Source organism: Pinus tabuliformis, chromosome 7 (genome assembly GCF_031772625.1).
Source record: "Pinus tabuliformis cultivar Carrire ecotype Pingquan chromosome 7, CPIR1, whole genome shotgun sequence".
Lineage (NCBI taxonomy): Eukaryota > Viridiplantae > Streptophyta > Pinopsida > Pinales > Pinaceae > Pinus > Pinus tabuliformis.
The window spans coordinates 1,713,624,444-1,713,696,532 of NC_142293.1; the positions used below are offsets into that span (position 1 = coordinate 1,713,624,444).

The following is a 72,089-nucleotide window of genomic DNA, read 5'->3' on the forward strand; positions in this document are numbered from 1 at the left end:
AATCCTCACCAAAATCGATCAACATCTTCTTTGAACTCAAACTTGAACATGAGAAGAAAGAGTCAACTAAAATCATTATTTTTTTCCTTATCAGCTCAACTTGCTGATGAATTCAACGTCCATGGATAAGTTCTCACTTGACAATAGTTTCCCTTATCATATCAACTCACTATCATTTCCTTGTAGCCCTCCTTAGCCATCAAGATGTGCCTCCTCTAGCTGACATCTCGACCTCCCACCTTGATCAAATCATCTAACTCTCACTTGTTGTATCTAGGCTTTATCCTAAGGCCTCCTTAAACAACCTCTTCTTCATGCCTCTTAGGAACCCTCTAGAACATAGGTGTTTTGATCCTCTAGACCTTGAGAATTAATTTTTCCTTTTATTTTTCTTTTTAATTCCTTCTTTATATTTTAAACTCCATTAGGGGTTTAAAACCCCTTCTCTTGGGTTCCTTTCCCACAAATACATTATGACCAAGCTCACATAAACCTAGATCTAGGATTGTGGAGTACCTCAAGGGAGTTACTTCCACTACTTGGAAGTATCCATCATCACCATTGAAACTATCCCATCTAGCACCCATCACTGCAACATACCGTGTAGAATGGATCACACTAACTCGATAGTGTCTTTACCTCATGAGAACTGGAAGATCTCAATTTCCATAGGGTTTCTCCCTCTGACGATAGACTTCCTGTAAATCTACACTACCTCCACTGGCTCAACCTACATCCACTATGCTCACTCGGATCCATTGGCCTTCAAATGAGCTCATATTCCATGTTGACTTTCCATGGCACTCGAGAATATGGGTTTCTTCTTAGAATATCTAACACAAACACACTCAAACACCACAACAATACTGTTTTTATATTAGAATCTACAATTATCACGAAATGAACTAGTACACATTAAAATATTTGACTTTTTCAAACCTTTATTGATTATATTAGAAAAAATAGTTTAATAGAATTAGGCCTCCGATACTAGGTTTCATGGCCATCATATAATCAATGTGATACATGAATAAGACTAGGGCTTGTTGTTAGTCACTTGACCTACTTGTTAGCGTTGGCCACACACAACCCTTTTAGTCAATGTGTCCTGAACACATATCATGTGTCCTCTTGCCTTCCCATCTGCAACTCTTCAATCTACCTCTATTACTATACATAAATCCTTTCGGTTATTGAACATGGCTTAGTAAATATTCCCACTAGATGCTCCTTTGTCCTTCAAGGTCACCAAAGCATAAGGCATTCAATCAACTATTCAAAACTCCATTTCTGAACAACTTTTTTGTTTTTCCACTTCTTCCATTATTGTTACTCCAATAATGGTTAGAATTAGGGCTTAGAGGTTTCCTTTCTTGCCATTGAATCAACCCTCTAAAACACAGTGAAGTAGGCATAACTGACTAGCCCACTTGGATACTAGTTTAGTCCTTCCAAGTTTACACATCATTAGACCCAATACACGAGACCTTCTACCAAAATTGTTTTCCTTTAGAAATGATGGACTTAGGGATCTTTTAAAAAACACCTGACAACCCTCCAACTATACTTGGACTTCCCTACAATTTTGTCCCAATACTAGCCTACTTCTTGCCCTACATCTTGCACTACTTCCTATACTACTTCCCATCTTGCAGATCTTCCCACTTTTCATTCTTCTTGTCACTTTAGAAGTATGCTCCTAACATAACAAAACTTCCCTAACTATGTGATAATTTAACTACTTTTACCATTGACCTTAGATCTTTCAGATCTACCCATCTACAGTTGGAATCCTCACTAATCTAGGGCATTAAATATATCCCCTCTTTTCTCCAATTTGACTCCTCAATTTGCACAGATCTAGCCATCAATCATGTTATTGTTCCAAACCCTCAAACACACCTCATTAATCTACCTTCTTTCCTTCACTATGTGAGCCCTACTCTCTGTCCAATATGCTCACTTCACAATGAATTTCTTGAGACTAGATGTTGTCTTCTTGAGGATCATACTACTCACACCAAAGAGTAGTCAAATGTTCCTTCACACAGGGTCTCAGCCTCCACTTTATTCACTATTCTTTAGTATCCGTACACATATCTATAGAAATTTTCTTTAGGACAACACATCATGGAGGTGTCCTGAACTATGGCCTATCAAAACTATTTTCGAAGGCTTCTTGGACAACCCTGCAACCTTTGCCACCTTCTCCTTGAGAACGTTGTCAATTAACCTTCAAGCAACCATGGTTCTAGGAATATGCCTTAGTTGAATTCTAGTCCTGCTACATTTCTCTACGTCTCAAATACTAGGGTTACCTTAGACATGTGATACCCTTATTCCAACCATTTAATAATTGTGCGAGCCCTCTAGGTCATGCGACCTTACTCCAACTTCTCTCCAACGCTCATGACATTCCAAAATGGTCTCATTTTAGGTGTTTTGGCCCTCCAATAAGGTACCAAAGTTGTAGTTAGATCACAAGAGCACCTCTTCTATTAGCATTGAATGTTTGACCCTCTTCACAATGCTCTTCCTCTACTTGGATGCAGAAAATTCCCACTAAAAGCCTTCCCAAAATGGGTCAAAATGCTCCTCGAAATTAGACCTAAGCATGACACGAATCACTTAACTAAAACCCTTCTTTTCCTTCTTATCATCAGATTCTTGAGGAATGTGACCTCCATGGATAAGTGTTGACTTGAGAAGAATTTCCCTTATTGGATTAGCTCACAACCATTTCCTTGTATCCCTCCTCATCCCTCAAGCTCAACTTCCTCTAAGCCGCATCTCAACATCCCACCTTGATCAAATGAGCTTCCTCTCACTTGATGTATCTAGCCTTGATCCTTACGCCTCCTTAAGTAACCTCTTACTTAGGATTATTAGGAACCCTCTAGAACTTAGGGATTTTGATCCTTTAGACCTTAGGAATTATTTTTTCCTTTTAATTTTATTTTTAATTCCTTATTTAGGTTTAAAACACCCTTCATGGGTCTAAATCCCCTTCTCTTGGTTTCTTTTCTCACAAATACATTGTGACCAAACTCACACAAACCCATATCTAGCCTTGTGGAGTACCTCGCAAGCTAAACAATTCAACGAAGACACTCTCCAAAGTGATGGCAACAACACTATGAAACCACTGATATCACAATATAGATTCATGATCCAATCTAGAAGCCAACTAATGTGAGAATAATTGAGGATAAAAAATCCATTGCATAAGTGATAGTTTTAACCAAAAAAACTAGTAAACGAAGAGGCCCAATAGAGTTTTGAATTACTGAGTGAGAGGCATGCTCCAGTACTTGCATGTAGGGTGTGATGGTCCTCTAATGAAATGCAATAGAGGTAGGTAGTGATGCTCCTCTTCCTCTTTGTCTTCATTGTCATCCATAAATAATCTTTGAGCCAACAAATCTAGACTTATCAGTGGTCCAACAAACCTGCAAACATTCTTCATTTTTATATACAAATCAACTCATATCTATTCACTTGGATATTTCAAGAAATCAGCACTAGATTTCTAGAACTTGAGGAGTGAGGGCTTTCCCAGGAAAAAGGCTTTATTGGTTGTTCCTCATCCTTCCTTAGTGAAACTCATCTAGTCTCTCATATTTGCATATCTTTAAGCATCGTATGTAATTGCATGCATAGGGTGGCAACAATGCCCCTTGTCTTTAACACCCTGCAGTAGGTCTTTTCCCATGGTGGTGGGCACTATTGACCCTACGCTCGCCATCCTTAATCCTCACCTTGGTTGCGAGCTCTGATATCCATTCCTTGTCCCTCATGTAGAAATGGGCTTGTCCTCTTCCAAGATTTGAGGTTCTAAAGCCCATTTCTCTTAGGATCTCAAGCCCCTTATCTTCATGTGTCTAAAGCCCCTTCTCTTAGGTTCTTTTCCTACAAATCCTTTCTGACCAAACTCAAACAAACCCAAATCTACGATTATGGAGAACCTCTCAAGCTACACAATTCAATAGAAACAATCACCAAAGTGATGACGACAGCGCTATGAAAACAATGATGTCACAATATAGACTTATGATCGAATATAGGAGCCTACTAATTTTAGCATCATTCAGGATAAAAAAAAACCATTGCACAAATGAGACTTTTAACCAAAATAAAACTAGTAGACTAGGAAGCGTAATAGAGTTTTGAATTACCAAGTGAGAGGCGTGCTCCAGTACCTACTTGAAGGTTGTGATAGTCCTCCAACGAAATGCAAGCAAGGTAGGCAGTGACAACCCTTTGTTTCTTTGTCTTGATTGTGCTCTAAAACTCATCTTCAAGCCAAAAATTCTAGACTTATCAGTGGTTCAACAAGCCTGCAAGCATTCCTTTGTTACTAGATACAAATCAGCGTCTATCTATCTGTTGTGATATTTCAAGGAATCAACACTAGTTTTTGAGATCTTATGACGAGTGGGGGCTTTCCCAGGAAAAGGATTTGTTTCTTTCTCCTCACCCTTCCTTAGTTAAACTTGTCTCGCTTCACATCTTTCCAAATCTCTATGTGTCATATGTGATTGCATCCATTGGGTGGCCACACCACCCCTTGTCTTTAATGCCCTACAGTAAGTCTTGTCCCATGGTGGTGTGAACTATTGACCTACCGCTGCCATCCTTAATCCTCACCCCAATTGTGGAGTTCTAATATCCATTCATTGTCTATCTTGTAGAAATGGGCTTGTCCTTTTCCAATATTTTAAGGAGTTCCCTAAGATCTTCCATTTGTGAATTTGTGGGCCAACTTCTTTCAAGATTTATTCTGTGATCATTACAACCCCAATTAGCTAAGAAGTTAGTTTCTTGACTACTCATTCTTCTGGTATGGCATAAGATAACATAGTTGAGAGATTGGAGGAGTGTGAGGATTCTAGTTAATGAGCCTCCAACTCCTAGAGAGTTTCTTAATGGGGGTTCCTTGGATTATTATCTAGGCCATATGAATGGCCAATTCAGACTCCCCATCGATATGGATCTTCATGAACCGAGTGGAGAGAGAATCTTTAAGGCCTTATTCTAAGGCATATAATTCAACCCCATTGTTACTAGCTATCCCTTAGTCATCTGCATAGATTCTATGGACTTGGCTTCTCCAATCTTTGATGATTCTTTCACACCTACTAGGCCAAGATTTCCTTTAGAAACTCCATTAAAATTCAACTTCATAATGCACTGAGCAGGAGGTGAGTAAAAATGGAGAAGAAGTTTGAGAGGGAGGCGGTTTCAAAGAAGCGGGGGAAATAGTGCTTAAAAATAATTCAAGCTTATTCAAAATGAAAGCTTGGTGGGGCTGTGTTTTCTAATCATATTGATTCCAAGCATTTGCCAAGATGGTTTCTCTAATACATTACTTGACTAAAAGCCATGTTTTGTCCATGGTCACTTCTCATCTTTGAACATTCTTCTATTCCTTTCCTTCAAAATGACCCACTTATAAATTGTTTTTTTATGTTATCAAAAATTTGATAAAAGGTTAATTATTAAATTTATATATTCTTAAAATTGTAGCTCAATCTATTTTTACATTACAATACAATTTTAAGAATAAAAAAACTAACCCAAAGTTTTATTATGATTATAATTTTTTTTGTATGATTGTAAATTAATTTTCTATTTTATTAAAATTTTGAGAAAATTTTAACTTTAAATTATTAAACTTACACCAGCTTAATATAATAATCTATCTGTCTATTTTTAAATTTAAAAATAAATTTTACTTATTAAAAATTAACCTAAAAACTCTAACCAGAAGAGATCATTTCCCACTAATGTGCTTAGTGCCAGCCAGTGCATATGTCATTTTTCATGCTTAGTGCCCTTTCATGCATATTATATTTCCAAAATACAGATCATAATGTCGACATTGTCTCAGATTCTGTGCGCAGTAGCCAGAGTAATAGTTTCAAGAAGACAGGAGAGGAGCTCATTTTTTCATATGGGCTCATTTCCATAAGGTTGCTTTAAGCGTTGGTTGGCTAAACAATTTATGATATTTAATATTTATCAGCTTTTTATTTGGCCGGTTTGATATTTGATTGGGAGTTATGCCATGTGGGGACTTTAGGTTGTTGACACAATTAGATAATTTCATTGTTTGAAATCTTAAACTTTAAAAAGGAATATAGGTATACATATATATTATCAACACCAATTTCAATTCCAGTTGTAATAGATAATTGTTGTTTAAAACAACGAAAATATTGTTAACCGCAATCCATTTATATTTTGTTATAAGCGGAATTTCCAACAAGCATATGGAATGAAATGTTCTGTGTGGAATAACGTTCAATGGTAAAGGTTGTCGATATATGTGGCAGGTTACGTCGGCTGTCATTAATTATATATAAAAATATATTATTAAAATAGAAATGAGATTTTTATTATATATTGTTAATTGTTTTACATTTTTGTTTTTTTTTTACGTTGGCTGTCATTAATTAAATATAAAAATATAATAGAAAATAGAAATGCGATTTTCAATATATATGGTCAATTGTTTTATATTTTTGTTTTTTGTTTTTTAATTTGGTGATATAATTTTTTTAATCATAATTTTAAGTTAATTAAATGAGTATTTTTTAAGTATGATGTTTTGGAACGTCTTTTGGTTTAATTTGTCTAGAATTCTGTAGGGATTTATTGAAATCACAAATTTGATAGGTGAACTTTTTATAATCGAAGTGTCCCATGGGTTTTTGAAAGTGGTGAAGCCATGTAGGCATTAAAAAAACCAATTTAGGTGTCCACTCAGAAATCCACCCAAAATTTCAAAATGTGGCCCTTAAACACTATAAATGGTATGTTTACATGCATAAACCTGTGACTAAAATATGCAACTTTAACAATTTTTTTTTAGATTTGTAACAAAATTGACCCAAAAGATTATCTAGGAAATTTTTTTTCTTATAATAGTTAAACTATGCTTTATTGTACTATTGTACTTAGTATAAAATTAATATATTAATTATTCTAAGTTTTTTATGTTAGTTGAATTTGTAGAAGTAGGTGACACGGTGTTATGTTATGGCGATCTATGATAAAAGAACATTGATTTAAAAGTTTATAGACAAAAATCCAACAATGAATATAGCTGGCTTACATGTTCCTCACGCTTAATTTTCCAAGTCATTATTTATTCTAACCCATGAGAAAAAAAAAGAAACAAAGAAACAAACGTATAGATTTTATACATTATAAGCTTAATCTAACTAATATACTAAACAATCTTTTAGTAAAATTGTGATTTATTATTGTTTAAAGTAAACTTTAAAATCCATAAATTGATTCAACATCCTAAAATAATCCTTAAAAGACAAGGTCTATTTACACTTTCCTCACATTGCTTCATCATAATGTACAGAAAAATATCGATATGAATATTAAATCTTGTACAGAACTAGAGATTTTGTTATTGAATATAATGACCATCATACCATAGCTATAGGCCAACACATTAGATGAGAGATTGAATAATCATTAATGATATGACAAGGCCATGAAATGACAAGGTTTCCAATGTAAACATATAAACCCTTTTCTATAACAAGTAAACCATATTAATATAAGAGAAATAAAACTTATGAAATCAAAATATCAATACCATTGAATTTGGAATGAGACCTTTCACATATGGAAAATAGACAAATATTATATTAAGGTTTGAAGCCCATATAATTCATCTAACCTAATAAAATGTAAAGAAAGTCATGACTTGCGTACAATGTGAAACACAAATAAAAATATTAAAATGAAGGTATATACGTAAATCATAATGGAGGTTTTAATAAGAACATTATGACTAGGTTAAATACATAGGACAATTTGTTATTGAAACAGAAAAGAATATGCAATCTTACGTAACAAAAACAACCAATAACTCAAGTTAATAGATAAAAAACGAGTATTCAATTTGTTTGGATCAAGACGACACTATAAAAAAGGGTCATCTTTAGAATCCAAATTGAAATAAATAAATCAAACCCTCATTAATACCTGAATTCAAATCTAATTATGAAAATTAAAACAAAACACACAAATCAAAGGAGGGGCCCATATCATTTTAAAAATGACACGGGAGTGAGTTGGGTAGCCAACAATCTCCCATAATTGTAGTTTAACCTAATCCTTTGCTTCAATATAATATCTTTCGACCACAACTATGCACTAGAACCTCTATTTAGTTTTGAATCTACTCATACTTCTACCGAGATGACCACAGGGCCCAAAAGTGGTAGTGTGGAGAGATTCATGACCTCCTATTTTTATTGGTTTAATTAAACAATGTGCATTAACCCTAACCCAAATCCAATTCTTTATTCAATCCCTAGTCCTTTCCTTAACTCCTTCCTTCATCCAACCGTTTTCCTCCCTCAACCTCTATATAAACCCCCATTCCTTCTTCCTCATCGAATTCCTCAAAGCTCATTGACTTTGTTCCTTCTCCCATGAAGTTTATTTTTCTTTGAATCCATCCAAATAACTTTCCTCCTTATAACAAACACAACTCTAATAATTAACCATCAATTGACATCATTCTTTCTTTGGTGGCCCTTGACCACCTAGCTGAAACCTACTTGAAAATGGATTTAATTTCACTCTTGTTCCTCAAAAAATTCCCTTTGAAGATATGCTTTCTCCCATTAATTAATCCCTCACCACTCATAAAGTACTAAAAATTCCAAAAGAGTGTGAGAGAATTTAGAAACACTGCCAACCTTTTAATCCAATACTGTTCAAAGTGGAATTTCTCTCCACCGTCAACTAAACGATAACCCAACATTATTCTTCTTAAATATGATAAAGATGATGAAACGTCCTCATGAATACTTTCAAATATTAATTTAAACTCATCGATCTGTATTCCTCCTACTGCAATCTGCTTTCCAAAAACCCCATTAACACCATTACGAATCTTGTTACTAGCCATTATATCTTCTGCTTTAAATCCCCATATTAAAAATCATATTATCCTTATCTCCCTCATAACACACAGGATCCATGGCTAGTAAAATGTCCATAAAAAGGACATTCCTTACAACCCATCGTTAGTGCCATAAGTGTCCCCACTCATTCCTTTTCTCACTTCTTGGTTGATAACTTTTAAACTCTATAAGGAATACACCCTTCTTCATCAAAGATTCATCCCTTTTCAACTAATAATCTTCACATTGACTAGGAAAACAATACGGTTTTCTTTGATGTTGTTTATTTATTCACGAAAATTCATGTTCCCGAAGCCATTGAGGCTATCTCCAAGCTTGTTGACCCAAATACACTAAATCTCATTAAAACTTATCTTTATTCCACTTTCTTTTCTCTCAAGGGTATCTCTTATGAAAAAAATGAAGGAACCACGAAGGGGTCCTTATTGTTCCCCGTAGTCACCAACATATTCCTAGAACACTTTGAAACCAATTCCCTCAAATATTAGCATCTAAAGCCTAAATGTTAGTATTGATTTGTTGATGTAATTTTCATTATCTCGACTCATAGGACTTCCTCTCTCCATTCTTTCCTCAACAACCTCTCACCACATATTCAATTTATGGTGGAGCTAGAGAAGGATCCATCTTTACCATTTCTAAATGTTTTAGTTTCTTGTCTTTGCAATGGATCTCTATCCCACCAAGTGTACAAGAAGGAGATCCAGACTGATATATACCTTCATGCCCATTCTTGCAATCATCATTCTCAAAAGTCAATTGTCTTTAAAGATCACTTTATCATATCCATTTGAATTGCAAATCCTCAATTCCTAGCCATGAAAAAAAACACAGTTAACTAAATATTTCATAAGTAATGGTTACTCCAAATCCTCAATTAAAAAAGTTTTTTCCTCAGTCTATCATCCAAACTCTAGATGGCCTCCTTCCTCACCACCTCAGAATCTCATTTCTATTTTATATATCAATGGTACCATTGGTCATATCTCCAAAATATTGACTAAAGGGAATATAAAATTTATTTTTTAAACCTTATAAAACTTTGAAACAAATTATCACCTTTTGGAAGGATAAATCTAATATAATGTTGAGCAAGGAAATTCACTAAATTCCATGTTCTTGTGAAAAAACATACACATGCAAAATTACAAGATATTTTAAGGCCCATCTCAAGGAACACATAGCCGACATGGACCACAATCATATCTCAAAATATCATATTTCCCAACACTCCTTTAAATGCAAACATCTAATCCTCATTGATCAAACAAAAATTCTATCTTTCACGCTTTTTCTACACCTCTAGGATCATCCAAGGAGTCCTTAAAATTGAAAAACACTTTGATAATTTCAATAGCGAAAATTACTTTAAACATAGTGAGTATTGGAAACCCTAGTACTTAATTCTTTAATCAATAGTATTTTCCCTGGTTTGGGTTTCTCCTCTAAATTTTCCACCACTATTCTCTCACCCCCCCCCCCCCTTGATCACTCTTCTTGCCCCTCCCCTAGTCCCTTCTTTCTATCCACCACTAACCTTCCCTTTCGCTCCTTTTAACTTCAAATTATCCTTGAGCTTATCTCTATACCATGTTTTTGTTTATTCTTCCTTTCTTCTCCTTTTTAAACTAATTTCAACACTTAATAAATTAACTCCTTTTCCCCCAATCCCTCTTTATTTCTTAATATTGATCCCTATTTTTTTGTGAATTCAATTACGTTAATTCCAAAAAATAATTTTACGTCATGATACGAGAGTATCAAAAAACATTCTGTACATTTCCAATGTTACATACTATATTAACTTGTGGATTTCTCTTTTCCTTCTTACATAAGTCCAAGTTACAGAGCTATCAATCACTACTGAATATGGAGTTGTATCCTCATTATTTCGAGAAAGCTCCATAGTGACTAAATCTAACCTAATAATTATTTCTTCTTCATTGTCTGAGTGATGAGACTCATGGATGCACTTTTTCCAACTGATTATGGGAATGGCCATCATTGACCTTTTCCAACATGTTTCCCTCTACTAAGGGAATGGACAATGCCACTACGCATTTATCAATATCTAGAGAAGTTATGCTTTCAGGGGATGACTTCTCTTGCTAAGAGAAGTCCTTCTTTTGTCCTACAAAATTCTTGATGTTTGTATTAACCTTTGGATATTTTCATCCATGACTGGCTTTCTTTGGCTATTAGGTATCAAATGCCCCTTTTGAAGAAGGATAATAATTCTAAAGGCACTCAAACTATTGATAGGTTCTACACTTGAAACTAGTGTTATCATAATCCAATGGTTTATGATATTATTTTACCTCACACATGAGGATGAGCTTTTTCCCGATAATCCTTCATTGAGATCCACTTCAATTCATATTCAGGTAAATGTGATGATACCTTTGACCAATCCTTCATTGCCTAGTTTAGTGAGGTGGTGATTGAATCTCCAACCTCTTATAGGATTTCTAGCCAAATCTAGTGGAGAGGTATATTTTGGAGCCTTACCTAAAGTGGAGTGGCCAAAGATTTCATAGTGGTCAGATTAAATCGCAAAGCCATGGCTGAATTGAAAGACCAACTTAGCCCCAAAACTAGTGTCCTTGGTAAAGGAATTCTTCCTCTCTTCCATATCTTTAAAGATAACCCAAAAAATTCTTTCAAATAGAATAACAAATCTATAATTTGGGACTATTTTTGGTGAACCCAGTCCTAGAGGGAAAATTTCAGGTGCCTAAATCCACTAAAAAGGCATATAACTCCTGACATTCATAATATAATGCCCTAATCTTAGAGAGAATAGTGTTCATTGCAAGCATTGGTGTGTCCTTATATTGCTCCACCACAAAAGCTTGACTTGAGAGTCCTTTTGGAGTCTCAAAACTGCAATATGGGTTAAGGGCATCCTTAATCACTATTAATTCTCTTATCACATTAATTTATTTTAGTTTGTTTTAATATGAATTTTAGTATTTACTATTTACTTTAAATTTTAAATAATTTTTCATAAATGGAACACCTTTGTCTTCTCCATTATATTTAATAAAAATTATATTCATTGTAACGTCCCCTTTTAGTTTTTTTTTTTTTTAAGTTACATATTTCTTCCAAACACACACTTAACAACTTGGTGAGGTTTAAACACACATTGTCTTACTAAAGAAATTCTTTCTCAATGAGTTCTACTACTAAAACTTGACCATCCCCTTTTAGTCTTAATCATGATCTCTATATATCCATTTACTTTATTTTAAATAAATTTAATTTGTTTCAATTTTAAACTCTATTTTTATTATCTCTTTTAATTTAAATTCTTTATTTGAAAATTCCACCACCTCTTCCTTTTCCTCTATATTTCCTTTTCCATCATGTTCAATAAAAAATGTTTTTGTTGTGATGTTCCCCTGGCTAATGGCTATCCTCTCTTATTTATTTATTATGTTTTTTTACTATTATACTTCATTGAGGTTTACGAAAAATATATTAGACATTATCAATTTGGATACACAAAAAATTTCCAATAACTTACATTATCAATCTAGATACATAATAAATTTCCAATAGCTTACCCAGCATGTGTTGATTAATTGCAGAACATAAACTATGGCGTCCTCTTAATATAGGAATAATTTTTTATGGAAAATTTTAGAATTCTTAATATAAAATGATGTATTTCCCCTGCAAAGTAAAATCCACCTTTTTATGATCGTATGCTATATTAAGGCTTGATAAATTGAATTGGAAAAAGCCCATATGCATGTACATTGCTCACAGGGTAATCTACAATACTAACAACACTACATTGAATATTTTTCTAAGCCATAACCTTGAATTTAGATGTTAAGCTTCTTTCACCCTGTAAATACTAAGAGATCCTTATAAAATATTTGCAAGTTCAAATTAAAGTAATCCATGGCTAAGTACACTATGGTGATAAAGATCGTGGATCTTTAGCCTATAGTAAATTACATTGTCTAGATCTTACGATTCTATTATTATTATTATTTATTGTAAATTGCATTGTCTAGATCCTACGACTTTATTATTAATATTATTTTAATATCCGACGGTTGAATTTTTTTTGTTAATATCCTACCGCTCTATTATCACGCGCCTCCTATTTTCAACCTATGGCTCTTTTTCAAGAGTCGTTTCACCCCTTCCTTTTCCTCTAGAGTCATATAACTAATTTTCTTCGTCGTTGTCATTGATAAAGGGCTCTTTGTAGTGTCGTGGGGCTCTTTGCGTATGTAACTTGAGTGAAGCAATAGACGTTTTATTATGGTTATATTATTTTCATATATTTTTTTACAATAAAATATTAGATGTATGATTAAAATATTAATGAAAACAATTTAAATATAATAGATATAGTTTAATTTATATACGAAATAATTCTTTAAATTATTATTTTTAGTTAATTTTAATTAAAATTGGATAGAAATTTTTAGAAACTTCAGTTTAAATTGTTTAATTTATATAATTCCAGTGTTTTATAGATTTTTTATGATGTTGAAATTATTTATACATTAAAAAATATATAAATTTTAAATTATATTATAATATTTTAGAAGATCTTTAAATTATATTATAATATTTTAGTAAATTCTCATGGAAAAATTATTTCTTTTATGAATTAAACTACTCCAATTTAAAATAATATTTTTCACATAATAATCATTTAATTATATGTTAAATTGTTATTTTTAATCACTTTCATTATCAATAATATTATAATATTTATTTTCATGTAATTATATTGTTCACGGTATATAGACTGTATTGTTTTTAAAAGGATATTTCTATACGTAACTTGAGTGAAATAACAAGAATTTTATGTTTATATTGTTCTCATTTATTGTTCTTTCAATGAAGAAGTGAAAACAGCATGAAAACGAGTTAAAAATGATAGATCTGTTTTATTATAGTTTTTTTTCAATTATTATAATAATTTTTATATGATTAACATATTATTAATAGATTTTTATGAATAATATAATTTTAAATGTAATAATAAATTCTATTAGTTTGAAAATTATTTAATTTAATATAATTATGATAATTATATATAGATATAATTATTTAATTTGATATATTTAAAAATAATAATTAATAACAAATATAATATTCAATATATGAAAAACTGTAAATAAACTCATAATAAAATAATTTCAAAAAAAAACTTATTAAAGATGAATAATATCATAAATAAGTGGAATACCACAACTAAATGAAAAGAAATTCATGAACATTAATTGATATCAATAATTTCACATTCACTAATTTGAAAATCTATTAATGATTAATAGTTTGGGAATGAGAATTAATTATTTAAATAATATTTAAAATATGTTAATAATAAGTAGAAACAAAACATATTAATAGTAATAATTAGTAATTTAAAAAAAAATATCAATTAAAATGTAAATATATTGATAATCATGTTTATTTTGGAATATAACGTAAAGAATTACAATTTAATTATCAATAATTCCTAGGTTGATTGTAGAGATTAGATTTACATGGAATATCCATGGAATGTTTTTAGTAATAGACATGATAGATGATTGAGATGTAGTTAAATTATTTTTTCTTTTCAATTTAATTAAACAAAAGTGTCATATCCACAAGTGTAGTTGAACTCTTATTGCTTGTTATTTCTTTTAAATGTTTTTCTTGTTTCATTTTTCTAATTTTATGTATGTTTAAATTATATATTAATTATTTTTACATTTATTAATAATAATCCAAATTGAAGTTGTAACTTAAGTTAATTTTAATGACTTTTTAAATTTTTTTTGGCAATGGGAGATGTATCATGAAGTGTCTTGATGCCTATTATTGATTGATACTTATTAACAATTTACAATCATGCAATTTATATGGTTATGCTAGTAACCAACATCTAGTAATTTGAAACAAGAATCACTAGCTAAAAGTTAATGTAGTCTGAGGAATAGAACCATTTAACTTGATAATACGAACACCATGACCACTGAAGGAAATCTCACTCAAACTTAACCTTATGGAGCATTGCAAGGTAAGAAAACATCTAAAGGTGTGAAAAGATAAGTCAATCATGATAAACATTGCTATATGTTTTTTTTTAGTAATGTTACAAAATAACAAAACCTTTTAGGACCATGAAATTGAAAACTAAACATTGATGAACACAATGATTTGACAAAATTCTACCAATATAAATGTGAAAATGTGTCGCAATATAATATAAAATTTCATCAGCATTACTATGTGATTAACGTAAACCTTTGTTGGAGCACTATTTCCACCAAAAATTTGATAAAAACTCATATATTTGTAAGAATAAATCAACTAAAAAACTAAATAAAGAATCAGTTAGACTCAATACATGAGAAAGAATATAGACCTAATTTGAGTAGGAATAACATCACAATGTCATAAACAAAAATCAACAACAAAAATCAACAACACAATCTGATGAATAAAAATATGTCACAACATGATGAAAGAAACCAATGTCATAATGTGACAAACTCATATCAATGTCACATTGTTATGAACTAAAATCAATATTGCAATGTAATTAATAGTAATCAATGTGGCAATTTGGTGAAGAAAAATCTACATTGCAATGTGATGAATAGTAAATAATGTCTCAATATGATAAATGAAAATCGACATCACAATGTGAGGAGCTAAAATTGATAGCGCGATGTGATGGAAAATGATTTTCATCATAATGTGACAAAAAAAACTAATTTCGTTTGATGAAACAAAATCCATGTCGCATTGCAATGAAGAAAAACTAGTGTCACAAAATTATGCAAAAAAATAGATGTCTCATTATGAAGAATAGAAATTGATGTCAATGTTTCAATGTGAAGAAGAAAAATTGATGTTGTAATGTGATGAAAAAAATTGATGTCACAATGTGACTAACTAAAATTGATGTTGTAATATGATGAATTAAATCATTATCATTATGTGATAAAAAAAATTCCAATGCCAATGAGACAAAAAATAGAAGTACACATCACATTTTTATGAACAAAAAGAAACATTGCATTATGAGAAATAAAAAATGACATCATAATGGAATGACCTAAATTCAATCATGCAATGTGATTGGCAAAAATAATCATTACAATGTGGTGAAAAAAAATCGAATTTGCAATGAGATGGACAAAAATTGATGTCACAATGTGATGAACAATAAATGACATCACAATTTGAGCAAACAAAAATGATATTGCAATGTGGTTAACAACTATTAATGTCACAATGCAGCAAACAAAATCATTGCCAATAAAGGTCAACCATAGTTAACATCAACCATACTTATGTTTGACCATGGTCAAACTTGGTCAATATGTTGATCCATGGTAAACCATGCTTAGTCATGGTCAACGTGTCCAACAAAATTAACGATGGTAAAACATGGTCAAGTGGTTTACATGGTCTACCATCATTAACATGGTCAACCATAATTATCTATAGCTAAATAGTGATAATGATGGCTAACCATGTTCACCCACATTCAATCATAGTTTCCATAGAAATCTATGTTGAAATAAGTTCAACCATAGCCAAGCATGGTCACACAAACTCAACCATAGTTAACCATATCAACCATGGTTAAACTAGCTCAACTATAGTCAACCATGATCACATGGTCATTGATACTTAAATTGGTCAACCATGGTCACCGATGGTTAACTATACCAACATGGTCATAAAGGTCATCCATACATCAGTTGGTCAACCATGGGTGAGCATAGTTAAAAATGGGCAACATGTCCATCCATGGACAACCATAGTTAACCATAAACAACATAGTCTACCATAACGAACTTGGTAAAATGATACTTATGGTGTACATGAACAATGTAATTAACCATCATTTTGACATGGTTGATGGTCTACATGGTCCACCATAACCAACATGGTTAAACATAGTCATCTATAGTTAAGCATTAACAACCATGATCAACCATTTTCACCCATAGTAAACCATACTTGATCATAGTCAACCATGGGAAAATAAGCTCTAACATCATTAAACATGACCACCATGGTCAAACATGATCAACAAGTTCCGCCATAGTTAAATATTTTCAACCATGGTCAAACCATTTAAAGAATGGTCACCATAATGATCCAAGGTTAGCAATAGTAAACAATGGACTACATCATGAAATCTTGGTTAATGGTGGTCAACATGGTCAACTAAGTCCAAACATGGACAACTATTGTCAGCCATGAACTACATGGTTGACCATGGTGAACCCATACTGAACCATGATTAATGCCATTAACTCATGGTCAACAATGGTGAACATGGATAACCATGGTCACCTATAGTTAACCAAGATCAAACATGATCAAATCAAGATCAACAACAGTCAAAGATCGTTAACCATTATCATCATTATCAAGCATGGTCAACTATAATCATCCCTAGTCAACTATAATTTATCATAGTGGGTGATAGTGAAACATGGACAACCATGGTCAACCATGGTTAATCATTGTAAACTATATGTTTACCATATTAAAGCCTCATCAATGTATGCACGGGTTACTTTGTTGAACCAATAGGAAAAAATCCATCTAAGAAACATAAGGAAAAAAAAAACCATGTTTTCATTTTTTCCTAGTTCACCCTCATATACCTTAATGAAGGAGAAATTACCATAATACCTAGTTTGTTGTAAAATCTGGTAAAAACAAATTAACAATGTATAAAATTTGCTAAATTTCTAAAATTGAATGAAAATGTTAAAAATACCTTCTAAGTAGTTTTATTAGTCAAAATGTAGAAAAAATATGTTAAAAGTAGTGGGTGATGAGTTTATTTTGGGTGGAATGAGGTTTATAATCATGAATATTTTCACCAAAATTGACAACCAACACTAACCCTCCTTAAGCATAATGGTCATCACAACAAGTGACAACCACGAAAGTAAAAGTGGTTGATGTACATCGATTAGAGCCATTAAATTTTAAAGGGTAAAAATTGGGACCGGTTGGCATATATCAAGAAAATTTTCTTAATTGTCTATCTGTAGTATTCATAAGATTTATATTTTAATTTAAAGGTTTTCTCTCATAGTCTAGATCTTCAAACATGGAGATAAGCCTCCACATTTAATCACCATCATTTTCTTTACAATCAAGGGAGAGAGATATCTAAGCTCAAGGAATTTAGGTTCTCTAATACCCAACCCAAAAATCATTGGGAAAGATGTCACTACAACTTTATTCTATCTTTCCCAAGCTACACATTGACAATTAGAGTTCCCTTTATTGGTCTTCTCCTCGAAATTTTAAGCATAGTATTTGTATGGAGATTAAGAATGTTAGATTCCATGGATGCATTGTATGTCACATAATTTTTCCAACATGCCAAGTTTTTTGGTGACAAGAACAAGAGGAAAAAATAGTTTATGGAACAACAGAGGATGTAAATGACTTCGAATTGAGCATTGAGTTCAATGTTAGTTCTCTCCATGCACCTCAACTTTCAACACAATGTTAATTATCTGGCAGGATTTTGCTAAACTTATGGTATCTTGATTCTATAATTAATACATGCCAAAATGGTAACCTAACTTTCATATACTCCCACTTCTTATGTTGTTTAAACTTATGTTACAATCACATTAGTATTTTGTTTACAAAAATGATACCTAGGAGATTGAATACAAAGCGAGTGGGATATATTGAAATCAGCTTAAAATGTTGGTTTCTATGCAACATGTGTAATGTGAATTATAGAAATTATAACAAAGAGAAATGACAAAATAGTTCATGTCTATCATAAATTTTAGTGTTATTCCTTTAAATTGTTTCACCATGCTCTGCATGTTTGGTTGGTGCATGGGATTCACCACCTTCCTTGGAAAAATATGACTTCTTGCCTATCCATCGCTTTTCGATTAAGGTCACTCCTAGTGTACATCCTTATCCGATTATACATTCAAGTCATGGGAGGCACAACCACAAATTCAAAGGCAAGCATTGAATTTTGGTTATAATATGTTCATGAGTCCTAGCCATGCCTTAAATAAAACATTACTAAAATAGTGTTATGTATTGTTCTAATTATAATCATGAATAAAGAAATCATGTTCCGTATTCTTGGATTTGAGTTTAGGTCAAAACAATTTTTGTTTTATATAATTGAGTTAGCCATGTCAAATTATCTTAAGAGTGTCATTTTGTGTAGTATATTGGAATCATAATTTTTCTTTTGTTTAATCCCTGAAAATGATATGGGTCATATAAACAATATGGTCTTCCTTCTACTAAGATTTCACCTTAACTCGCTTTCCATTAGTTTTCAACATCATACCATGTAATATGTTACTCATAAGATCACATATAATATCTTAACTATCCATGGGATCTGTTGTGTTGTGGCCAAATGCACTATCACAAAACCCTTCTCTCTTGAGATGGGTCAATATTTGGTTTTCCTTTCAGTATGGCACAATTTGAGGAAAATAAATGAACACAAACACTATGGTTTCCATGTTGACTACAATATGTTTGGTGGCCACTCCCTCCATGAAGGTGTTGTTGGAAGGGGCCAAAAACATTAAACCTCATAACTAGAATCATTAGGAGAGGATTTCTACATGGATATGATTTCATCAATGTTGTTGCTCACAGGGTTACTTATAGAAATTTTAGAATGATGCATGCAACATATTCCTAACCATTAAAATATAGAAGAATTCCCATAGAAGATGTATGGATAATGGAGTGTGACATAAAAATGGATAATGGAGATGGAATACACGGTAAAGAGCACATTAAATGGCAAGGGAATTACATAATTGATGTTATATAACATATGAATATAAATTTGATGAAATATAGATAATTTAGTAAACAATGTACTTCTAATAAGAATGTATTAAATGCTATATAACTACATCTAAATGTTGTATATCTAAATATATATGTTAACTCATACAAAATTACAGTAATATCTTACATATTTTTTTATATTATTAATTCATTAAAAACCAATATTAATAGCTAATGCTCAAATTAATATACAATACCAATTCTCTGGTTGATGAAAGCAATAAAAAATATTCCATGGTTATCCCCTTTTATTCATAAATATAAATTAATTTAAAAGATCAATTTATCTACTTGAAATTTCTAGTAGAAAGCATCTTGGAAAAAGCCTTAGACAAATAAATTTTAATGTGATTATCAAGTAAAACAAATCTGAAAAACTTATAGATCATAGAAACTTTAAATCAATAAAATTACTCCATTCAGGTATGGAAATATAGGCTAAGTCTTCAAAAGAGAGTATCCAGAAAAGGGACGATCATTTATGCGCTATGTGCCAATGAATTCCTCAATTAGAAGTGTCCCAAGACTAATACAAATGGATCGACTAGCTCCACGCGCTATATATCAACAACCAGGCAGTTCATTGATTACGACCACGAGACAGTAGCTTAATTTGCCGATGAAAAATTGCTTTCTCAAGATCGTATTCCGTGGCAATTAAGAAGTTGTCTTCCCTACAAATATATTTGAGTAGATTTAACGCAGAAACGATTAAAAACACGAGAACATTGCATTAAGTTGATAACGAAACAACAGTAAAAACCCGAAAAAAATTGCATGAAGATGGTTTACAGCAATCGACAAACCTCCCTTGAGAAATTCACCCAAAGGACAGACTCCGTTACACGATCACTCTCCAGAGTCACTTCATTTGGCGATGGCCCATCTGAATCACATCCTCATAGCCATGAACTTTACCCTCAGCCAGACCTGCTATATCTCCTGCAGCAAATTCGAGGAGATTTGCATTGTGATCGCCGTAGCTTGGGGACCATTCCATCGTTGCGCGCACGTTGCTGGTGGCTTTGAGTCGTTTGGGCGCAGGAGAAAGGACCAATTCATGGTCAGCAAGGAGGGGTTTGTGGCCTTGGAATAGAGCAACGTGTCTAAAGAGCTTGTCCTTCCGCGTGAAGGTCGTGCCACAGGAGCAACGCCACAGGTTGTGCCCGCAGTGCTTGCCATGGGTTTTGAGGTCTCCCAGGAGGGAGAACTGCCTGTCGCATTTGTGGCATGTATACATCTTTGGGCAGTGGCTACGCTTGTAATGGTTCCTCAGTGAAGTTATCGATTTTAGAGGCTTGAAATTGCGGTCGTTCTTGTTCCGCCTGCATCTCTCGGATGGACACGAATACCCGCTTGCAGTCGGGGAACAAGAAGAAGAAGCCGCCAAAGGTTTGGACATCAGCGCCTGGTTTGTCTTGTATTCGTCTCCGTGGGCTCGCATGTGCATTCGAACATTGGCCTCACGCCTGAAACCCTTGCCGCAAATCTCACAGAAATGCATGTGCTCTGCCAGAATATCAGCCTCGTTTATCTGTATGTAAAACCTCTCACCTGTGGTAGCTTCTTTTTCTCCCTCCGCTCTGATGTCAGAGGGAGATTCCTTATCCTCTAAATTGTTTCCACCTGCAAACCCTAACAAACTTTCTACATTAGAGCTTCCACCTGCAAACCCCAACAAACTTTCTACATTAGGGCTTCGGAGTTTCCCAAACCCTAACCCTAGCGGCGGCGCTGGGTTGTTGGGTTGTATCACAACACAAGCGCCGGCGTCTGACCCTGCTGGAATATCATCTGTCGATGCCAGATTCCCGTTTTCTTGGTTCTGGACAGAGAGCAACAGAGATGCTGCAGTAGCGATAAGTTCATACAAGATGGACGAAATAAATCCAGAATCCGAAGCTGGCTGATCATGGCGACCTTGTTGAACGAATGCCTCTAGCTGCTGAGCTTTCTGCTGAAGAACTGAAAGATTCGACAGGAGAACGTTAGGAGCCATCTCTGCCTGAGCCCCACTGCTTAGACCAGGGTCCATTGCCGGCCACGCACCCAAATTATTAGTACTGCTTTGTGGCATTCCCTCCGAGCCCGAGGCTGTCACTGGCAAATCAAAATATGTAGGGCTTCCGCAGCCATTGCTGGATGTCCATTCCTGATGAAAATTGGAAGATGCTTGCAGTTCTCTCCCTCGATACCATTGGCCGGCGTGGTATTCAGCTCGGCGAATGGGATTGGACGCCTCAACGAAGAAACCCCTTTCGCGGATGCAAACGGGATCGGACAGTAAATCGACCATCTTGAAATCCTTGTAACCACTCTCGCAGCGTTTATTGTTTGAAGACTTTCTGCCCTTTTATATCCGACCTCGTAGATTCGTTTACGTCGTTGCCGGTTCGTATGAAAAAATTGATAGAAGGAAAAGGAAATTGAGCAGTAATATTTCCATTGATAACTGAAAGTGCAAGTGCTTCCCTTGATTAAAGTTGCTCGTTATTGTGATATGGTATTATTGGACAATCTGATTGTGTAAATTTAAACTTACATAATAAATTTATTATTATTATTTATGAGTCTATATTCATCTTAATTCGAGATTTATTAAGCTTTTAGAAGGATCAAATCTCTCTAGGTTCAAACTTTTTTTGAATGCAAAATTTGAGGAAAGGTTTGCACTTTTAGAGTTTTCATCCCTTTTGGCACTTCTTAGATTCGGGGATCAGATGGATCCAGGCTGGTTTCCATACAAAATCTGTTGAAAATTTAATTATTCTGATATTTTAAATATGCTAAATATGTTTATCAATAATTTGGTCAATTTAACTTTAAATTTGCCTAATTATGTTAGTATGTTGAGATGAGAGAGACTATTAGTAACTTGATGAAATAAAATTTTTGAATGCAAAGTGACAATGTCACAATGTTGAATGATAGAAAATATGAATAATAAGAATGTAGTCAATTAGAAACATTCTTCATTGTGATCAATCTCAAATTGTTTTCTTCTACTATTTTTATTGTCACACCTAATATTTTTGCCATCTTTTCATAAAACCATATGAAAAGGGCACTTGAAATCATAGACCATTGAAATATTTAACTCGAACCACTGTAGTAAACATCATATGTTGTCTCCCTTGCTCTCCAATATTAATAGTAACTTTCTCCAAACTCAATCCTTGTGACTTATGGAGTGTTAAACCCCAAACAATTTTCAATGGTAGTTGTTTTCTATTACCTCATTTGAATGCAAAGTGATTAACAATGCTCTCCAATATTAATAGTAACTTTCTCCAAATTCGATCATTGTGACTTATGGAGTGTTAAACCCCAAACAATTTTCAATGGTAGTTGTTTTCTATTACCTCATTTGAATGCAAAGTGATTAACAATGTTGAATGATGGAAAATCGGAATAATAAGAAATAAGCCAATTACAAAATACTTTCCAATTTCACGAAGGAATCATTTCCGGTAAGTAAACATTTTACTTAGGATGAAAATTCAAGTATTGTATTTTAATTGTATTTATGGTTAAATTACTCTAACACAAAATTCAATGCACAAAATCAATCATTTTTATGTCCTTACACTGAAATCAATGGACAATATTAATCTAATTACTTTGAAATTAATGTACACCATACATCTAGTTGCAACAAATCAGAAAACAACACCTACACTAAAATCAATGCATCTAGTCCAAACAATCAAATAGGACTAGAAATCAACATTTGTACTAAAATCAATGTATCTAGTGCAAGCAATTAGATAGGATTAGAAATCAATATATACATTGAAACCAACACATCTCGTGCAAGCAATCAAGTAGAAGTAGAAACCAACATCTACACTAAAATCAATGCATCTAGTGCAAGCTTCAAATAGGATTATAGATTGACATTTACACTGAAATGAATGCATCTAATGCAAGCAATCCAATAGGATTAGAAATTAACTACACTAATCAACACATCTATTTTTGTGAAAAACTAAAATATTCATGAATTTCTAAATCTAACTTTTATGTTTGCATTTGTCTCAATGTGTCTCTTTTTTCTTCCCTCTCTTTCCACCTTCCGTCTCTATGTCTCTATCTTGAGACATCTCCATCCCTCTCTCCATCCCTCTCTCCCCTTACCATCTATATTTATCCCTTCCTCCATCTCCCTTTATTTGTCTATCTATCTCACCCCCCAAATACATGTCACGCACGCACTCTCTCTCCATATTTATCTCTCTTCCTCCCTCCCTCTCTGTCTCTCTCTTCTTCTCTCTCTCCCCCTCCATATATATATATATATATATATATATATATCCCTCTGTCTCTCCTTCTTTATCTCTCTATATCATCTCACAAACATACACTCTCTCTCTTCATATCTATTTATCTATCTATCAATATTCCTCTCCCTCTCTCCCCCATCCTGCCTCTCTCTCCCTCTCTCTCTCTCTCTCTCTCTCTCCATATCTATCTCTCTTTCTCCCTCCCTCGTTTTGTCCCTCTCTTCTTCTCTCTCTGCCCACTCCATCTATATCTTTAACTCCCATTGTCTCTAGTTTGTCTCTCTATTTCACCCCCCAAACATACACTCTCTCTCTCCATATTTGTCTCTCTCTCCCTCCCTCTGTCTATCTTTCCCTTCTCTATCTTTGCCACTTCTCTCTCCATACCTATCTCTCTCCCTTCCTCTCTCTCTTCGCCTCTCTATTCTTCCCTCTCTCCCCTTCCATGTATATCTCTATCTCCCCCTGTTTCTCCTTTGTCTCTCATTCTCACCCCCAAAACATACACACTCTCTCTCCATATCTATTTATATTTATCCCCCTCCCTCTTCCTCTTCATATCTCTCTTCCCCTTTTATCCCTCTCTCTCGCTCTTTCTCTCTTTGTCTCTTCCATCTCGCTCTCCTCTCTCCCTCACTATCTCTCAATCTCTCCCTTGTGACTCCCTCTCCCTCTTTACCTTTCTCTTTCGATGTCTTTCTTCTTCCCTCGCTCTCTTACCTCTTGTAACACCCATATTTTGTTATGCAAATACCTTCTTTGTAGTTTATGACTAGACTATTTTTAATATGTTGCGAGTAAGCGACAGGAAAGAAAACTGGATTTTGAAAATGATATTTATGAATAAAGAAAATTGATACATAAAGGTGGAAAATGTTGAGAAAGATTTGTATTAGAGGAACTTGCCAAATCTGTAAAAAAAAATATTCAAATTATTATTAAATTCTTTTGTTTTTGGAAAAAGGAAAAAACACTCATTTAAGGATAAACACTGAGGGAAATAATTTGTGGGAGAGAAAACTAGATTTTAAAGGAAAAACAAAAATAACCTACGCTAAGGGATAAGGGAAACCCTAAAGGGCTGGATGTTGCTGAGGAAACATCTACTGAAGATCAATGTACATAATACATGATGGGAATCATCAAGAGGTTGTTGATTCCAGGAAAAATTTCTCTACTCAGGGGAAACGAGAGGAGATTGGTTCAAGGTTGGCAGGAAATAATATTTCCCTAAAGTGTTTTCCATCTAGGAGCCACATTCCAACTATGAATTCGAGTAGAGGTTCTGTTGTTTTCTTTAGAAATGAACTTGCTTCTTTATTTACTAATATATTATTGGAAAAGTATATGCGAGACTCAGTGATAAATTAATTAATAGATGTTTATTTAATTAATTATACCATAGGTTATGATTGTTAATTTTAGACAATAGTACATGCATGAAAATATGTTGCAATAATCTCAGAAGAGATGTGATTTGAGGATGTAAGTAGATAGAACATTTCTCAAAAGAGTTTATGTCTATTAATTTTAGATACTATTATAATGCATGAAAATATGTTGTAATAGTATGCGAAGAGATGTGATTTGAAGATATGAGCAGATGACACATTTCTCAAAATGATATGAATGATTGGTTACTTAATATTAATATGATTGAGTTTCTGTAGGAAATAAAAAGGAATAAAAATCAAAAGGGAATGGTTAGATTACTCTTATAAAGGAAATGGGGACCATTGCATGCTTCTTTAAAAAGTTAGAAAAGTTAAGGATGAAATGAAATAAGAAAATAAAGAGATAATGGTGTACATGATTCTTGCAGGGGAAGAGTAATAGATTATCAGTATAGAGAAGGAATATATCTGACTTTGCCACATGCATCGCAAACTTTTGAACTAGTAATATTAATTAATAGAAGTATGTGAGATAGGAGTCATCAAGTAGAAGGGTAGAACCGACCTGTAGAGAGTCGACATAGTTGGATAATCAGTTTAGATTCTATTAATATGCATTAAGAGGATGCTTGTACATAATTAGCACTAGTTGGTTAATTGCTAGCTCAACCAGATGAATTCATATGGCGGGCTAGTTAAATTTTGGATATTAGTTTTGGGTGCTGGTAACACCTGTAACCAGTACTAGTAGTGGAATAACTTAAGGAAATTGGTAGCAGATTTAAAAAATTAGTGAAAATTTTCCAATAAGTGTTCAACAACCATCATTATAGTTCCAAACTGTTAAAAAACAGTGTGACGGTGGGCAGCGAGTTAAAGAGAAATGTGGGGTTATCGTAATCTCCACAATTAGAGCCATAGTCTTGGTTGGGGCTAAATTAAATTGACATAAACAAGAGTTGGAACCAACCTTTCGAAGCGATTTAAATCTAGCAACATGGGATGTTGTTATTCTCAGATATGAATAAGGTTAAAATTTGTTAGGTGAAGGAGTCAATAAATAGTAGATGAGGGAAGGGGTGGTGGAATTGTATGTATCTATTCTACGAATGCAAATGTATACTCTAACACATTTCCTCCCTTGTAAATATTTATGTGGTCATAGAAGAATTTATATTTGGTAATGCAAGAAAAGGTACTCATACACCCAGTAAATGGTCAAGGGAAAATAATATTGAACCCAAATTATTGGGTGGGATTACAATAGAGATACCTGGTAGGTTACCCTTGGGTAAAAATAAGGGAGAACTCAAAAATGATTCCAATATCTGAACAAAATGAAAAAAGAGATGTACATATAATCAAAATTTCTATTTCGTATAGGTTCACAATTACAGATCATCATATGGAAACAAGAACTCTAAAATTAGAACATTTACCAGTTTTCATCATTATAGAGTTAAGAGTAAAATATTGGATATATCCACAATTCCATATTTATATAGTCAAGAGTAAAAACATGCATCGATTCACCATTATAGTAATAAAAATAAAATTTGGGAACATTTATAGTCCCATCATTATAGAAGTGGGAGGAACTGGAAACTAAAAGAAAACACTAGAATATCATTTAAAAGATAGAAATAACACTCAAAAAAATTATAGTTCATCATTATAACATCAAGCTCAAAAACTGAGGAAACAAAATTACAGTGAGGGGGGTTGATACTTTCACCCTACCTCTTAACCAAGTCATATCACATCTTGTGCTTTTATCTTACTATCTACAACCTACAAATATGGGAAATTTCAATTGATGAAGCGTCACACTAATTAGAATCTTAGATGAGCACAAGGGTAGGTTTCCTCGTCGAAGTTTTGGGATAGGGAGATTACAAGGCACAACAAGAGGGACAACAATGCAAATTAAACACCCTCGTGAGTTCAACACAGAAGGTACCCACCTGTAACAGCGTAGAGGGGAGGGAAATTAACTTTACACCCAAATTCAAGAGGAAGCCACAAAAGCAAGAACTAAATTGGAGGTCCTCAACACATAATCAAAACAAATAAGTGAAATGTGAAATAAAAACTATAGAAGAAAAAGAACCCAGAAAACATAATTGGTAAGAAGGGACCAAAAAAAATTACCTATCTTGAAGCATTTGCAGAGTTGGTCACTTTCTAGCTACCTAAAGTGAGAAACAAAAATTAAACCCCAACCAAGAAATATCTAAAAAGGAAAGAAATGCTACGAGAATGCGATTTAAGAGTAGGGTCTTTTATGGAACGTGAAAATGTAGCTTACCCTTACTCATTATTTGATGGTGGAACCTTCATTCAGCACTATAGTTTTTATAAAGTCCAAAATGAGAGGCATCTGTGTATAAACTCCAAGCCACAAGGAAAGTCGAGCGAAGATTAAATCTCAGAAGCTAATTGAATGAACGAATCAAGGATTCAAAGCCTTAGCACATTTGTGCAGAATATCCATACATGTAGAAGGAGCGAGGGCTTTACGACACCAGGTAGAAGGATGCCTGCCATTTCTAGGGTATAAATTGTGAAATAGAGAAAACACCTTCATGCAGATGCCATAAATTATAATAGAAAAGCGATCAAGAGGGTGTTAAAACATTGTCTTTTTATCTAAGATGGCATACGTGTCATGAGGGAACTGGATAATTAACCAAAGAGGAAAGGAAAAACCACACAAATATCTGGACAGAGTCAGGTATCACCCTCGCAATCCTCCAGTCATAGCAGTGAAAAGATCACAAATCGAAAGGTAGGTGATGGAGTTAGGGTTACGATTAATTCAATAGGATCACCATAGATTTTCTTGCATAAAACTTCCACCCATTATCACCATTCCCTTCTCTCTAGCATTAAGAATGCATGTGACTAACATGATTTCCATGTTAAGGGAGTTGAGGTGTAAGTAGGAGAGTGGCAGAGCTAGGAGGTAGTACCGCCACAAGTAACATATTGTTGCCCTTCTCGCCAAAGATATTTATTTCATATGGTTAATATATGGTTGCCCCTATCCCATGGGGATTAATGGGTGAAGGTAAAAATATAGTGTTAGTATTGCAACAACCAACATAGCTAACTATGACATATAGCACAAAATTGAAAAGGGTGGAATCTTACCAAGGTACCATACTGTTAAACCATACATTTTAAATCTAATATGAAATATAAATTAATGGCTATGTTTGATAAGGTATACATGAGCCTAGTGTCTTTTCACATTATTTAAAATTAGATTAGAGAACACTTTATTATTGTATTCAAAAAAAAAATATCTCTTAGTGTGAAAATTCCGTAAACCAGAATCCCTACTCCACCAACTGATTAAAATTCCCCTATTGGTTAATTACTTAAACAAATTATTTATTTCTTCCTATAGAAAATATCGAAGCTAACACACTACAGCCTACACTAATTAAATAATATGCCCAAAACAAGAATAGAACAATAGAGAAAGATCCAAAACAAATGACATAATATTTTTATGACAAATGTCCTTAGAGAAACCCAATGCAGGAAAAGTAGTGTAGAAAATCAGAGGGTTTTTATTATTATGTAGTAGTTTTTTAAATACAACTATGGATGCCCTCCCGAAAATCTAATTACAAAGAAATACAATTGGTAGAAGAAATTTGTGAGATTACCTCACTCTACCTGACAAGTCCTAACTGATTCGGCAGCTGAATCAACATGTCCCCGACTATTTATGCACTACCTCTACGTGGTCCCAACGTCAGCCTCTAAGCCTCTATGTTAGCACAACTGGGAATTTATTTTCCTTCTAGAGAAGTTTCCAGCTCTCCTGACTCAGAAATATCAGCTCCCTCATCAAATTCGGACGTCTTCTTAGAGTATTGTGTTGCTTCTCCATGAGCCCTTCTACCTTAGTATCAACCTCTACATGAGCCCTTCTGGATCAATGTCAACCCCTCCTGGGTATTGCGCTACCTTCTTCTAGTGTCTCTATACCTCTCCGTTAATTATTCTTTGCTCTAGAGAAGATCCTCCAACCAAACTTCCTCTCCCCATCTTTGCACAATCCCGCTACAAAAATTCTCCCGAAAGGTGCTCTGCTTCTGAAATCGAAATTCTGAACTCACTCTATGTGTCTTTCCAAGTGACCCTCAAGCCTCCTTATTCAATATCCTTGTTGAAATTCAATGGCCTAGATTAGAAGCTAATCAATGGCTAAGATCATTTCTGCTCGATCCGTGTCTTCTTCTAGAATTTACACACTTAGTTTACATTGATATCGTTTAATTATTTTAATTTCCTAAGTTTAGGTTTAGGGTCCCATTAAAAATAATTAATTATTTTAATAAAACTATTTCTGGGTGGAATTTCCAAAATCTCTTTCTGGATTCTCTGGAATACATGTGCCCAAACTTCCCTACAAAAATTTAGACTTAGAGAACATATGATGCTACCAGAAATCAACACTCCCTCTTAACAAGGAATGTGCTCTAGCAATGCAACCCACTAAAACATCACTTTGTTCTATAACATCTCCCTCTGTGCTACTAATTTCTAACATGTTTTCCACCAACCACTGTAGAAATCTTGCATTTGTACTATTACTAACCCTACCACTGTCAACAGTGCATTTGTACTACAGCTTCCTCTGAAAGTATGCATCCATGTTGTTGCTGGCACTCCCACTGCAAACTATTGTTGCTACATTATCAACAACATAAAAACATCCCAAATTACTAAACTAAATGTGTTCAATATGATACCATGTGAATGTTGGAGCCTAACTACTACTAGTCTCTATGTTGACCCTCTAAACCTATTGTGTTGTTGCTGACCTCTACTTTGTGCCATGTGCATTGTTGCCATATTTTTCTACATTGTTTAGTCTTTGACACTCCTATCCACTGCAACTATCTCTCTTACACTCCTTGGTACCATCTGAAACTATTCCATACTGTTAATTCTAATCTTGGCTCTCGTAGTAAGGAGTTGATCCGAGAGGTGGGTTTGTCAAGGATCCTGCCCATGTGTAGCTCTTGCGAACTACAACTTGAAACGATCCTAGCTCCCTCTTGGAGGTATCTCTGCTGTCATGGTGAACCCCTCCTCCTTGATCTCCATGGGTGCAGCCCTCAGATCTTGCTTCTCATATTTTTCCTTCTTCTTGAGAGGAGATTATGTTTTGTATTGACCCATCTCACCACGCCTAAAGCACTTTATCTTGAAGACATCCTTCTTATGTCTCCGCTGCTCCTGTTTCCCCTTCAATGCAATGGATGTATTATCCTGCTCCTCCTTGGGCTTCGAACCACCTCTGCTGCTTCCATAAAGCTTACACTTGACCAAGTCTCTCCTCATCTCCTCTTTCTTGAAGGCTGCACACATCTTGTCCCAATTCAGCAAAGTCGCCTTGCCCAGGATACTCTGGATAAAGACTGATCACTCATCTCAGATAGAACTGAGGGCCAATCTAACCAACTAAGAATCATGGGGTGTAGACCCTACAACTGATAACTCATCTCGGGTCTCCTGAAGCTTCATGAGGAATGGATCCACATGCTCCCCCTTCTGCATCTGTGCAGATCTCATTTTCAGCTCAAGGTACATCTTCCGCTGCTTGGAAAATCCTTGATATGGGGTAGAAAACACATCTCACATCTCCTTACCCTTCCCTCTCCTAGCGATGTGATAGAAAACATGATCCTTCACTCCATCGAGGATCATTCTCTTTTCCGTCACCATTTCTGCCTTATACTTCTTCAACAGATTTGCATCTGCAGGCACAACTACCACAATGTCGACATATGTCTTGAGAGAATGATCATCTTGAAGGAATGATATTCTCACCTTCCTAATGACGTAGTTAGATTCCCCATCCAACCTATGATGGTCATTCAATCCACTGGTTGCCATCTCTTCCACTGAAAATGTTGAAATCCTCCTCTCTGGTTCTTAATGTTTCTCCTCAACCAATAAGAAAATTGATTTCTTAGCAGCAGGCCTTACAGAGGAAAATTTCCCTCACTATGCTTCTCCTTTCTTCCGACGTCTTTCTCCCTATCAAAACAACCTATAGAAAAATTGCATCCCACCAACTTCTCCTCACGCAGAGGCTTCAATGGTTCTCCCTCTACCACAACAATATTTCGATCTGGAAGCTCTTCTTCTCTATTGATTCACATAAAGAGAGACTCTCCTCAAAACTTCAACCCTCCTAGCTGGGACTTTGCAAATCCCTTTGAGAATTCCAACTTCTACCTCCTACAACTATTTCTATCTCCTTTTCTGCTTAGTGTTGGTTTCTCTGGCACTTTTCTTCTTGCTTCACCTACACTGCTCTGGTACCATGTGAAAATTCTCGTATGCCAGAATGCCTACTACAACAACTGATTAAGCTTCACCTATTTTTTAATTACTTAAACAAATTATTTATTTCTTCCTGCAAAAAATATCGAAGCTAACACACTGTAGCCTACACCAATTAAGTAATAGGCCCAAAACAAGAACATAACAATAGAGAAAGATCCAACACAAATGACAAAATATATTTTGGACAAATGCCCCCAGAAAAACAATATGCAACAAAATTGGTATAACAAATTTGAGGATTTTTATTATTATGTAGTATTTTTCTGAATACAACATTGAATTCCCTCCTGAAAATCGAGTTATAGAGAAACAAAACTTGCAGAAGAAATTTGTGAGATTAGCTTGCTCTACTTCGCAAGTCCTGGCTAATCTGGCAGTTGAATCAACACGTCTCCTTCTATTTCTACATTGCATTTACGTGGGCCTAGAGCCCACCTCTAACGCTCTACGTTAGCTCAATTGGGAGTGGATTTCCTTCTGAAGTACTTTCCAGCACTCCTGGATCAGAAATGGCAGTGCCCTCAGCAAATTTAGACTTCTTTTTAGAGTACTGTGTTGCTTCTATGGGAGCCCTTTTTGCTCAGCGTCAACCCCTCATAGGTATTGTGTTGCCTCATTTCGGCATCTCTCTTCCTCTCTACTGATTATTCTTGCCTCTAGAGAGGATCCTACAAGAAAACTTCCTCTGCCTCTCTCTGCACAAGCTCACTATCGAAATTATCCTCATAGTTGCTCTGCTTCAGAAAATTGAGCTTCTGAACTCACTCCATGTGTCTTTCAAAGTGACCCTCAAGCCTCCTTAAATAATCTCGTCATTAACATTCAACGGCCCATATTACAAGCTAATCAATGGATAAGATCATTTCTGCTTGATCCTCGTCTTCTTCTAGAAGTTACACCCATAATTTATATTAATACCCTTTCATTATTTTAATTTCCTAAGTTTAGAATTAGGGTCCCATTAAAAAAATTAATTATTTTAGTAAAACTGTTTCTGGGTGGAATTTCCCGAAACGATTTATGTGTTCTTTGGAATACATGTGCCCAAGCCTCCCTGTAAAAATTTACATTGATATTACATCTGATGCTACCAGATCTCAACACTTAGTGCATGTGATGAAGGTGCATTCTTCAATATCTTAACCTAGGCATATGAAAAATGGTATCAGAGCTCCAATTACTACACCAAGCCTCAAAGGCACCATCAAAACAATATATATATATATATATATATATATATATATATAAGATGTTGATAGGGATTGTATGGTTTATAAGGTACTAAAGTGGACCAAAGTGTAGCAGTATGATGGAAATATCTCCTCCAACCAATATGGGTGTTGGAGATTTGTATGTGGAATTGGGTGAAGGTAGCATTACACTCCCTTCTGAGGTGGTTGATACAGTGAAGGATATGTAACAGGAAATAGTACAACTTTGAAGTAGTAATGAACAATTATTGGATGCCAGTACTGAACATGGGAGAATGTTCAGAGAGTGGAAGGAAAAGGCCAGGCATAGAAGCACTGAGCTAGAAGGAAAGAATAGGAATAATATGAAATGAAATATGAGAAATCTAAAAGTGATGGAGATTCAGCCAGATATCTCCAAAAGTACAAAAACGAAACAAGAAGATAGAGTTACATGGTGAGTTTAGAAAGATTGAGCCCCATACTTGATCTGAATTTAAACAAGAACACAAAAAATTACAGATATAACCATAAATACGGAGATGCAATAGAAATAACACTATATTCCATTAATATCAAATAATGGAATATTCTTACAAACATAATGGAAATGAGACTAGATCGGGTGATGGTACGTTATCTCTAAGAAGAGATGTGGTGGCTACATGCCTCTAAACTAAGTTACAATGAGGCTCAAGGGAATTTCTATTATTGAACAATAAGAGAAAACCATAAACAAACAAAACCCTAACTCAACGAGATGTAACACCAAGAGTTTATTTGGGTAGCCAACTTCTCGAGGTCGTAACTTGGTCATATTATCTCCATTTGACGTGAATGATACTTTGTTGGAAAGATCTCTCTGAGGAATACAACTAGAAACTCATTAAAATGCTTGGAGGAATATTGCCAAAAAACGTTGTTTAGGGCCTCAAAACGGCTATGGAACTTCACGACCCAAAAAATGCAAAAGATAGTAAACTATGTTATAATGAAGGAAACTAAAAACTGAAAGAAACAATTGTGGGGGTCCATATGGAATAGGCGTCTGGCCACCAATATCCACCTGGATCATTCCTCCCCCCTTAGGAAGCAATGGTCTCCATTTCATTGAGTTCCTCCATGAGATGAGGAAACTTCTCGTGAACTTGGTCCCTAGTGAGCCATTTTCCTTGGTGCAGGAGTTGGCTGGCTTTGACAACTCAATACAGTTGGATCTTCTATTGATGAGCATTTTTGATCTACGTGTCCATGATCCGATCATTGTACCTTGTTCCATGCAGTTTGGATTTAACTCTGTTAGTGTGAGTTGTTCTGTAATGTTGGATGTGTCTAGTAATGGTGGAAAGTATGGTCGAAGGCGATCCACATTGAAGACTTATTGTAGGCCAAGGAATGGGGGAATTCTAAGCTCAAAAGTATTATCTCCGATAGCTCGGTGATGGTGTATGGACCATATTGAAGCGGGAAAATCTTGTGGTGGGGCCCAATGAGGCGCTCCTTCTGCAAATGTAGAAAAACTTTTTCACCCACATGGAACTTGTGTGGCACCCAATGTTGATCATGCAGCTATTTGTACTTACCATTGGCTTTGTCCAATATGTCAGGGACCTGTTGGAAGATGTGTTTAATGTGCTCAATTAAGTTATTTTTCTTGTCGGTTTCAGATTGGATATGATCAGAATCTGCCAGAGTCGCCGCAAATGGTATGGCTACATCAATGGGACATAGTGCTTGGAATCCCAAGGCCACCTAAAAAGGGTTGTGGTTAGGTGAGCTATGGAGAGCCCGATTGTAGGTGTGCTAGACATAGGGGAGGCTCTCATCCCATGTGCATGGATGCTTTGAACTGTACATGCACAAAATGTGTACGATCATGAAATTTTGATTCGTGACTTCTCCAAGTGGGCCTGCTCATCTACACTTCAGTTTTTTGGCACCAAAGGTGGAATTTAAAGCATTTTCTTTCCAGATGGACTTCTATCCAAGTGGCGAAGGAAGGAAAATGGTCACCCAAGTCAAATGTCATGTTTGTAGCGTTGCACCTATAGCTGATGGTTGGCTCTTCATCTCCATTTTGTAATGATTCGAGTAACTCCCCAACCCTTGGGCATTCTATCTCTTCATGGCACATTTTATATATTGTATGTAAGTTATTTGCAAAGGGTTGGTTAGTTGGTAACTTATGGGACACTGTGGGAAAGAAAATCTATTTCTTCATTGTGTATTTTTGACAGAGAATTAACGAAAGGCAGCAACTCTGTTTCATGAGATTCTTGTGGTTGTGAGTGTAGTAAATGTGTCTCTTATTTTTTCATATGTATTTCGTTATGTTTCATAATTCAATTCATGTTCATTTCCAGTGAAATTTTCTGAGTGAGATTAGGTAGAATTCAATTTTATTGCTCTCCCTGTGGGAAAATTTCATGTTCAGTGTTCTTCTTCTATTGAAAAGGATTCATGTTCCTATGCCCTTTTCACACTCCTCAGCAATCTCTTCGTTTCGCGTTATTCTAAACTAAATTGCTACACATTTTTCCTGCCTTGCCTCACGAAGTAATATGTGCCTTTGTATTAAATTCTCTATTCTTTTCTGACCATTGGTCCCATACCATCCCAGAAGCTTGGTCATTCATAAAAATTGTTTCTTGTATCCATATTCACTTACTAGCCTAAGATCAATATTTCATTTTAAGTCATCTTAGACCGTTTTTGCTTATCTATTCACTGAGTGTGACTCGGAGAGAGCCATCTCTTGTTCTAGTAGGGCTAGCCACCAGACTGAGTGTGGTTTGTGGTTACCCTGAATTTTTCCTTCCTTCAGCCTAGGGCAGATTTAGGTGCTAATAGAATCTGCACACTAATGACGTGGCACTGCAATCGCATAGGTAACTCCTTGATATGGACATTTGGAATACCTAGGGTTAAACCCTCTATGTGATCTTGTAGCGCGGCCAATGTCTTTTCTAAATCCAAATCTCGAAGAACTACTCTCCCACCAGCTCTCTGTACTGGCACACCTTCTTCTTGTTGGTGTCCCGTAGGTTGAACAGGTCCAACATCTGTATACATATAAAAAATGTTTGTTTAGTCTTGGAAATAATAAAAAAAACAAAAAATAAAAGTAGAAACTTTAAAAATAGAAAACACATTGGTCAAATAATTTACCAATAGCACTCCACTGCGCTCCAACTGGTAACATCGGATCTAGATCACCATGGAAATCCATTCCTAAATATGGATATTCTACGAAGGCCATGTCCTGTCAGTCAAACCACTCAAGGAAAGTAGGGGTGAACAAGATCAATGACTGGTCAGCATGCCTAGCCATAAGATCTACCCACCTATGCATCTGTGGGTCTCTAGGTCTAGGTACTCCCAGTGAGATGAGTTGTGGCTGCATGAGTGGAATTCTCTCGAAGGTAAAAGAAATCAAGATTGACCCATAGCCAAAATTTTTTGTCTTTCCATTCTTTACCTTGGTTAGTTGTTCTTTCATGGATGAAAGAACTACTTCACACCAGTTGAACATTTTTGGCTCCAAGCACTCTAAAGCATACTGCATATATGACCTATTTTCCAACTGTAATGTTGCACTGCCAGCCAGTTTGGCAAGGGTAAAAGGGATTGTTCTCAATGGTAAATCACTAACATCCCTGATGTTAATCTTTCCGTCTCTGCCAGGTTGATCTCCTCCCTAGCAGAACTGTCGTATATAGTCTCTCACAGATTCACATCCTCTGGTAAATCCTAATAGTGATATGGGGACACCCCGCCTCAACAATCCAATCAGAAAATAGATTTCATCAATGGTAAAAGGGATTACTTTGCCCATAATGTGAAAGGCCTAATTGGTAGGATCCCAAGAACGAACAAGGAACTGTAAAATCACAATCTGTTGTCGCATGCTAGATAATCGAAAATAATTGAGTAACCCAAAATTCCTTAGGGCATCAACTATTCCCTGATTATTTAGGGCAATCATATCTTGTTCTTCATGCTCTCATTCTCTCCATATAATCACCATTTTGATCCGATGAATGTCTGCAATGCAACCATTAGACAAATTATAATCCATTTTTTGCAAAAAAGGGTAGAAAATTTGGGAGAAAACAGCTATCGCAATTTGGTTTTTGAGCCCATCGCACCCCTCCCTTAGAGATAGTGCACTGCAATACATATAGCCTTCTAGGTGTGTGCAATGTAGCGCACCTTTCGATATTGAAAGGGTGTGCTGATCCAGAGTTCGAAAAATGAAAACCTAAGGGCCTCAAAAACCCAAAAAAATTGCTTAAAACTAAAAATAAATGGAACAAAATGAAAGAGAACATGGATGGCTCCTACCTGGTCCAGACGGAATGAGAAACGATGCACTGAATCCTCTATAATCAACTAGTGAACTTCGAGGTAGAAAAATACTCCAAAGCACCAAAGTTAAAAGGTAAAAGTGAAATGATAAAACTTGTTTTTATGTTTATTTCTTGCACGTTAATTGAGTAAACATTAGTTTTTATTCATTTTATCCATGAAAAGGTACTTTTAATCCACTTTGATGGAGTTTTGAGCAGGTTTAACAACTAAAAACTAGAATTTGACATGCTCAAGTGTAAATTGCACATCTTTGACCACAAAGCAAACTTTTGTCTCTTTTTCAATCTTTGTTAAAAACAAAAAAGGAACCCCCTTGGAGTTGTCTTTAAACTCTTTTCAGACTCTCTAAATACGAAAACATTGTTGAGCACTTGTCTATTCTAGCTCGTTAAAGGATTGGAAATGATATCTCTCTTGTATTATTTTATGCTTTGTGGGACTTGAGAGATTATTTTATGAAAAATAACTTGTAGAGTTTCCTTTACATCCCTTTTCAAACTCTCTAAACATGAAAATGACTGAGTTTTCTGCAGAAATTTTGAATAATATGACACTTATTCACAGAGATTATCCTGATTATACAATATTTCTGAATGCATGCATAATACATAACCTCCTCTACATTGATCATCAATTTTGCGGAATTAAAAACAATGAAACATCAATCGCATGCGTACATTAACATAGCATGTAACCTGGGGAAAGAATACAGCTAAAAACCCCCAGCTATATGTATATTATATTGATTGAGAACATGTAACAATGCATAGTACAATACTCCTTGCAAGTACTCAGTACTATCTCCACCTGTTACACACAAACTGGCTCAGATCTGAATTAATCACAGGTTCAAATCTCCTCTGCTGCTTGCCTGCCTCCACTGCGCAATCCTGCATGAGAATAGATGAGAATGGCTGATCCAAACTCATATTTCCCTTGGCTGAACCACACAATCCTCATTGGCAATACTCAATCCATTTATTGTGCAAATCTCATGCACAACTATAGTCACAACTGATAGCAGTCTCCACCTCTAACACCTGTCTCCACTGAACTGTCCATGCACTGAGTTAACTAATGTATTCTTTAGTTGCTTTATGAGTTAATAATTAGTGAATCAATTAACAATTAATTCACATCACTCGTCACTAGTGTATTTACAGTTAAACTAAATACAACTAGTTCAACCAAGTCAAACGCAACACAACTCCATCAACTCCTCAATCAACTCCACCAAACTCAATCACTTGACTTCTAACTGAAGTCCATCATGCAATAGCTCAACTGACCCATAAGAAAAGCCTATTTCCTTCTGACAACTGCATGTGCCACATCCGTAGTTTGAACTAAAGTGCTCCAAGAGGATAAGATAACGTTTATAGTCAAAATATTATTAAGAGCTAATAATATTCGACTGTTCTATTTTTAGCCTGGCAGTCTAAAAATAGACTCCGCCCATATGTCTAAAAATAGAAGTCCATATATTTTTACCAACATGACCAATCATCGACAAGTAGCATCCTGCAAGTCATAGACCATGATCCATATGTCTAAAAATAGACATAGTCTAAAAATAGACTTTGTGCCAAAAATAGCCTGGGGGCCCACTTAGTGAAGGCGACTCCTTTCCACTAAGCTCCATCATCTTGTTGCATTTTCAACACTCCCTCTCAACAAGGTATGGGTTATCTGCAACCCCTATCCTGCAACTCTGGAATGTTTTGCATGCGACACGTTTTCCCGGTCCACTTGCTCCAACAACACTTGGAACAAAAACACTCCCAACTGACCACTCTATTGGGCTAGGAACATACTCTGATGCTGAAGCTCTACCTACTACTGACAAGTTCTCCCTCTCTAACATCTGTGCTACTGCAACATCTCCATGCATCTCACACCATTGCACACTTCTCTGTGCCACCTAGCACTATGCAAAACACTTGTGCCTCTCGCATTGATACAGCCTGCTAGCTATGCATTGTCCTAGCATTCCCTACACTGTCGCTCTCTCTGCTGCTCCATCCGCATCGGTCTCTACCCAATCAGTCAGTTCCTGCTACTCCACATCGGGGCTCCTGTAGCAAGGTCTCATCCAATAGGTTGGGTACCTCAAGGATCCTACCCCTCCTCCTTGGGACGATCACTCTACCCCACCTCCTACCTGGAGGTATGGCTACATGTGATCCCTCAACCCACCTGGCTCGAAGTTTCCCCCTATCAGAGGTCTCTACATGAGCAGATGTCTCTACTCGATCTCCTTGCAGCTTCCCTTGTTGTGGCTGCTCCACAACCTCCTGATGCTGCTGCACCAATCGTGGCTCCTCCACAATCGTCTGAGACTTCTTCTAGCTCTGCATGTTGAGAGGTAATATACTCTCCTTTTCAACCACCAAGTCTCCATCAATTTCCTCGCTGCTCAAGGCTTTGCATGCATCTTGAACTCAAGAGCATACAGGTTCTTGACCCGTGAACCAATCTATTTCACCTATCTAGTGATGATGTGTCTAAGGAAAACCTTTCCCTTACTGAAGACTACATCACAACCTCTATCTTCCAGCATCGCGATCAACACCAAGTTTCTCTTCAGTCCTGGTACATACTTGACATCGGTCAAAGTAAGGTGAGATCCATGCTCCCTCTGAAAAATAACCATGCCTACACCTGAGACACTATACTTCTCATCATTACCCATCGCTATGAGTATCTGGAGATCTTTCTCCTCCAAAGAACTGAACAAACTCTTGTCACCGGTCATGTGGAAAGAAGCTCCACTGTCAAGAAACCAACCACTTCCCACCATGGATGAAACCATGCATGCGAAGAGTGTGAAATCCAACTCGAATTGTGAATCAAGTGCCTCACCTTCAGATCCTTCCTCGGATCCCTTCTTGGACTTCCTCTTTGGACAATTTGTAGCATAATGGCCTACCTCATGACAACGAAAGCATTGCACTTTCGATTTGTCAACCTTATTCCCATTATTGGAAGAACTCGATTCAGAAAGAGAACCCTTCTACTTCCCCTTCTTTGCTTTGGCAGCCAAAGAGAAATTTTCTTCATCAGATGCCTTTGATGAAGATTCGTCCCTGATATTCTGCCTGATCTCCTCTTGCACAAGATCCTACCAAAGTCTCTCCCATCCTGGCAATTTCTCTCGACCATTGACAGAGTCCTGATAGGAATGCTAACTCTTCGGAAGACCAAGGAGAGCCAACCTCACCAAGTCCTCATCATCGACAGTCACCCCCACACTTCCCAGCTCATCCCAGCATTGGGTGAACTTCATGAGATAATTGGGCATATTGTCTCCATTCTCACACTTAATGTTTCGGAGCTTATCCTTGAGCGCCAACTTCCTCTGGTCACTCTTGCTTTGGAATAAATCTGTCAATTCTTTCCACATCAAGTATGGAGAAGCCTTTCCATGCAGGTTGGATACAATGTGATCCTTCATGCCCTACAATAGAATCCTTCGACACTTTGTTGCCTTCTTTTTCCAAACCTTAACGTGAGCAGCATCAGTAGGCTTTGGGACCTCAGCCTCTATGAAATCCTTCAACCCATTGTCATCTAACACCACCTCCATCCTGTCTTTCCATGCAATATAATTAGAGCTGCCTTCAAGGGCATACTCCAATCGCAATCCGCTGAAAGACATTTCAACTTTGACACCAAGAAAACATTGTTGCAAATTCGAATTCCACCAGCTCAAAATTCAACCACTTCTGATCTAAAATGCGTGAGAACAAATTATTTCTCATATAGAGATTGACTGTATGGGCATTCACTGGATATCTCACCTTCCAAAGGAAGGATGAATCCAGAGGCTACCTGGCCCGATTATAGACTCTTCCTAAAGAAATAAAATGTAATCACTTTCTGAATAATAGATCTGATGATCAACTCTGCTCTGATACCATGTAGAAATTTTGAATAATATGACACTTATTCACAAAGATTATCCTGATTATATACTATTGTGGAATGCATACATAATACATAACCTCCTCTACATTGATCATCAATTTTGCGGAATTAAAAACAATGAAACATCAATCGCATGCGCACATTAACACAGTATGTAACCCTGGGAAAGCATACAGCTGAAAAACCCCAAACACCTATATATTATATTGATTGAGAACATGTAACAATACATAGTACAATGCTCCTCGCAAGTACTCAGTACTATCTCCACCTATTACACACAAACTAGCTCAGATCTGAATCAATCATAGGTTCAAATCTCCTCCGCTGCTTGCCTGCCTCCACTTCGAAATCCTGCATGAGAATAGATGATAATGGCCGATCCAAACTCATATTTCCCTTGGTTGAACCATGCAATCCTCATTGGAAATACTCAATCCATTGATTGTGCAAATCTCATGCACAACTATAGTCACAACTGATAACAGTCTCCACCTCTAACACATGTCTCCACTGAACTATCCATGCACTGAGTTAAGTGATGTATTCTTTAGTTGCTTTATGAGTTAATAATTAGTGAATTAATTAACAATTAATTCACATCACTCATCACTAGTGTATTTACAGTTAAACGAAATACAACTAGTTCAACCAAGTCAAACTGAACACAACTCCATCAACTCCTCAATCAACTCCACCAAACTCAATCACTTGAGTTCTAACTAAAGTCCATCATGTAATAGCTCAACTGACACATAAGAAAAGCGCATTTCCTTCTGACAACTGCATGTGCCACATCTGTAGCTCGAACTGAAGTGCTCCAAGAGGATAAGATAATGTTTATAGTCCAAATATTATTGAGAGCTAATAATATTCGACTGTTCTATTTTTAGCCTGGTAGTCTAAAAATAGACTCCACCCATATGTCTAAAAATAGAAGTCCATCTATTTTTACCAACATGACCAATCATCCAAAAAAGCATCCTGCAACTCATAGACCATGATCCATATGTCTAAAAATAGACTTTGCACCAAAAATAGTCCGCGGGCCCCCTTAGTGAAGGCGACTCCTTTCCACTAAGCTCCATCATCTTGTTGCATTTTCAACATTTTCTTTGTCTTTAAACTCATTAAAAACATTTAATAGTGACAAAATTTTCCATCTAGACAAGGCTGAGTTTCACCTTCGCTAGACTCGTTAAAGCATCAAATAGTGATGGATTCGCCCGAATGGTGAAATTATACAACAAGCATATGTTATCCTCCTCAATCTTGATTAAAAATAAAAAGGTATTGGTTAGCAATGACTGGGGGAAATCAAAAAAGCCAAGAAAGCTTTATGGTAGCAAGTCGCTCTTGAACATGACACTTTCACCTCATCACCATGACTATGTGGGTTGGGTCATTCAACTTGATGGTTATCACACCATTGGTCTATCATACCATCCATTATTTTGTTTTTGGTCAATGCTACCAATTCATCTTAGTTTCGTCGACATGTTCAAGAGAAATCATTTAGTTCAAAACTTCATCCTTTGTAATACCGTAAACCTTCATTTTCATGACCACCAGTCTTGAGCCTTATGTTGTAAGTTGATTCTCATCTACAAAATCATTTACCTCATTTCATGTCATTGATGTGGGATACATCAAGGCCCTCATGTGACTAGTCACCTCTTGTCGACATCAGCACATCATCCAAGAAGTTGACTTAGAAACACCCCTTCAGTACCTTGAAGCTTGCATACATCAATGGCAGGTTTCTCACTTCCGGTGATAGGCTGACATCACTGGCCTTTGAACGAAAGACTTTGTATGGTGTTCGAAATCAAATCATTTATTCACACGATACAAAATGTAATGTAGTACCTTGAGGGTCATTATCATTATTGGTGATTCCTCTCGCATCTGTTAATGACTTACATCATTGGCTGGTAATTAGATGATGTCTTCCCATGTTCAGCTTCAAAACATCTATTCACATGGTTATACTTGTACTTGAGTGAAAGATTGAACAAGATTGAAGACCCTGGATCTAGTTTCATCCATTCGGGCTACGATATATTCAGAAGTACTATATCAAATGTACAATGGCCTTGCATTCATGGTCATCCGTTCATGGGTTTATATTTGTAGATGACTGTATTCGTACATGTAATGAAAGTTTATAAGATGAGCATGGGTATGCCTTCCCTCAGCTAGTTCATGAGAAAAATCAAATTATCATGATATATGTACTGTAATTGATGCAAGTCACCTTTCGTTTCGAAACCTCCTCTCCTTGTGGTAAAGAATTTCACTCGACATATATATTTATGACTTCATGTTTTAGGGGGAAACTATTATAGATCCAGTTGGGTACATCAACCCCAACATGCATATCGATACTATTAGGGTCCATGAACCCCTAATACAGTTGTTACATGCTCAAAAGAAGTTAAACATAAGAATGCCTCACTTCCCAAGAATTTCGATCAATGAAAACATCCAGAAACTGCCTCTAAGAAGATCAATGTAGGTAGGCCTTCATTAGGGTGCACTACAGTGCAAACCATACACTGTCAGGGTCTTATGCAATGCACTTGGTCCCTCTTTGGATTGTGCTGGGCAAATTTGAGCGAATTTCTGTGAAGGTTTGAAAGGTTCCTTATCCATTGGATGCCTCTAGAAGTTTCTCAAGACTATCCACTGCTTTGAGTTCGCATTTGGATGAGGAAGGGAGTTAAGAAACATCAATCCCCTTATCCCTTCTTCCATGGAACTGAATTCTAAATTTACGAGGGCATCCATTATCATCATTCATGGCATAACCTCCTTCATTCACCTATAAAAAGACCACTCACTAAGTGATCAGGGGCTAGAAATTATTAAATGGTATGGAGATGTTGTTGGTATGAGATTAGAGTTGATTGCAAGTGTTGTAATGGTGTCAAAGTGCCTTGCTTGTTTTGAGAGGATGGGATTGAACTGGAGGAATGATGTTGAATCAAGCAAATTGGGTTGTAACTCTTCCTTTCACTAATAAAGTGTTCAAAGCTTTTTCCATATGCTTGTATTGTATTTTTATTTTCTCATATGATTATCATGTACTTGATTCCATGCTATTTTCAACCAATGGATCATTATCATATGCTTTGATGGGTTCTTGTTTCCGTCTATGTGTAGGTACTTCTGAAGTGGCTTAAGTACAGGAAGGAGTAACAAAATTGGTCAAGGGAGATAAGGAACAAGTGGAAGCTACAATTAGGTTCTCTATTCTCTTATTTTATCTATTGTTTATAGAAAAGGTATAGAATGTTTGTACTATTTCTTCTAGATTAAGCTACTAGTCTAGAGGGTTAGGCATTTATCCAAGAACACTAAAATTTCCCAAAACAAACCCTATATTAGGTTGGGTAGACCTACCTATGGTTTTCTGCATGATTTTTCACACATGGTTTTGGACATGATGGTTTGTGGTCCATGGTATTGGATGCTTCAACATGTATAAACATGTATTGTAACATTGAAAGGAACATAATGAAAAATCAAGCTGGTAGTCCCGGTTTTGTGTTCCAGGGGAAAATCTCTGTGTATATGTGTTTTATGTGTTATGCTCTCACATTACTTATTTCTTTGTTTTAGAATTCCTATGCAGGTAATTTCTATATGGGGTTAAAACCTACATGTTATTCAAAATTTACATATAGCGGCACATCCCAAAACTTAGAGCGACCATTGCTCTTATAATATTTCTCCAAGTAACAATATGAGAGTTTTAAGCCTGCATAGATTTATTACGATCCCTATTAAACAAACTATATCGCTAAATAATCAATTTTCTATTTGGAAAAGAAAATTGATAAGATTTCAGAAAATTCGGACTCTGTCCTGACACATAATATTGTAGTTGACTTTGAGGTTGACCATGTTACAATGCAATCTTCTTGAAGGATTAGCTCGAGAGAATAGGAAAAAATCCACGGTGATATCATTCCTCATCCATCCATATCTTCTTTTTCTTAGCTAGTGCACTCGAACCCTATCAACAATGGAGGTAGCTACCGAAATACGGATTAGGTGCATAAACATGTCAATTTTGTAGCTAAATGCAAACTTTAGTAAAAAAATAAGGTATATAGACAAAGTATGAAAAATAGGACATGTAAGTGCTTGCCTTAACAAAACCTTGTGTCTATTGCATTTATTTAGGTGATAGCTATAGGAAAAAGGGAGAAGTATAGGCAAAAAGTGTGTCAAGGTAAGGCAATCCTTGGACTCTACAAGTTCCATTTGAATATGATGTACAAGAAGGGAAACACAAATAATTTTGTAGACTACCTCAGCCGACCACCGATCATGGTGTTAACCACAATGTTGAACTTTGGTGCGCATGAGACTTTTGATTGGCCTCTTCTCTACAAAAGCGATCAAAATTCAGCCACACATACCATACGCTCTTGGAGTGTCAACAAGTTCCATATTTTCACCTCAAGGATACTTTGTTATGCCACTTGGGACACCTTTTTTCTCCTTTAAGTGAGCATGTGAGGATAACTTGGGAAGCGAACTATAGGCGGGCCATTGGGAATTTCAGGGTCGAGAAAATAGTGGTAGTACTATAGAAGTATTTCTATTGGCCAAATCTTCGATAGGATGTCAAGAAATACATAAGATCTTGCACTGCCTACGTCATTGGCAAACCAAAAATCAAGAAAAAAGGTCTCTATACTCTATTTCCTATCCCTAGTCGACCTTGGGAATCCATATCCATAGATTACATGTGGGGCTTTCCTTTTACTAAGCATGGCAATGACGGTGTTTTTGTGGTCATCGACAGATTCTTGAAGATGGCAATTATGGTGGCTTGCAAGAAGAGTATCACAAAAGAAACCACTGTTAAACTCTTCCTTGAACGAGTGTGGGTACACTTTTGGATCCCACAGACTATCATCTCAGATTGGAACAGTAGGTTCCTTAGTAAGTTTTGGTCTAGTCTTTAGTCGATGCTAGACACCAAGTGCATTAATTCCACAGCTTTCCATCCCCAAAATGATGGCAAGACAAAGGTCGTCAACAAGATGATCATACACATTCTGCGCATGTACAATTCAAAGAATCCATGCCCATGGGATGAAAGCCTCCCCTATGTCTAGCACAACTACAACTGGGCTCTCCATAGCTCGACTTGCCACAGCTGTTTTCAGGTGGGCTTGGGATTCTAGCGACTACATCCCATTGATGTGGCCATACCATTTGCAATGACTCAGACAAATTTGGCTCATGTCTAGTCTAAAGTCGATAAGCCAAATAGCTTCATCAAGCACATTCAACACATCCACCAACATGTCCATGAAATATTGGACAAAGCCAATGCTAAGTACAAGTAGCAACATGATCAACATCGGGTGCCACACAAGTTCTAGGTGGGCAACAAAGTTTGGCTACATTTGTAGAAGGAGTGCCTCGCTGGGCCCCATCGTAAGATTTTCCCGCTTCGATATGGGCCATACACCATCACAAAGGTTATGGGAGATAATGATTTTGAGCTTAGAATTCTACGATTCCTTGGCCTACACCTAGTGTTCAATTTGGATCGCCTTCGGCCATACTTTCCACCATTACTTGACACATTTGACATTGCAGAATACCTCACACCAAGAGAATTAAATCTTGACTACATGAAACAAGATGCAACTGATCGGATCATGGACACATAGATCAATAACACTCACTAGTAGAAGATCCAAATATATCGAGTTGTCAAAGCTGGCCAACTCCTATGCCAACGAAAATGACTCACTAGGGACCAAGTTCGATAGAAGTTTCCTCATCTCATGGAGGAATTGAATGCAATGGAGACCATTGCTTCGTAAGGGTGGAGGAATGATGCAGGTGGATATTGGTGGCTACCCACTTTTTCCACATGGAACCCCACCATTATTTCTTTCATGTTTTCAATTTCCTTAACTGTAGCATAGTTTACTATTTTTGGTAGTTTTTTTTATCCTAAACTTCTGGAGCCGTTTTGAGGCCCTAGACGACATTTTTTGGCACTATTCATTCTTGGTGATTCCATTGAAATCATGTTTTTAGTTGTATTCCTCAAAGATATGTTTCCAAATAGGTATCATGCGTGTCAAATAGAGATAATATGACAAATTTACGACCCTGACAAGTTGGTTGCCCAACTAACCCCAACAGGGCCCATAAACTCTTGATGTTACATCTCCTCGGGTTAGGGTTTTGGTTGTTTAGGGTCTTATATTATTGTTTGATAATAAAAAGGCCCTTTAGCCTCATTATAACTTATTCAGAGTCATGTAGCCGCCACATCTCTTCTTAGAGATAAGTTACCATCGCCTGAGCTAGTCTCATTTCCATTTTGTTTGTAGGCATATTTCATTATTTTATATTAATGAAAGGAAGTGTTATTTCTGCTACATCTCTGTATTTATTGTTATATCTGTAATTTGTTGCACTCCTATTTAAATTCCTATCAATATTACATGCATGTGTGTTGTTGGATCTCTTGTTGTCATTGGTATGGGTTATGCCATATGTGACAGTGTTTTTCAGCCTTGCCTTACCATTTCTGAATAGCCATGGTGTGGTAGGTTCTCTTGTATTTGGTTGAGATAGATTATTGAATGGACTCAAAACTTATTGAGGTCCCCCTAGGATTATTCACAAGGCCTTGGAATCCCAGGATGGGAAACATGGTAAACCCTGAACGTGAACACCTCGATTGAGCTGAGGAATCCATTGACCTGTGAATGAAGTGATACAAGGTAAATCTCAGTGGTGAATACCATTGATTGGAGCCAAGAATCCCTTGATTGGTAAATTCAGGATACACACTAAATCCCATAGGGTGGATACCTCGTAGGCCTAGGAATCCCTTGATCGATAATGGCAGGTGTTTTGGAGAATTTGGTATCTTGGATAAATACTAATTCCCTAGATAAGTAGTTGTATGTAGAAAAACAATTTAAAGTGTTTTAGACTTTTCCTATAAGCAATAGATAAGATGAGAAGATAAGAACACCTACTTGTAGTTCTGCTTTCCTCTCATCTAACTTGTATCTATCCTGTTTCTCCTTCCCATACTTAATCCACTTGGTAAGTACCCTATAAACACAAAAGAAAACAAAGAACCGACCAAAGCACATGATCTATTGAATACAAATGAAAGGAATTAGATACAATTCACACATATAAGCATTATGAAACAATACAAACATATGGGAAAAAGGTTCAAACACTTTATTAGATAGAAGAAGGAATTACAACCATTGGTGTATAATTCAAAGCCATTGCTCTAGCTTGGATCCCATCCACATCACATCAAAAGCATGACAAACTTGTAGCATTACAATACTTGCTTCAAAGCCAAATTTCACAGCAGTATTATTTCCTTACAATTCAACATAATCCAGCCCCTCATCACTTAGATGAGTTCTCAATTTATAGGAAGATGAAGGAGGTTTTGTTATATATGGTGGCATTGAATGGCCTTCCATACTTAGAATTAGTTCCATGGAGGAAATGATGAGAGCATAGGATGCACCTTAACTCATTCCTCATCCATTTTCAAGCTCATAGGAGTTGATAAGTGAGGGAACCTTCTAGATGGCTCCAAAAGATAAGAATATTCCCCAAACCCTATGTCAATTTAACTCATTCTCGCCCAGCACAGGTGAAAGGAAGCCTAAGTGCTTTACAGAGCACCCTGGCAGTGGACTCAACTGCGTTGTAGCGCATCTTTACAAGGGCTTACCTACACTGGTCCCTCTAGAGGCTATTTCTGGATGTCTTCAAATCATGAAACTGTCTAGGAAGGAGGAAATCAAATGTGTGACTTGCTTAGGGCATGAAGCAACTAAAATTAGGGTTTGATGAGCCCTAAAACATTGATATGGATGTTGGGATTTGATGTGCCCAAATGGATCTGTAAGATTTGCACCATAAAGCATGAAGTCAAAAAAATGCCAATGTCGAATGAAATTCTTTACGATGTGATGAGGAGGTATCAAAGTGGAAGGTAACTTGCATCAATTACAATACATATATGATGATATTGGATTTTACATGAATTGCTGAGGGAAGGCATACCCATGCTTAGCTTATAAACTTTCATTACATGTACATAAATAGTCATCTACAGATATAGACCCATGATCAAAATGACCATCAACGTAAAGCCATTGAACATATGATTTAGTACTCCTGAAATCTTAGCCTAGATGGATGAAACTAGATCTAGGGTCTTCTATCTCATTCAATCATTCACTTAAGTACAAGTCTAACCATGTGAATAAGTGATTTGAAGTCAAACGTGGGAAGACACCATCTGATTTGATCTAGGTGGATATTGGTGGCCACCTGCCAAGTCCACCTGGACCCCCACCATTGTCCTTCTCAGCATTTTCAGTTTCCTTAATTGTAGCACAACTTACTATTTTTAGCAGTTTTTCGGGTCCTGAACTTCCGAAGCCGTTTTGAGGCCCTAAATGACATTTTTTGGGGAATCCGGGGGCAACATGGGTCCATCAAATGGACTGATGTTGCCCATTCCAACAATGGTAGTACTCGGATAGATCTTTCTAATGAGCTATTGTATGCGTCAAACGGAGATCATATGCCAAAGTTACGACCCCGGGAAGTTGATGTACCAATTTACCCCAAACGGGGCCCACAGTTTGGCGTTTCATCTCCTAGGGTTAGGTTTTGGAATGTTAAGGGTTTTCCATTGTTTCTCAACAATAAATAGGCCTTCGAGCCTCATTGTAACACAGTTCAGAGGCATGTAGCCATCACATCTCTTCTCAGAGATAAGCTACCATCGCCCTAGCTGGTTTATTTCCATTTCTGGTTGTAAGCATATTTCAGTATTTTCCATTAATGAAATGAAGTATTATTTCCGCTGCATCTTTGTGTATATGGTTATCTCTGTAATTTGTTGCGTTCCTATTTAAATCCGGATCATGATTACCAACCAATGATGTAAGATGTTAACAGTTGTGAGAGAAATCACCGATAATGACAATGATCCTCAAGGTACTGCAGTACATTCTTCACGGTGTGAATGGATGATTTGATTTCGAACACCATACAAATTCTTTCAATCAAAGGCCATTGATGTATGCCTATCACCGGAAGCGAGAAACCTGCCATTGATGAATGCAAGCCTTAAGGTACTGGAAGGGTGTTTCTAAGTCAACTTCTTGGATAATCAGCTGATGTCAGTAAGAATTGACTCGTCGTAGGATGGCCTTGATGTATCCCACATGAACAACAAAAAACTAGTGTAGTGATTTTAGAGATGAAATTTGACTGACGAAACAAGTTTTAGGAATGGTGGTCACGAAAATGAAGGTTTATGGTATTGCAAAAGATGAATTTTGACTGAATGACTTCTCTTGAACATGTCAGAAACACTGAAATGAATTGGTAGCATTGACCCAAAGCAAAGTGATGGATGGTATAATAAACCAACGGTGTGATAACCATCAAGCTAATTACCCAACCCAAATAGTCACGGTGATGGAGTGAAAGTGTCATGTTCAAGAGCGACCTACTACCATAACGTGGTTTTCCCATTTTTTCCATTTTCCCCAGTCATTGCTAACTACTACCTCTTTATTTTTATCAAGCTTGAAAATGATAACATATGCTCGTTATACAATTCCACCTTCAGGTGAATCCATCTCTATTTGATATTTTAATGAGTCTAGCGAAGGTGAAACTTGGTCTTGTCTAGATGGACAAGTTTGTCACTATTTAATGTTTTAACGAGTTTAACGACAAAGATAACTCGGTCCTTTTCATGTTTAGAGAGTTTGAAAAGGGAGGAAAAGAGAACTCCACAAGTTCATTTTTGTATATTAATCTCTCAAGCCAGAAAAAACATAAAATAATACAAGAGAGATATCGTTTCCAATACGTTAATGAGCTGAAAAGGACAAGCACTCGACAATATTTTCATGTTTAGAGGGTCTGAAAAGAGCTTAAAGAGGACTCCATTTCGAGGAATGAGTGGTGTCTAGGATAGCAACTGGTTCCGGTGATGTTGGAACTTCTCAAAACATGTTGACTTATGTGAAGAGGTTGGCTAATAAGACCACTCATTACAACTATTCCTCAAAAAGGGTAAAAAAACCAAGTGAAAGCGTATGATTGGCCAAACAGATAGTGATGATGGAAAGAGAAAAACCAAGGCTCATCTGACAGAAAACGTTGATAGAATGACAATCACTAGGTTTAAAATAGATATGGGTTCATTTTTACACAAGCTTGAACCATAGGGAACTATGCTTGGATCTAGTTTCATGTTTACACAAAATTGAAACCAAAAACTATGCTTGGATTTAGTTTCATTTTTACACAAGCTTGAAATGAAGAACTATGCTTGAGATTGGTTTACATGCCCCCAACATGATGAAAGGGAGAGTCTCTTGTAACTATATAGAAGTTGGTGTGGTGAAGTAGGATGGTTATCCAACACCTTTTTGGCTTCGTCTAGATAGGGAGAAAGGTGAATGGGGTGATTCCCTTCACATAACTTATAGGGAAACTTAACTTTACCATTAGGTGGATGCCCCTCATGCTTCATTACATTCACCTAAGTAGACTACTCGTGGCTATCATGTGGATGGAATGAAGGTTCTTTCACGAGATCAAGTGAAAGACTCGATTGGGATTGTACGAGAGCTAATCAAGGACTCGACTTAGAACTTTTCTTTAGGGGTCCTTGTTTCATTTTTTAATGGGCTTGAAACAAACACAAGGAACTATGCTCATATCCTTGGTTTCATTTTTTTAATGAGGTTGACACAAGACAAGGAACTATCTTCATGGGAGTTGTTTCATTTCTTAATAAGGTTGACACAGTAAAAGAACTATCCTCATATACTTCGTTTCATTTTTCAACGAGGTTGAAACAAGACCAGGAACTGTCCTCATATATCGTTGTTTCATTTTTTAACGAGGTTGACACAAGACCAGAACTATCCTCATGGTTCAATCACAACTCATAGTAGGTCATGAAGGAGATAACTAGTTCTAATGCCTCCAGTACATGATGTACAACATCACTAACTTGATCGTCAGTTGATGTAGGTATGGAATGGGTTGCCACATAATTAACCCATGGCGGGGATGATACCATTCGTACAAAAGGACCACTTAGGGAAGATGGTTGACTGGAAGCCATATTTGGACTAGGAAACGAAAGCTAGTCAACGATGACAATTATGCCTTCATGCGAGAAACAAATCACTTGAAAGAGTGTTGAAACAATGGCTCCCATGTCATAAGCATAGTTGTGCCCAAGAATTAAATTGTAATCTAAAGGGCTTGGGACTACCATCACATTCACATAAATGATTTTTCCTCCCAAAGTAATAGGAAATTGAGGAAGGATCCCTAATGGTTGACTGGTTCCTCTGTTAAAAGCCAATAGATTCTGGGTAACCGGCACAAGTGGCAGTGAACCGAGCACTTTCCAAGTAGTAGAGTAAAGGATACTCACTCATGTGCCTTCATCTATAATAGTGCCTGATACAATCATATTACAAACCCGTACTATGATCTGGAAAGGCACATAAGAAGTAAGAAGGAAACTTGCCAACCAATTCCAATCAAAGGAGGTGACTAGACTACCTCGACAGGGTATGTAGGAATGGAAGAATTAACCCCTTGAGTTACGAGAATGGGAGGATTTTCCTCCTCTCTTGATGGAACACGAGGATTTCCCCAAGCTCACTAAAATCTAAATAAACAAAAAGAACCTGAGTGGTATCATACTCACTCTCTATGGGAAAGGTACGATTAACTGAAGGTGAAATGGGGTCAATTGTTTCCTCGACCTATTGATTTAGGTCAGGTATAGACTCATAGGATTCACTTTCAGAGAGAGTGGGTTTGGCAAACGGTTGATTTGAGTCAGTCAATTCGTCAACTAGTGAAGGATTTAGTGAGAGTTTCCTATAACCAGATGGAAATCGTTGCGGTGAAGCAGGATGGTTATCCAACACTTTTTTGGCTTCATCCAGATAGGGATAAAGGTGAATGGGGTGATTCTCTTTAGATGACCTACAGGGAAACTTAACTTTACTATTCTTTCCATGAGATTCACTACCACTAGCTAATGGTGTGTCACCAACATGATCTCCAGAAGTTGATGACATAGGATGATGTGAACGAGAAGAACATTCTTCTAAGATCTAGGGAATATTAGGCCAATTTCTAAGAAGATGGTCTCCCACACAATTTTTGCATGGGTATCAAACATTTTGAGGCTTGACAGATGATTTCTCATCAAATGTTGCATTTAAAGCAATGGTTGCTTGGTTTCCCCTCTGCTAAATTTGTTTCTTCTTCTTCTTCCCTTTCTTCTTGTTCTTAGCCACCCGGTTACTAGTACCAACACTTTTAGGAGGCAAAGAGGAAGAAGAGGAGGAATAAAAAACCAAGGAAGAAGGCAAACGGTCAAATTTAGGATCAACTTGAGGTTGATTTGGTCTAGTTGGAGGTGTACTCGATTGTAGAGAAATCACGACATTTTGAACCATGGAGGTTGAAAACAACCATATTGGTAAGCCAATGGTAAATCCCATTAGGGATAATGTAGCCATATAAGGAGCACCAATATTTCCAAAAGGAGGAAAAGGACTAGGATTCCCATTAAAAGGAATTCCTTAATTGGTGGACTCTAGTTTTGTTGCCATATGTTTCAACCTAAGATCAACTAAGGAGTGAGCAGGGAGGATGTTATACATGGTCCATTAATTTTATTTTAATAAAAGTAACATAACAAAACAAAATGGATAATCTAGGCAAAAGGTTTACCAAGGAACTGTGAACTGCAAAATACCTCCCGGCAAACCGAGAAGTACGGGCAAGAAATCTCCTCGAATGTTGTGTTTGGTGTATCATAGTGTACAAGGTGGCCAACTCAGTTACCTAAGAATGGACAGAAACCTAGTGTTGTCCTCCCATATATACCTAAACGTACGTGGAGGCCCAATCCATATAAGCATTGTCTAATGGAAAACTGCACAATGAGAGCATTCCCATATACTTTACGTATTGTAACACCGCCCTATATACCCAAAGGTATGTGGACGAGTTATGATGTGCTCACATACATGGAATTAAATATCACACTCGAGATGTATTGCAGACAAGTTGGAAACAACTACTTTGTTTTACAATGTTGGAACACGTCTCTAGACTAGAACCACTAAATGTTTTTCGTTAGGTGACAATGCTCCATCAGGTAAATTCAAATAAATTTTAAGTTGATGTTCTTTAGGATTTTCCTCTCAAGGTTCACCATGTGATGTATGTCTACAATTCCTAAAATGAAACTAATATAATAAGCATTCTTCTCATTCAATTGAACAATGAAAACCTTAGCTAGTAGGGATAGAGCAATCAAATCTTTGACAAAGAGAAAAGAGCACATCTAATGCAATTGCCCTAGCTATTCCTTTCAAGCATTCAAAAACTACAATATGAACGATGAAAGTTTTTCTTTTTGAATCCCTTAATGTTATGATGAACAAAAAGGAAATATGCACATACAATCAATCAATCTTTAATAAGAACGAAGACTTTGACGACAATTTTGTTTCAAAGGAAAGAAGACTTTACAACACTTTCTTTCGAACAAATATTAATCAACTATATTCTAACTTTGACTGTAGACTGATAATGACAAAGAAAGCATTTAAGAAACATTAATCAATCAATTCAAATTAGGGCTGGCAAAAGAGATAGAAACTTGTTGTTTGAGACATGACATTCATTAAGCAATCATCAACAAATCAAACAGAGAAAATTTGGTAAAAAACTCAATCCAAAGGTGAAAATTTTCCCTAAGGTTGATCAACACAGGTCAAAGAGGGCCTAAATACACTGAACAACACTGTCTCTCACTAAAGGGTGCTTTGCAGAGCACTATCCCCTGACCAAGCCTATCTTGATCCTTGAGAGGCCACTCAAGAGTCATCTAACCTCAATTTTTGACCAAAATTCAATGCAAAAGAGCTGAAATGCATTCAATGAACGTAAGTAGGGTCTACAAGGATATCGTAGGAGGTGGATAGGCTACTAGGAAAGAGTATTCTTCCTCAGCAGAGTCACCAATTTTTTTTGGAGAATTTGGTATCTACGGATAAATACTAATTCCCTAGATAAGTAGTTGTATCTACAACAATAGTTTAAAGTGTTTTAGACTTTTCCTATAAGCAATAGATAAGATGAGAAGATAATAAGACCTACTTGTAGTTTTTCTTTCCTCTCATCTCCCTTTTATCAATATTTCTTCTCCTTCTCGTACTTAATCCACTTGAGAAGTACCCTGTAAACACAACAGAAACAAAGAACTGATCAAAGCATGTGATCTATTGAATATAAGTGAAAGGAATTAGATACAATTCACACATGTAAGCATTATGAAACAATACAAACATATGGGAAAAAGGTTCAAACACTTTATTAGATAGAAGAAGGAATTACAACCATTGATGTCTAATAAAAGCCATTCCTATAGCTTGGATCCCATCCACATCACATCAAAAGCATGAAAAACTTGTAGCATTAAAATACTTGCTTCAAATCCAAATCTCATAGCAATATTATCTCCTTACAATTCAACATAATCCAACCCCTGATCACTTAGATGAGTGGTCAATTTATAGCAAGATGTAGGAGGTTTTGTCATAAATGGTGGCATTGAATGGCCTTCCATACTTAGAATTAGATCCATGGAGGAAGGGATGAGAGTACAGGATGCACCTTAACTCATTCCTCATCCATTTTGGAGATCACGGGAGTTGATAAGTGAGGGAACCTTCTAGATGACTCCAAAAGATAAGAATATTCCCCAAACCCTATGTGAATTTCACTCATTCTCGCCCAGCATAGGTGAAAGGAAGCCTAAGTGCTCTGCAAAGCACCCTGGCAGTGGACTCAACTACTCTGCAGTGCACCTTTACAAGGGCTTACCTAGGCTGGTCCCTCTAGAGGCTATTTATAGATGTCTTCAAGTCATGAAAGTATCTGGGAAGGAGGCATTCAAAGGGGTGACTTGTTTAGGGTATCAAGCAACTGAAATTAGGGTTTTATGAGTCGTAAAAAAATGATTTGGATGTTTGGATTTGATGATCCCAAATGGATCTATAATAGTAGGATACACCGATGCATCCATGCTTATTTCATGTCTAGCGATATCATGGGGATTGTGGTGAAGCCTAGATCTATTAATGAGGATTGAGGTGGTTTGGCCCAGGGAAGCCCCAGTTGGTTTTGTTGTGAGTCCCACATTCCTTCTTGGAATATGGCACAAGGATTACTGGCGAAAAGAAAGATCTAGTTTAGCCCAATCTATGTTTAGGTGGTTCATGTAATTTCCAGACCTAGTTGGCTTATGCATTCATTAATAAGAGCTCCTTCTCCTTGGTATTTCATGTGTAATTGTATGGTTTCATGTGTGATGTTTATGGTTTTCGTATCCTTGCTAATTATGGTTTTTATATGTTGTTTATGAGTATGTTTTATGAGAGACTTGATGTATGGATCTCATCATGTTTTGATTTGCAAACGAATGTACAATCAATATATGACCTAATAGATGATAATTCAACTATTATAATAAGGCAAAAATACTTCTTTATGAATCTTAGATAAGTATGAGACCCCTATGCTTAAGTCTATTGTTATGACCTGTAGATTACATATTTGTAACATGTTTAACGAAATCCTTGTCATGCCTAGTATGGGTCAGATCATGTACTTGTGCAAATTATTGCATTAGTAGCCCTATTCCATTGTTATTTACCATTTCTGAAAGTTTCATTAGGTTGTGATAAATGGATTAAGTCTTGGCTTTAAAAAAGTGGCACAAAATATAGGGTCGCTAGCTCAGGACTGGCAGAAAAAGTCCATAGTCATTAGCATGCCTTATTGTGGGAGTGACTAGAAGGCCTCAGTCGCATACATGGCTTGTTATGGGAGAATTTGAGGGTCCATATAAGTGAAATGCCAAGGTTTCTCATAGGTTGGTCACTTGGAAAGTTTGGTTAGCTCCTAAAGGTTCCATAACATGTGTGGAAGGTCATAATGATTTTGATATGTCTGTTCCACTTCCTTAACTGTAGCTGGGAGGTGGATCATATCATAGTAGCCTCTTGTCACATGTTTTCCCCAGTGGATTGGTTAACTTGGGTAAATGTAGGAGGGTGTTAGAGATGTTTGACCATGGTTGACCTTTGTCTGATCATGTTTGACCTTGGTTATCTATGGGTGACCATGGTTATCAATGTTGACCATCGCTAACCATGAGTTAATAACATTGATCATGGTTGAGTATGGTTTCACCATGATCAACCATGTAGTCCATGGTTGACAATACTTTCCCACATTTGAAGCCAGCTAACGATGTTGACCATCATTAACCATGATTTGATGATGTAGTCCATGGTTTACTATGGTTAAACTCAGGTGACTATGGTGAAAATGGTTGACCATTATTTTAATGGTTTGACCATGGTTGAACTTGTTGATTGTTTTTAACCATGTTGACCATGTTTAATGATGTTTGAGCTTGTTTTAACATGGTTGACTATTGGTGAAAATGGTTAATCATGGTTGTTAATTCTTAAATATAGAAGACTATGGTTAACCATGTTGGTTATGGCTGACCATGTAAACCATTAACCATGTCTAATGATGGTTAGTTATGTTGGTCATGTTAACCATAAGAATCATTTGACCAAGTTAATTATGGTTGAATATGTTGTTTATAGTTGACTATTATTTCCCATGGATGAACATGTTGCCTATGTTTAACCGTGATCAACCATGGTTGACCAACTTATGTATGGATGACCATAATTACCATGGTGGTATAGTTAACATTGGGTGACCATGGTTGACAAATTTAAGTATCGATGACCATGATGATCTAGTTGACTATAGTTGAGCTAGTTTAACCATGGTTGAATATTGTTAAATATGGTTTAGCTTATTTCAACATGGATGTGTATGGCCAAGTATTAATGAATGTGGTTGAACATGGTCGAACATCATTATCAATGTTTAGTTATAGATAATTATGGTTGAACATTGATTCGGATCATGGGGGAAGGCATCCAAGGTCTAAAAAATTGAAATGCTAGAAGAAAAGAGAGCACACATTAAACAAAACCATAAAGAAACTTTTTTTATTAAAACAAAGAATAACAATAAAAGCTAAAATGTGGTGGATAATCCTTCCTTTTACCAAATTCAAATTGTTAGTTATAACCTCCTCTAGTTTCAATAGAATGGGTAAATTCCATGGGTGGGTAAATACCATGGTTGAATGAATACCATGGGTAGATGCCACTTATAATACCATGGGTAAATTCAATGGGTGGATGATTACCATGGGTGGATAAATACCATAGGTGGATGAATACCATGGGTAGATGTTACTTACAATACCATGGGTGAATGCCACTTTCCATTCAAACCACTCATCACCCCTTAATAAACAATGGTCACCATTATGTGAAGTTCCCTCCTAAGATTCCTTTGTTGAATAAAGAGCCATTGAAGAGAAGGGTTTTGTGTGGTTGACCCATAATCATGATGAAAAAAGATCTGAGGATAGAGTCCAAGTGGGACTAAGATGGACTCAAGCTCTTAGCCCCTCTAGGTACCATCAGGCTTACCTACTAACCACCAACCCAAGAATACAAGTGTGTATCCAAAATAGAGCTCAATAACCAACACCACCTTTTAAACTTCGGGATCTAGACATCAACAAAAAGTGTTGGATTGATGTCTCCCCAGGCAATGATTCACTCACAAAGCCTCAACAAATCTCTTCCATTTCCTTACCATCAATACAATCACCAATATCTAACAAACCTAGTAGGTTCCTTCGATATTCAAACTTCTTATTAGGAAGAGCCTTTATCAATATACCTTCTACCTATTCATCTGTTAGGACATACTCAAACTTGACGATCTCATACGACACCAAGTTCCAAATAAAGTGGAACTTATTATTGATATGTCTCATCCTCGAATGAAATACGAGATCTCCACACATCCTGATACAACTTTGACTGTCGCAATTAATCATAGTAGGACCCATAGGCTTCTCGAACAAATCCATTAGGAGTTTCCTTAAGCAAATAACCTATTTTCCTACTTCACATGCAACCGCATATTTTACCTTGGCACTACTCAATGAAACAGGATCTTTATTCCTACTCATCCATGAGGTCATAGAAGCTCCCATACTAAATCATCCTCTAGTTGTGCTCTTTCCATTGGTCTCACTACCACACCAATCAGAGTCTATGAATCCACTTACTTTGAATTCCTTACTATCATACCTTAGGCAATGATGTATAGTGCCATGAATATATCTCAATATATTTTTGCCAGCTATTTGCTGAACATGATAAGGCTCCAACTAAAACTAACTAAGAATTTTCACTACAAAATATATATCAGCCTAGTATTCACTAGAGGCATTAGGGAAACCACAACCTAATGATATGAGGTAGGATCCACAAGACTAGAGTTAGATCTCCTCAACTTCTTAAGGTTAATGATAATAGGAGTAGTCATTGTCTTGGAATCCTATTGCACTAAAAATTGTCACCTTGGCATTCTGTAATCTGTGCAAGTCCATTATCACTCATACTTTCCTCCTTTGCAAGTCTTAAGCCTCAGTTCCTCATATCAATCCTTGAAAATAAGAGAAAGCCCTCAAAAGTCTCTAAAACTCTGGTTCCACACTTCCTCTTAGTCTTACTTGCGGTCTTGCACCTAATGGTCATGTCTCCTATGAACCTGGCCACTCTGTCTTTGTGTGATGGGTTTGGACCCCTACAAAAGTTAAAAATGCACGAGTTTATTCTAAAAACTCACTTTCAGTCATTTCTAGAAGCTTCTGGAAGGAATCTTGAAGTGGAAAGTTCGCTCTTTTAAGGTTCATGCACTCCATACCTTAAGGAGCTAACCCCTTGATGTGAGGATCTTATCCTTTTGAAGGAGGACTTTATCCCTTCATAAGTGGACCTGTAACCTCCTTCCTTTGCACTATAAAATGAAGCATTGGGCTGGTTACTGGGGGGGTTGAAAGCTGAGTAATTTTTAGGTGAAATGCTGCTGGAACTTAGTCTTCTTAGTTGAGCTTTTATGAGGAGGGATTACATACCTCTAAGATCTCATTTGGAGGAGTGCAAGGCTTGTCAAAGTAAAGGAAATTCCTATTTCGGACCCTAGGAAGAGCTTGTTCAACATCAAGGTTGAAAAGTTTGTAAGATTCTTCTACTTCAAAGTTAATACAAATAAGTTTGTTTTTCTCAATAAGCTGTTCATTGATGGTTTACTTTGTAGATTCCTTGATCACCATATAGACATGATTTATTATATTTTCCATGTAGGTGCTATTTGATGTTTTCTTGTTTGTGTTTGGAGGTCTTTGAAGATAACTCTTTCAAACGATCGAGGGATGACTACAACAAACAAGTGTTGGATCTAAGGTAGGATCGTAACACCTCTATAGTATTTATTTGTAAATGGCATATGTCTAGAGAAAGATAGATTTCTTTGTCTGTTTGTTGTTAGATTATCTTGTAATACTAGGGAGATCGGTCTTGTCTACAAGAACGATTTATCTGGCCAACAAATTGGTGACTCTGTTGGGGAATGAATTTGATTTTTGGTTTTCCTTTGTTTTGATTTGAGAAACTTGTTTTCGTTTCTGACTTTTTATTGATGTATGCTAGCTTGTCTAGTTTTTAGAATCTAGATTATTTTTTGTTTTTCTTGAAGTTTCCAAGGGACTGCACTTTCTCTTTATAGACAATGTGGGCATCTCCGCACTTTTCCTTTAGCAAACAGAGCGGAACCACACCTGTTTCTTCTGGAGCCTACGGACCCTGTAAAATTTTGTGAAAAACCTAAAATATATTCTTTCAGTTAAATTTAAGTTTTATTTAGGTTTTTTAATGTCTACCTAGATCTATATTTTTCCTGTCAAAAATCTCTTGTGAGTGATTTCTGATAGTATTTTTGTTTTGGATGATTTTCTAGAAGTTTTGCATGCTTGGAGTGGTTTTCACTTGGTCTCTGTAATGACTCAAAGATTAGAAGCTTGAGAAACCTTAGATCACCCTCGTGTCTTTTCGTCTTCTTGATGAATCTGACTTGGTTGTAAAATCTATCCTTTGTGATACATAGATTTATTTTTCTCCTTGCAAATCTTTGAACAAACTTTGTTATAAGTTTTGAATTTCATTTTTACAAAAGAAAACATATCTGGATGTTTTTTGGTTGATTTGTTATTTTGAACAAATGAATCCTTAGTTTACTGAACAACTAAGCAAAACATCCTCAAAAAGAATTGAAGCTTTTATTTAATTAGATTTTAAAAAAATGTTTTTAGATCTCAAAATTATTTTTTTAGTTTTGAGTGTTTTTCTAAAATTTGTAGATCTCTTTTGAAGCAAATTGTTTTTTGTAGTTTCAAGTTTTGGAAAAGGAAAGGGATTTATTGTGAGCATTAATTAGTAGTCTCGTTTTGAGTTCTTATTGAAAAAGAGAAAAAGATTTTCTTTTTATTTTCATGTTGAAAGAAAGAATTGTTTCTTAAAGAATTGCATTCTCGAACTCTTTCTTTTAGCTAGAATTTCATTGAAAGAATAACAAACTGCTTATCATTTTAGGTGCATTTTTTAGTGTTTTTGGAGTTGAGTCTTCACACGATCAAAGTTTCATTTCCATACCTATTGACTTAAAGAACAACCCATAAAATCAATGCTTAATTAAAATTTATCTAGTGATCTTTTTTATTTCTAGGGCTCTTATCACCAATATAGCTTAGGCTAGTATCTTGGAGTAGGGAGTAATTAACTCTCCAAGATAGTTAAAACAAACAAGTAGATACATCTTGCAATAGGAAATAAATCCAATTGTAATTGATACATTCTGTGAAGCTTCTCTTAAAGGAGTCAATCACGAGATCATGTCCGAACCTTTGAGACAATAAAGTCTATTTCATTGGGAAAGATAGAAGATTTGCGCGTATTAAAAATGGTAAACCTCGGATTAACCATTGTCAAGGAGCCTGGGGTCACTTTTTGGTAAAACTTAGATTGATCATGTTGAGGAGCCTTCAAGGGAATTGAGCTTTGTTACTATGCCCTTGCACATAGATCGGATCGTAGACTGTTCCCCGAGTTGTAGTTGCTATTGGTAACCTTAGTGTCCATAAACTTAAGATTATTTCCTAAGGTGACGGTGAAGGATGGGTCTCACTGTACCTGGATGAGATATCGACTAGACTCACTTAGACTCTCTGGGGGGTTCTCTTCACTCGAGATAGTTTTGTGAAGAAACTTTTGCCAGTCTGTTTCATTAAGTAGGTTGTTGGGGTAACTGTTCCAACCGTCCTTTCTGTATTAAAATTCTACAACTTTGGATTTCATCACCAAGTAGTGTTTTTAGTACAGGAAGTTACTATTTGTGTGTGGTTTGAACTCTTAGAATATTTTTTTTTTAGGCATGTGATTTAGTTGTTTGTTTCTTTAGAGGCTTTAGGTGCTTTTATTGAAACTTTCTTTGCTTGCGTGTGATTATTTTCATCCAACACCCAGAGGTTATTATCCTTGATCGATCATGTCAAGACAGTCATTTATGTTTTCCCAATCACTGGAAGAATTTTTATATGGCGGTCCTACTATTCCTTTGGGGTACCAGTCACTTTCTGGTACTTTTTCAGGGGCAACTCCTCGACCGATTGAACATTAGTTATTGCTTGGTTATAATAGAACTAAAACATTGAATGTAGAGTAAATTATTATGATGTATGGTAGTACTCCAAATCCTCAACCTCAAGGTAGTCAGTTACCACCTGGGAGGCAGGTAGTTAGTTACCACCTGGGGGCAACCCCAAGGTAGTTAATTTCCACTTGGAGGGCTACCTCAAGGTTTTCAACCTTCAGGTCAGTACATACCCCAAGGTCAACCCGAGACTCAATATGTTCCTCAAGAGGCCTATCAACCCCAAATTCAGTACGTGCCTCAAGGTTATCAACCTCAAGGTCAGTACCCAACTCAAGGTTTCCAACCACCTTTTGATCAATCATTTTTACAAGGGGCTGGAAATGTACCACCTAATTATCAGTGCTACATTCAACCAGGTTATGGTCCTCCATATGCACAACCTTTTATGAGTCTCGAAATGAACATGGTGTGGGATCCATCTCAAACTCAATAGACTTTGTAACCTAATGTGTAGTTACCTTATCAAGTTGGACAGCCTTTGGTTTTTGGTCCAACCTAGCAACCCGTCCAACCTACCGTTCAAATCCCTGCATTTGGTACAATTCAGCAGCTTGGGCCTATCTCACCTCAGAATCCACCTCAAACTGCTGGTTTGACTATTGCAACTTCTTTTCAACCTACCACACCTCTTTCTAGAGTATCTGTAGCTCCAGTTTCTACTATCCCTGCATCAGTACAAACTCCTCAAGTCTCTGTGCCACAGTCAGGACCTACAGTTCAGACTTCGGTCTAGATGCCTGCAGGACAAGATGGTCCAAGTACGATTGCTACAAGTCAACCGTAATTCACTTATCAACCATACGAGGGACAATATCAATTCGGTCCTACTGTAAAAACCCAGTTTATCAGAGTCAATCGTATCCTGGCTATACTTATCAACAGCCTCAACAAACTCAGTTTGGTATGGTTAATCCTGGTTTTCCAGGAGGTTATAAAATTCCTAATGCAAATTCGATTCCAAGCTATCCTAGATATCCTCATCCTGGAGCTGGTCTTGTTAGTCAAGGTTTTCACGACCCTAACCGTCAGTTACAATTTATTGCAACTTTGGATTTACCCAATTTGTCGTGCCTTACGAACGATCTAATTTACTATCTTTCGTATTGGTCACCAATGCCTAATAAGTTGCCCAATGATATCTCGGAATTTGAGGCTAAGTCAGGGGAGGATCCATCAAATAACGTCATGACTTATCACCTTTGGTGTGCATCTAATTCAATCATTGATGATTCAATTCGATTGTGTCTTTTTCAATGAACTCTTATTGGTCTTGCCGCCAAATGGTACATTGACTTACCACGTGGCTCTTTTTATAATTTTAGTTAGCTAGCCACTTCTTTCTTAACTCATTTTCAATTTCCTGTCAGATACAACAATGGCACGGAATTGTTAACTTCACTAAAACAATCCACGTCCACATATATTTCTGATCATAATCATGAATGGTGATGTAGAAGGCGTTTAGTGAAAGTTTTCATTCCAGATCAAATTTTAGCAGAATGGTTCATTAAATCATTATTACCTAAAATCACTAAAGATGTAGCTAGGGTAGGAGTTGTCACTGAAGAGCAAGTCATTGCTCAGGCTTAGTACCTTGACCTCATTTATATGTAGTCAGTTACTTTACACGAAAAAATCCCTCATCTTCCAAAAACTATAGCTCCTTCAGGGTCTCATGTTGTTGATGGTATGATTGGTTTAGTTAGTATTAAGAGCAAGAAGAAATCTTCAAAGAATTCTTCTCCTACAATAACTTTACCTGATTCCCCGAAAGGAGATTCTTCCACTGAAGTTTCTGCTGATGTCCATGTCGTAGATTCATCTACGACCAAATCCAGTATTAAATAGAAGGGGGAGAACAAAAACAATCAAAATTCAAAAGATAAAACAAATAAAAATGAATCTACTAACAAAAAATTAAAACCTTTCTATCCTTATTTCATTTGTGATGAGGATCATTTTACCAAATAATGCCCACATCAAGCAAAGTTTTCAAAATTCGTTAAAGGTTCTAAAACACCTGCTATCTTGAAGGATCCTTTTCCTACTCAAGATAGTAAGGTGGTTGCTTCTTCCTCGAATACCTCAGAAGAACCTGTTATGATGATGTCTCATGTCAGGATTGCGACGCGATCACAAGATTATGGTAGTAAAAATCCTGTTGATGGTGAAGAAGTAGAATCTTCTAATTCAAATACATCAATGATAGCTCCTCCTGGTTGTGGTCCATTACAGATCGAGGAACCCAACTTTGACTTAGTGATCAAACTGCATGCTAAAGGTATGTTTCAAAAATCAGCTTTCAATCCACATGCAAGAGCTACTCAGAATTATAAAATTGTTGAAGAGTTAGCGATTGCCCTTCAGAAATGTTGGCTTTGGAAGTGTTGCAATCATGCCCAGCATAGCGTAAATTACTATTGTCTGCTATAGGAGCTATTGATATTCAGGATTCGAACCTAATAATCTTCGATTTATAGAATAGCACACCTCGCCTTCCTCATCAAATGGCTTTCCAGATTCTAGTGTTAGTCAAAAACATGCCTTGTTTTCAGACTATGATTGATGAAGGGGCTTCTACGTGTATTATGTCGATCCAGTGTTGGAGATCGCTTGGTTCTCCTACACTCAATCAGTCTCTGATGATTCTAAAGGCTTTTTATGGCCAAGGGTTCCATCCTTTTGGTTTTTTGCAGGATTTACCTATAGGGGTTGATGGAAAAATCGTAAATCTAGATGTGGAAGTGGTTGATGCCCTCTAGATTATGACCTTGCCTTGGGTCGCAGTTGGTCTTATGCTATGACTGTTATTGTTTCATTGGTATTTTGGCTTATCAAGTTTCCTCATAACAGAAAGGTTGTTACAATATACTAGCTGACTTATTTCTCATCTGACCTAGCCTCTACAGATAGTGTTCAGCACATCGGTAAAATGACTATCCCTTACAAATATGTTGGAGTAGGTTTGATTAAAGATTCTGGTTTATTGGGAACTTTTTCCTTCCCTCCTCCTAACGTATCGCCTTCTATTGCAAATGTTCATATTATTTCATCGAACATTATTTCTTTTGATGATCCTTGGATTGTACCTTCTGATTCTGAGGTGGATTCGTTTCATGGCATGATGCCCATGATTCCTTTTGAAATTGCATATCAGGATTTACAGTCATTTTCTGATTCCTAACCAATCTCGAGGATAGTTTGTTCTCGTGTCAAACTCGTTAAAATATCAAATAGGATCCCTGAGCATAGTTCCTTGTCTTGTGTCAAGCTCGTTAAAAAATGAAACAAGGATTTTGGAGCATAGTTCTTTGTCTTGTGTCAAGCTCATTAAAAAATGAAACAAGGATCCTTGAGGATAGTTTGTTCCCATGTCAACCTCGTTAAAAAATGAAACAGGATTCTTGAGGATAGTTTGTTCCTTTCTCAACCTCATTAAAAAATTAAACTAGATGTCTCAAGGATATTTTGTTCCTATCTCAACCTCGTTAAAAAATGAAACCGGATGTCTCGAGCATAGTTCTTTGTCTTGAGTCAAGCTCGTTAAAAAATGAATCAAGGTTCTTGAGCATCATTCCTTGTCTTGTGTCAAGCTCATTAAAAAATGAAGCAAGGTTTATGAGGATAGTTCTTTTACTGTGTCAACCCCATTAAAAAATGAAACAACTCCCTCGAAAGTGAACCTTCATTCCATCCACCTCATTGAATGCAATGAAGATTGGGGGGCATGTACCTCGATTTGCGTCATTATGCTGAGGGCATGCGAACTTATAAAAAGTATAGTTTTTCATTTCAAGCTTGTGTAAACATGAAACCAAATCGAAGAAGAGTTCTCTATGGTTTAAACCTATGTAAAAATGAACCCATACCTGATTTACATCTCATGATTGTCGTTTTTATCCGCTAAATTCTGCTAGATGAACCTTGGTTGTTTCATTCCATCGCCATCATCTCTTTGGCCGATCATATGCTTTCACTTGGTTGTTTTTCCTTTCGTGAGGGACCGCAGTGATGAGTGCTTTTATTAGCCAGCCTCTTGACCATTACATGTTTTGAGCAACTCCACCATTGCCAGAGCTAGTTGCTAGCCTTTATACCACTCGTTCCTCTAGGACGAGTCTTCTTTAAGCTCTTTTTTAACTCATAAAATATGAAAAGATTGCCGAGTTTTTCCCTTTTTAACTCGTAAAAAGAAATTAAAAAGGTGGTCCACTTTCAGCTCTTTTTTGACCGTATAAACATGAAAAGATCGCTGGATTTTTATCATTTCAAGTTCGATATTGATTATGAAACAACCTGTCTTCAATCACTTTTTTACTTTTTCAGATCGGAGTCACTAATTATGAAAAGTACTCCTTTATCATAATGGTCAAGCGGTTCTCTCAAGTATTATTTTAGACTTTTGCGGGCTCGAGGGACACAAATTTATGAAAAAGGACCCCTCTAGAGTTTTTTTTCGTGTCTTTTTCAAACTCTCTAAACATGAAAAAGACTTTGATTTTTACCTATGTTGGACTCGTTAAAACCTGATGACATTGGACTTGTCACCATGATGAGACTAGAGTCCTCTTTAAAACTCCTTCAGGCTCGTTAAATATGAAAAGATTGTCGAGCGCTTGTCCTTGCCAGCTCGTTAAAGTATTGGAAATGTCATCCCTCGTGTATTATTTTATCCTTTTTCAGACTTGAGGGATTATTTTACAAAAAAGTACCCTCATGGAGTTTTCTTAGGTTTTTATTCTGACTCCGTAAAATTGAAAAACACCAAGTTTTTCCTAATATGGACTAGTTAAAACTTAACAGTAAAGGAGCTGTTCAATTTCAAACAGGAATGAACCACTCCTTCTTAGGGTTTATATTTTAAACTAAGTTGGACTCATCCAAAGGATGAGCTTATAAACAATCAAGTGTTATTCTCCTCAAGCTTTTCAAAAATAAAGAGGTACTTGTTAGAAATGGTGGGGGAAAAGAGAGAAAAATGAACAGGTCTATTTGTTACACTTTTTTTTGTAAAAAGCCGTCAACCACTCTTGAACACGACAATTTCATTCACCTGGGTTGGGAAAATCCTTTGCCTAACAATTAATCAAACCATATTGAAAGTCTTCAGCCGGTTTCTGGGTATTAGCTTTGGGTCAATTGTCACCAAACCATATGCAGTGTCGTTATGTGTTCAAGAGGTTAGTTCAAATAAAACATTCATTTGAAAAATGTCTATGCATTTTTTACCATCCCTGAGTCAGTCCTTGCTAATATATTTCTTCAAAACTTGATCTATGATTTCGTGTTGTGGGCTTGCCTACGACAAATCACTTTCTATTGACTTTAGCTCATTATCTAGGAAGTTAATCTAGAAATCATCAGTACCTTGAAATCTGCATGCCTTAATGGTAGGTTTCTCGCCTTCGACGATAGGTTGCATCATTGAACTTCGATCAAAGGATTATATGATGTGTTCGACATCAGCTCATTTATTCGCATTTCATGGATTGCACTGGGTACTTTGAGGGCCATTGACATTACTAGTGGTTTCTCTCACACTTGTTAATAGTTCACATCATTCACTGGTAATCAAGTGGTTTCTACCATGTTCGACTTCGACACATTCATTCACATGGATAGAATCGTACTAGTTCGGGAAGTAGAAATCAAGACCCTGGATCTAGTTTCTACCATCCATGCTGTGAGGAATTTTGTTATTCATTATATAGTGGACTATTCATAAACAGATGGCTACGCCCGTACTATGTCTACACATGTTTATACTCTCGATGTATTACAAAACCATTCCTATATCAGAACAGTTTAGTCAGTTTTGATCTGAGTATGGGAATGCCTACCTCAGCGATGATATGTTCACATATATATATTTTGCATTGAATGTTTTTTCGGGTTCCAACTAGGGTGTCCACAGGATAATCCTTGAAATGATAAAGTACTTCACTCTTCATAGATGAAAAACTCTATCTTCATCTATTACAGACTTCGCACTTTAGGGTGCAATCTTTTGCACTAAAAATTGTCACCTTGGCATTATGCAATTTGTGTGAGTCCATTATCACTCATACTTTCCTCCTTTACAAGTCTTAAACCTTAGTTCCTCATATCAAGCCTTGAAAATAAGAGAAAGCCCTCAAAAGTCTCTAAAACTCTGGTTCCGTACTTTCTCTTAGTCTTACCTGTGGTCTTGCACCTAATGGTCATGTATCTTGTGCACTTGACCACTCTGTCTCTGTGTGATGGGTGCGAACCCCTATAAAAGTTAAAAAGGCACGAGTTTACTCTAAAAACTCACTTTCAGTCATTTCTAGAAGCTTTTGGAAGGAATCTTGAAGTCGCAAGTTTGCTCTCTTAAGGTTCATGCACTCCATAGCTTAAGGAGCTAACCCCTTGATGTGAGGAGCTTATCCCTTTGAAGGAGGACATTATCCCTTCATAGGTGGACCTATAACCTCCTTCCTCTGCACTATAAAATGAAGCATTGGGCTGGTTACTCGGGGCGTTGAAAGCTGAATATTTTTGAGGTGAAATGATGCTGGAACTTAGTCTTCTTAGTCGAGTTTTTATGAGGAGGGATTGCATACCTCTAATATCTCATTTGGAGGAGTGCAAGGCTTGTCAAGGTAAAGGAAATTCTTGTTTTAGACCCCAGGAAGAGCTTTTTTAACATCAAGGCTGAAGAGGTTGTAAGGTTCTTCTACTTCAAAGTTAATACAAATAAGTTTTTTTTTCCAAATAAGTTGTTCATTGATGGTTTATTTTATGGATTCCTTGATCACCATAATAGACATGATTTACTATATTTGCTATGCAGGTGCTATTTGATGTCTGCTTGTTTCTGTTTGCAAGTCTTTGAAGATAAATCTTTCAGACGATCAAGGGATGAATACAACAGACAAGCGTTGGATCTAAGGTAGGATCATAACACCTCTATAGTATTTATTTGTAAATTGCATATGTCTAGAGAAAGATAGATTTCTTTGTCTGTTTGTTGCTAGATTATCTTGTGATACTAGGGATATCAGTCTTGTCCAGAAGAACGATTTATCTGGCCAACAAATCCATCATCCCAAATTTCTACAATAACTTGATGATGTACTTTCCTTTCCCCAAATATATGTCCCCGGGTCTCTACTATACTTCGAAACCTTGGTTATAGTGCATCAGTCCTAGATTCTTCATTTCAAATTTAGAGGCAAACATTTTCTTATATTCTTGAATTCTTCGCTCTACACCGATGATGATTAGATCATCCACATATTGTATAATAATAATGGGCTCATTATTCATGACCTTGATGTATAGATTCGGATCAACAAAACTCTTCACAAACCCAATTCTAAGTAGATATGCATCCATTCTTGCATACCATGCCATTGATGCTTTATTCAAACTAGATAGGGCTTTCTTGAGTTTGGAAACATGAGATTCCCTACTATTCACTTAAAATCTCTCTCGTTGTTTCATGTACACTTCCTCATCAATGGTCCCATTTAGAAATGCAGTCTTAACATCCATTTTATTAATACTCCAACACATTATAGCAGCTAATAAAACCAACGATATAATGGTATTATACCTTGTTGTAGGTCAAAAGGTTTCTTCATAGTTAATACCTTCCTTTTCAGAGAAACCCCTTGCAATGAACGTTTCTTTTTATTTTTTTATAATTCCATCAACAACATGTTTGATCTTATAGTTAAACTTCAATGTGACAACTGATTTGTCACTAGGTCTAGGAATGATCTCCGAAACACCATTATTTATGATGGATTAATATTCTTCATGCATAGATTTCTTCCAAACCTCTTCATGCTTAGCTTCCTTGAATGTATGTGGTTCAAATTCAAATAAGTTTTTCATATATGCAACATAGCCAGAATATCTCTTTGGTTTCTTACTTTCCCCAAAGGACCCTTTCGCCACTTCATGTCCTTTAGAATCTTCTAATGTAGCTTCCACCCATTTTGGCCTCTTCTTTGTGGTTGGGACAACCACCGATTTAATAGGTCACTTGGTCCTTATTCTTCAACATTTGTAGTAGAGTTCTCATCGTGAACTTCTTCTTCCTCAAATACGTGAACTTATTCGTCATCAAAATCAATAGGAATATCCTTTGATTTCTTGTAATCTTGATTTTCATCGAATATGACATACCTGCTTACCTCAATGTGTCTTCCTTCCTTTATGTAAATTATATATTCTTTTGATGAAAGACTATAACCAACTAATATTCCCTTGATACTTGTCTAGTCTAACTTCTTTCGCTTATCTTTCAGAACATGGATATATGCAAGACTTCCAAATATTTGGAGATGATCCACACTCAGCATCTTCCATGTAAGTACTTCTTCAAGTGTAGTATTATCAAGACTCTTATGAGGACTTTTATTTTTAATGTACACGATAGTCATCACTGCTTCACCCCATAAGATCTTCGGTAGATCTTAATCAAGGAGGATAGTTCAAATGCCTTCTTCAGTTGACCTATTCTTCCTTTCAGCCAATCCATTTTGTTCGAGATAGTAGGGAATAATGATCTCCCTCTTAATACCTGCATCATTCCAATATCCAATCAACTCTTTAGAAGTGTATTCCCCACCATTGTTAGACCTCATAGTCTTTATCTTTCTTTCAGTTAGGGTTTCCACTTCAGCCCTGAACTCCTTGAACTTATCAAATATTTCATATTTAGTTTTGAGTAGGTAGAGCCATGTCTTCCTCAAATGATCGTGACTAAATTTTACATAGTAAATATGACCTCCAATAGATTTATCACACATGGACCCACACACATCGGATGGATGAGGTATAATATTTATTTTGACCTAGTTTCACTATTATGAAATGGCTTTCTAGTATGTTTCCCTAAATATCATCCCTTGCACAGCTTAA

General features: G+C 36.3%; 1 pseudogene; it reads right to left on the bottom strand.

Annotated features, from left to right (window-relative positions):
* Nucleotides 1–20,605: 20,605 nt before the first annotated feature.
* On the bottom strand, nt 20,606–31,413 carry LOC149255185 (protein SENSITIVE TO PROTON RHIZOTOXICITY 1-like; annotated as a pseudogene).
* Between the last annotated feature and the right edge of the window lie 40,676 nt (nt 31,414–72,089).